Source organism: Colletes latitarsis, unplaced genomic scaffold, assembly GCF_051014445.1.
Source record: "Colletes latitarsis isolate SP2378_abdomen unplaced genomic scaffold, iyColLati1 scaffold0061, whole genome shotgun sequence".
Lineage (NCBI taxonomy): Eukaryota > Metazoa > Arthropoda > Insecta > Hymenoptera > Colletidae > Colletes > Colletes latitarsis.
The window spans coordinates 45,820-117,908 of record NW_027488411.1 but is presented as its reverse complement, the minus strand read 5'-3'; the positions used below and the strand labels follow the sequence as shown (position 1 = coordinate 117,908).

The 72,089-nt window shown below is 30.9% G+C and overlaps 3 long non-coding RNA genes across 5 annotated transcripts in view; all 3 read right to left on the bottom strand.

Annotated features, from left to right (window-relative positions):
* The window catches only part of LOC143351045 (uncharacterized), a 16,809-nt gene extending 2,472 nt beyond the window's left edge, over positions 1 to 14,337 (bottom strand). The window contains exons 1-2 of the long non-coding RNA XR_013081436.1: positions 13,263 to 14,337; positions 5,571 to 5,894 (exon numbers count right to left, since the gene is read on the bottom strand). This is a non-coding gene — a long non-coding RNA (uncharacterized LOC143351045). The remainder of the gene's footprint in view (positions 1 to 5,570; positions 5,895 to 13,262) is intronic.
* A 6,639-nt stretch (positions 14,338 to 20,976) lies between these two features.
* LOC143351044 (uncharacterized) lies at positions 20,977 to 45,084 on the bottom strand. 2 transcript variants are annotated; one of them, XR_013081435.1, is made up of 4 exons: positions 44,010 to 45,084; positions 36,317 to 36,640; positions 28,633 to 28,956; positions 20,977 to 21,272 (listed from the first exon to the last, which is right to left on the bottom strand). It is a non-coding gene; the product is annotated as an uncharacterized LOC143351044 (long non-coding RNA). The 2 variants fall into 2 exon arrangements; XR_013081434.1 differs by lacking the exon at positions 20,977 to 21,272 and having other exon boundaries at positions 28,060 to 28,956.
* Positions 45,085 to 51,721: 6,637 nt separating this feature from the next.
* LOC143351046 (uncharacterized) overlaps positions 51,722 to 72,089 on the bottom strand; it is a 24,141-nt gene continuing 3,773 nt past the window's right edge. Inside the window, exons 2-4 of one of the 2 annotated variants that reach the window (XR_013081438.1) lie at positions 67,074 to 67,397; positions 59,384 to 59,707; positions 51,722 to 52,017 (exon numbers count right to left, since the gene is read on the bottom strand). This is a non-coding gene — a long non-coding RNA (uncharacterized LOC143351046). Of the gene's footprint in view, positions 52,018 to 58,882; positions 59,708 to 67,073; positions 67,398 to 72,089 lie in introns of those variants that run through there. The other variant, XR_013081437.1, reaches the window with a different exon arrangement.

Below are 72,089 nucleotides of genomic sequence, written 5' to 3'. Positions count from 1 at the left end.
AATTCTGTCATTGAATTAAAAAAAAATATTCGTTTTTAATAAGTTTTCGGACCATAACTCCCCTCCCTTTTCGAGTGAACTGGCTCTGGGTTAGGTCTCATATAACACGGTTTCAGACAACACGGCATTTGTAATAGGAACCGATCTACCGTGTTATAGGAGGGTTTCAAACTGTATTTCGTTTATTTAATGAAGTTTAATCCTCCTCCGGGGGCGGCGGAGCGGAGACAGTGTGTCGCGTGAATGGGAATTCGGAAGAAAAATCATAGCTTCTAAAGAATTCCAGTCAATTTTCGACCTAAGACCTCTTACACTTTTTTTTTAAAGAGAATACAAAGATACAACAAACAAATCGATTATATATTTAAAATTATATATTTTTGTTAAAAAAAAATTGAAACGACCTTGATTTTTTGTTGAATAAAAACTGTTTTGCTAATTTCTACTATTGCAATTTCTTGTCAAGTGTTGTCATTTCTGTGTAACTTTTGTTCGAAAAGTTTTTTGATTGGTTTAGAGGAAGTGTCTGAAATCAGAGGTGCCAGAAGTGCACCGAAGGCATAGTGTGCTCTCTCACGCGTACGTGAGCTCGTAATGTTTCGGAAAGTCGACAAAGGCAAACTGACGCTGCCCGAAGTAATTTCGGACCGCCTCGTGAGAGTCGAGAGAGAAAGGCTCACATTTGCCTTCTCGCTCTTAACAACTGAAATCCGACCTCCCGTCAACGGCATACGATTTGGAATCTCGAGTCGAGATTCTCGACTGACTGCCCAGGCATTTTTACTTTCCGACGCACATGACGATGTAGGCGCACATAAGCAAAGTACGTAAGTAGTTTGAAAAAGAAATTTTGTAAAATTTATTTTACGAAAATAAATGGGTTTTAAAACCCCCTGATCATATTTTAATTATTGAAAAAAAAAAGAAATTTTTTTCTTATTATTATTCTTATATGTGAGCGTAACATATGTATATTATTAATACGATTTTTCAAAATCAATAGTTTAAGATTGAAAATTAATAAATTAAAATGAGAATCCACTCTTTGCCAGTATCGTGCACGCTGTGGGATTTTTCAATAAGAAGAGTTATTATCTTATTTTTATAACATAAACAAAACTTAGTAGTAGAATTAATAGTTGCAGAAATTAATTAATAATGATTTTCCTCGATATGTTTTTAGATAACCGTATAATTATCAATTTGTTATGACGAACTAAATATATATTAACTAGTTTGATTTGGCTTAACTTTGCATAAAAAAATAATTGTATCGATCCATCAAAATTAATAACGTGCACCACCAAACCGTTTAAACCACAAAAGAAAAGTGATCCCGTTTACCAGTTTAATACAAAGTATGGGTTGGATTAAAAATTTTAAAAGGACATAGTCGAATACAAAACATAGCGTTTCATTTTCATCAGAACAGTAACATGAGTTAGCAGGTAATGTCATAAAACTGTTTTACCCGGTTATACCCCTTTTTACCTCAAGTATAAGGTAAAAAGTACGAGGTACGACTATCCGAAAATCGTTCACATTTTATCAATGTAAATGAAGCGGTCATTCCATTCCACCATCATCATCATTAAATAGAAAATAATTTCTGTAATTTCTGTGAAAACAGAACTTTCGTTAGATGCACGTGGTGCTTGAAATTTTTATGTTTTGACTGTTTTTACGAAAAGTACCATCATTTTTCAGATTCATGTACTTCGTACATTGAAAATAACATATTATGTTATAAATGTAATTTTGGTTAAATTCAACTTAAAAAAAAAGAAATATTCGAAGGGCATACAAAAATATAATGTCACATGTTATGTGTACTTGATTGTACGAAAATATGATTGAAAAAATAAAAAAAAGATTTCTTCTACCAGGGTTCGAATCTGCAGAGCAAAAGAAGAAGCTCGAACTTGCAGGCAAACACCTTATCACTCACGGCCACGCTGATTAGTGGTGAATAGAATATAGTTCTATTTCGGAAAATAGTACCTGTAATAACTTTAATAATACATATCTTAAAGTAAAACCTAACCCAAAACCGGGTACCATTCCAACTTTTCCTTGTTAGAACCGAGTTTTCAATTTGTCTTAGCGAAAAAAACAGCTGGTTAATAACCTGCTTACCTGTTTTCAATTACCAAACATTTATTTCTCAATTAACCCTTTGCGAGTGAGACCATTTTGCAGATTATTCTGAAACATTTGTGGTATTCGTTTTCAATGCGATTTAAGTAAGCATGTAATGTATAAGATTTCATCTCATTTAATTTTTTCTTTTCTAGAGAAGGCAGAGAACAAATTTATTTAATTTTTTTTTACAGAAAATTTAATTCTTGCCAAGATTTATATGAAACATTTAAAAGATTTTTCATAAATCTTTTAAATCCTATGGATCGGAAGGAACAACTACAAAACAAGAGGTAAAAAATTTTTCAAATCGTTCTAAAAAAATTATTTTCGGTTGTGAGGGTAAATTGCAATAATTTTTGGTCATTACACATACCCCCGAGATCCTACGCATTTTCGAGAAAAAAATTCCTTACCGAAAATCTAATTAGGTGACAGAGAAACAAAAAATTCAATTCAAATCGTTTTGGAAAAATTATTTTCGGTTGCGGGGGTCAATTACAATCATTTTTGGTAATTGTGACCAAATGACACATACCCTCGAAATCCTACCCACTTTCTAGAAAAAAATTCGAGAAGGTGTGAAATTTTTCGACGAAATTAAAATATTTCAAATCGTTCTGAAAAAAATATTGTTAGCTGTGGGGGTCAATTACAATCATTTTTGGTGACTAGACATACCCCAGAAATCCTACCCACTTTCTAGAAAAAAATTCGAGAAGGTGTGAAAACGGTTGTTCGACGGGAAAACAAATTCAATTCAAATCGTTTTGGAAAAATTATTTGCGGTTGCGGGGGTCAATTACAATCATTTTACCCCCGAAATCTTGCGCATTTTACCGACGGAATAATTACTTTTTAACGAAGTCGCCATCAACAAATTAGAAAATTATTTTCTTCTATCTATTGTAATTAAGAGTAAAATTTAAGAAGAAATAAACGGCTTAATCGTATAAGGCGACTAAGCGAAAATAAATTCAACTTGCACCGATTATTTTCCATTTGCCCAGCGTTCCTTCCCTCGAGATCCGGACGAGGTTAGGTTAGGCGAGGTGTTTAAACCTCCTCCCCTTAAAACACATTGCTTTAACAGTATAATAAAAAATACTTAACTGTCCAATTACATCTACTCTTACATCCAATGAAATCTACTTTAATATCCAAAGAAAATAACTAAAAAATCATTTCAAGTTCCACGTTACCCTCTTTTTAATACTTCTTTATTTATTTATTTATTTACGGGTTTCTACACCCTTTGTTGATATAATACAGTTGCATAATATGTATAAAAGTCACATTAATTGCGTATAATATGAGATGCAGTGCGTACAACACTAATGACATGCTATTTGAAGGAATACGGAGAACTGTTAAAGAAGTCCATATGCTGGCTAAACTGGTTAGCTTGGATATATGGTTAATACAATTATTGAAAAATGTTAGAATATAGAATAATTCCATATTTATACGTAGTTATTGATGATTTTATAAACAAACAACATATCATATATAGTAGTTCTACGTTGTACTTTTCTAAGAAAATAAATTTTTCACGTGAAATTTTCTGCATAAACTTCTTAAATAACTTTATTCTTGGTAAAAAAAAGAAACAACAACAACACCAAGCTGTAGTAAGAATGTTGAATAAGCATCACATGAAAGACTACTTACTTTTTAATACAGAAAAGTATTAATAAGAAAGAATTTAGAAGTAATATATGAAAGATGAATTGTGGTCTGGTTAGGTCTGGGTTAAGTTAATAAAAGAAGGATAGACTTTTCAAATTTCAAATAGAGAAAGAAAGAAAGAAAATGAAGATAAGCCAAATGAAGAAGGGGATGACGAACCTATTTACCCTCTGAAAAAATAGATACAATAATAAAGAGAGACAAATTTTTTTAATCTGTGTAATCTCGAAATTCAGAGATAAAAAATAAGAAAGAATGTTTAACCAAATGTATTACCAAAAGTAGTTGACTTAATTGATATTGGCAACTTCGTCTTCATTGATTTTTCACTTATCTTACAACAGAATTAACTAATTCTGATATAGATTTATTAGATAATTTAGATTAACAGAACATTTTACAAAAGATTACTTTAGAAAAGTATTCAAATTACATGAAAAAGAAGATATCAAGGTAAAGAGGTTTGAAAATTTAGTATAGAAAAAATATAATAAGATATTTAAGATAATCGACAAATGATACTTATAAGTGATTGGGGGACATCCCAATCACTTTTTTTGTAAAAATGAAACGAATTTCGAATTTTTGGTCATAGAAAATGAAAATATAAAGGCACGAAGAGGACTGTTTTTATGCAAAATAAATTAAATTATTATTATGATTTTTATCTTCTAAAGTGTGATAAAACTGTAAGATAAAAGATTAATTAAGTTCCAAGTCCCTAAAATTTTCCAAATCATAGATTTAAAAATGATTTAGATATTTACATGATTTTAGTGTGGGTTTATATTTATACAAGTATATAAATATCTAAATGGGCAAGTTAAAGAACGATATACATGTTGATAGTATAATAATATCCCTTTATTCCTCATAAAAATTCACAACTGAATTCCTTTTATTCCATTCTTAAAAAATCCATCCCAAAATCTATTTTATCAAAGCTAGTAATAAATTATTTGAACAAGGTGATAACAGATTTAAAATATTTAATAAAATTTAAATATCAGAGACTGATAGTAAATATTAATACTATTTCGACTACTCTTATTTGATTTTAATATTAATTATAGATACTTTGATTATTGATTCATTAAAACATAAGTTAACTAAAAGTCCCAGTAGATTATAATTATATTTTAAAGAGCATGAATTAGCATAGAATTTCATAAAAAATTTGACGAGTGATAGAAGTAACTTGAATAATCTGAATTTTCTAGCTTATACTATATCTTTGGATATGGAATCGCAGATTCATTTTATTAGTGGTGTGACTAATAATATTAAGTTCTATGTTATCCAACTATTATTTTTATTAATAAATGATAGTACTGATAGTACTGATGATTTACTCAGACTCGTTAAAGTAAGTGGGCCAAGTGGGTGAAGAATATTAAGATAGATAGATAGATATTGGTAAAAATATCCTTCTTGTCTTTATATAGGAAATCTTTAATATTAAAAATAAACTCTTTCTGTAAAATCATCATACTTATCATCATAATTTATAAAATTAAAGTCAACGCATCTAATAATGAAAGGAGAAACTGACTTTATATCTTGTGTATCGGATTGTTATAGAGTTAGATTCTTTTACCGATGAATTATGAACAAACTGAACTCAAGTATTTTATAGGACTTGTCAAGAACGTTTTTTTCTTTTTTCATGCATTTATTTTTACTTTTGAAGTATGGAAAATAAAACTTACAGAGGCTTTGTTTACTTAAATGTTAAAACTTACCTTTTGTAAAAATCGGCGATATCGACTGTATAAATCGCCTTACGTTCGTGCCCGTAAGTGAGGTAGAGTACGTGCTCGATTTAGGTTATGTAAGTAAATTTCACGTGCTACTCTCACGACGAAAGTTTCGTGTATTTCGTGAGCAGCATCCCATGCTTGTCGCCAAATTGAAGTGTCCTTGAATTCGGAAGACTGGTTACGTGTGAATCTTGGTTGATCGTCTACCTTCAACTTCATTAATAACAACTCGTGGATACAGGTGTTACGTCGGGATTCCGTCGACATTTGTAAAAGAGAATTTCCCTATACAGGGATGCTTGTCCCCTACAACACGGCATCATATCCCCTATAACACGCTTTCGCTCTAACACGATAAGAAAATTGCGAAAACATAAAACTTTGTACAGCACTGGATAACATGATTTTTGCTTAACATATTTAAAACCTAAATTACCTTAAAGTAATGACGCGAAAGAACAATGAAAGAAATATAGTGGCTTTACATGAAAAAATATATTATTAGAAATTATAATTTATTAAATTAAGGTTGCGTTAAATTAAAATAATATTTTTTGTGTTTTTTTGTTTTTTTGTTTTTTTGTTTTCTGTTATACATACATACATACATACATATATATAAGGGTGTTCGGCCACCCTTGGGAAAAATATTAATGGGAGATTCTAGAGGCCAAAATAAGACGAAAATCAAGAATACCAATTTGTTGATGGTGGCTTCGTTAAAAAGTTATTAACGTTTAAAGTTCCGCCAATACTGAATTTTTTCTCGAAAGTGGGTAAGATTTCGGGAGTATGTCTATTCACCGAAAATGATTATAATTTACCTCCGCAACCGAAAATAATTTTTCCAGAACGATTTGAAACTTTTCAATTTCGCCGACAAAATTTAGGCACCTACCTACCTACCTACCTATCCCCTGTTGATTTTTCTTAAAAATTCGTTTTTGATTTTTAATAATTTCGCTTGACGTCCTACAGAAAAGTTGTTTAATACTTTTTTGTAGGTACCTATGGGCTCTACTTGAGAAAAAAGTTTCATTGAAATATATTCACTATTATAGGAGTTATGGCTATCTAAGTTGAAAATTGGACCATTTTTATGGGGGTTTTCTAACATTACGGGGCCAAGGAACAACCTTTCCAATATTTTTACAATTGTTACATATTCTACACTAAAATACGCGGCGTTTGGCTTTTTTAACATTAAAATCGTCCAATCCGTTCAGAAGTTATGGTGTTTTAAAGATTCAAACATAAAATTTACGGGAAGCATTTTTCGCCTGAAATTATATTTTCGGTAAGGAATTTTTTTCTCGAAAATGGTTACGATTTCGAGGGTATGTCTATCGACCAAAAATTATTATAATTGGTCCCTGCAATCAGAAATAATTTTTTTAGAACGATTTAAAATTTTTTAATTTTGTTGAAAAATTTCACACCTTCTCGAATTTTTTTCTCCAAACTGGGTAGGATTTCCGGGGTATATCTATTCATAAAAAATGATTATAATCGACCCTTGCAATCGGAAATAATTTTTTTAGAACGATTTGAAAAATTTTTTTTTTCGCCGAGAAATTTCACCACCTACCCGAACTTTTTTTCTCGAAGGAGGGTAGGATTGTCGGGGATATGTGTATTCATAAAAAATGATTGTACTTGACCCCCGAATTGGCAACCGAAAATAATTTTTCCAAAACGATTTGAAATTTTTTAATTTAATTGTTAATAACGTTTTAACGAAGCCTCCATCAACAAATTGGTATTCTTGATTTTCGTCTTATTTTGGCCTCTAGAATCTCCCATTAAAATTTTTCCCAGGGGTGGTCGAACACCCTGTATACATAGAAAAATTAAATTGCTTATGTAGAATGTGAGAAAGCGATCTATATGTGTTTGATATAAAATGGGTCGTTGAGATGCGCGTCATTCACATCGTTGACGGTTTTGTTTCTTTCGTCTTGGGGACGCCTTCTCGCGACGTTTCTCGTATGTTACGTTTTGATTTGCATTACGAGCTGCAACAGCCTGCTTGCGCTCATTCATATTTATTTAATTATTTCCTGTTATGTTAAATATATTACTTATTTAAACAAATACTGTGTGGTAAATTCTGTCATTGAATTAAAAAAAAATATTCGTTTTTAATAAGTTTTCGGACCATAACTCCCCTCCCTTTTCGAGTGAACTGGCTCTGGGTTAGGTCTCATATAACACGGTTTCAGACAACACGGCATTTTATAGGAACCGATCTACCGTGTTATAGGAGGGTTTCAAACTGTATTTCGTTTATTTAATGAAGTTTAATCCTCCTCCGGGGGCGGCGGAGCGGAGACAGTGTGTCGCGTGAATGGGAATTCGGAAGAAAAATCATAGCTTCTAAAGAATTCCAGTCAATTTTCGACCTAAGACCTCTTACACTTTTTTTTTAAAGAGAATACAAAGATACAACAAACAAATCGATTATATATTTAAAATTATATATTTTTGTTAAAAAAAAATTGAAACGACCTTGATTTTTTGTTGAATAAAAACTGTTTTGCTAATTTCTACTATTGCAATTTCTTGTCAAGTGTTGTCATTTCTGTGTAACTTTTGTTCGAAAAGTTTTTTGATTGGTTTAGAGGAAGTGTCTGAAATCAGAGGTGCCAGAAGTGCACCGAAGGCATAGTGTGCTCTCTCACGCGTACGTGAGCTCGTAATGTTTCGGAAAGTCGACAAAGGCAAACTGACGCTGCCCGAAGTAATTTCGGACCGCCTCGTGAGAGTCGAGAGAGAAAGGCTCACATTTGCCTTCTCGCTCTTAACAACTGAAATCCGACCTCCCGTCAACGGCATACGATTTGGAATCTCGAGTCGAGATTCTCGACTGACTGCCCAGGCATTTTTACTTTCCGACGCACATGACGATGTAGGCGCACATAAGCAAAGTACGTAAGTAGTTTGAAAAAGAAATTTTGTAAAATTTATTTTACGAAAATAAATGGGTTTTAAAACCCCCTGATCATATTTTAATTATTGAAAAAAAAAAGAAATTTTTTTCTTATTATTATTCTTATATGTGAGCGTAACATATGTATATTATTAATACGATTTTTCAAAATCAATAGTTTAAGATTGAAAATTAATAAATTAAAATGAGAATCCACTCTTTGCCAGTATCGTGCACGCTGTGGGATTTTTCAATAAGAAGAGTTATTATCTTATTTTTATAACATAAACAAAACTTAGTAGTAGAATTAATAGTTGCAGAAATTAATTAATAATGATTTTCCTCGATATGTTTTTAGATAACCGTATAATTATCAATTTGTTATGACGAACTAAATATATATTAACTAGTTTGATTTGGCTTAACTTTGCATAAAAAAATAATTGTATCGATCCATCAAAATTAATAACGTGCACCACCAAACCGTTTAAACCACAAAAGAAAAGTGATCCCGTTTACCAGTTTAATACAAAGTATGGGTTGGATTAAAAATTTTAAAAGGACATAGTCGAATACAAAACATAGCGTTTCATTTTCATCAGAACAGTAACATGAGTTAGCAGGTAATGTCATAAAACTGTTTTACCCGGTTATACCCCTTTTTACCTCAAGTATAAGGTAAAAAGTACGAGGTACGACTATCCGAAAATCGTTCACATTTTATCAATGTAAATGAAGCGGTCATTCCATTCCACCATCATCATCATTAAATAGAAAATAATTTCTGTAATTTCTGTGAAAACAGAACTTTCGTTAGATGCACGTGGTGCTTGAAATTTTTATGTTTTGACTGTTTTTACGAAAAGTACCATCATTTTTCAGATTCATGTACTTCGTACATTGAAAATAACATATTATGTTATAAATGTAATTTTGGTTAAATTCAACTTAAAAAAAAAGAAATATTCGAAGGGCATACAAAAATATAATGTCACATGTTATGTGTACTTGATTGTACGAAAATATGATTGAAAAAATAAAAAAAAGATTTCTTCTACCAGGGTTCGAATCTGCAGAGCAAAAGAAGAAGCTCGAACTTGCAGGCAAACACCTTATCACTCACGGCCACGCTGATTAGTGGTGAATAGAATATAGTTCTATTTCGGAAAATAGTACCTGTAATAACTTTAATAATACATATCTTAAAGTAAAACCTAACCCAAAACCGGGTACCATTCCAACTTTTCCTTGTTAGAACCGAGTTTTCAATTTGTCTTAGCGAAAAAAACAGCTGGTTAATAACCTGCTTACCTGTTTTCAATTACCAAACATTTATTTCTCAATTAACCCTTTGCGAGTGAGACCATTTTGCAGATTATTCTGAAACATTTGTGGTATTCGTTTTCAATGCGATTTAAGTAAGCATGTAATGTATAAGATTTCATCTCATTTAATTTTTTCTTTTCTAGAGAAGGCAGAGAACAAATTTATTTAATTTTTTTTTACAGAAAATTTAATTCTTGCCAAGATTTATATGAAACATTTAAAAGATTTTTCATAAATCTTTTAAATCCTATGGATCGGAAGGAACAACTACAAAACAAGAGGTAAAAAATTTTTCAAATCGTTCTAAAAAAATTATTTTCGGTTGTGAGGGTAAATTGCAATAATTTTTGGTCATTACACATACCCCCGAGATCCTACGCATTTTCGAGAAAAAAATTCCTTACCGAAAATCTAATTAGGTGACAGAGAAACAAAAAATTCAATTCAAATCGTTTTGGAAAAATTATTTTCGGTTGCGGGGGTCAATTACAATCATTTTTGGTAATTGTGACCAAATGACACATACCCTCGAAATCCTACCCACTTTCTAGAAAAAAATTCGAGAAGGTGTGAAATTTTTCGACGAAATTAAAATATTTCAAATCGTTCTGAAAAAAATATTGTTAGCTGTGGGGGTCAATTACAATCATTTTTGGTGACTAGACATACCCCAGAAATCCTACCCACTTTCTAGAAAAAAATTCGAGAAGGTGTGAAAACGGTTGTTCGACGGGAAAACAAATTCAATTCAAATCGTTTTGGAAAAATTATTTGCGGTTGCGGGGGTCAATTACAATCATTTTACCCCCGAAATCTTGCGCATTTTACCGACGGAATAATTACTTTTTAACGAAGTCGCCATCAACAAATTAGAAAATTATTTTCTTCTATCTATTGTAATTAAGAGTAAAATTTAAGAAGAAATAAACGGCTTAATCGTATAAGGCGACTAAGCGAAAATAAATTCAACTTGCACCGATTATTTTCCATTTGCCCAGCGTTCCTTCCCTCGAGATCCGGACGAGGTTAGGTTAGGCGAGGTGTTTAAACCTCCTCCCCTTAAAACACATTGCTTTAACAGTATAATAAAAAATACTTAACTGTCCAATTACATCTACTCTTACATCCAATGAAATCTACTTTAATATCCAAAGAAAATAACTAAAAAATCATTTCAAGTTCCACGTTACCCTCTTTTTAATACTTCTTTATTTATTTATTTATTTACGGGTTTCTACACCCTTTGTTGATATAATACAGTTGCATAATATGTATAAAAGTCACATTAATTGCGTATAATATGAGATGCAGTGCGTACAACACTAATGACATGCTATTTGAAGGAATACGGAGAACTGTTAAAGAAGTCCATATGCTGGCTAAACTGGTTAGCTTGGATATATGGTTAATACAATTATTGAAAAATGTTAGAATATAGAATAATTCCATATTTATACGTAGTTATTGATGATTTTATAAACAAACAACATATCATATATAGTAGTTCTACGTTGTACTTTTCTAAGAAAATAAATTTTTCACGTGAAATTTTCTGCATAAACTTCTTAAATAACTTTATTCTTGGTAAAAAAAAGAAACAACAACAACACCAAGCTGTAGTAAGAATGTTGAATAAGCATCACATGAAAGACTACTTACTTTTTAATACAGAAAAGTATTAATAAGAAAGAATTTAGAAGTAATATATGAAAGATGAATTGTGGTCTGGTTAGGTCTGGGTTAAGTTAATAAAAGAAGGATAGACTTTTCAAATTTCAAATAGAGAAAGAAAGAAAGAAAATGAAGATAAGCCAAATGAAGAAGGGGATGACGAACCTATTTACCCTCTGAAAAAATAGATACAATAATAAAGAGAGACAAATTTTTTTAATCTGTGTAATCTCGAAATTCAGAGATAAAAAATAAGAAAGAATGTTTAACCAAATGTATTACCAAAAGTAGTTGACTTAATTGATATTGGCAACTTCGTCTTCATTGATTTTTCACTTATCTTACAACAGAATTAACTAATTCTGATATAGATTTATTAGATAATTTAGATTAACAGAACATTTTACAAAAGATTACTTTAGAAAAGTATTCAAATTACATGAAAAAGAAGATATCAAGGTAAAGAGGTTTGAAAATTTAGTATAGAAAAAATATAATAAGATATTTAAGATAATCGACAAATGATACTTATAAGTGATTGGGGGACATCCCAATCACTTTTTTTGTAAAAATGAAACGAATTTCGAATTTTTGGTCATAGAAAATGAAAATATAAAGGCACGAAGAGGACTGTTTTTATGCAAAATAAATTAAATTATTATTATGATTTTTATCTTCTAAAGTGTGATAAAACTGTAAGATAAAAGATTAATTAAGTTCCAAGTCCCTAAAATTTTCCAAATCATAGATTTAAAAATGATTTAGATATTTACATGATTTTAGTGTGGGTTTATATTTATACAAGTATATAAATATCTAAATGGGCAAGTTAAAGAACGATATACATGTTGATAGTATAATAATATCCCTTTATTCCTCATAAAAATTCACAACTGAATTCCTTTTATTCCATTCTTAAAAAATCCATCCCAAAATCTATTTTATCAAAGCTAGTAATAAATTATTTGAACAAGGTGATAACAGATTTAAAATATTTAATAAAATTTAAATATCAGAGACTGATAGTAAATATTAATACTATTTCGACTACTCTTATTTGATTTTAATATTAATTATAGATACTTTGATTATTGATTCATTAAAACATAAGTTAACTAAAAGTCCCAGTAGATTATAATTATATTTTAAAGAGCATGAATTAGCATAGAATTTCATAAAAAATTTGACGAGTGATAGAAGTAACTTGAATAATCTGAATTTTCTAGCTTATACTATATCTTTGGATATGGAATCGCAGATTCATTTTATTAGTGGTGTGACTAATAATATTAAGTTCTATGTTATCCAACTATTATTTTTATTAATAAATGATAGTACTGATAGTACTGATGATTTACTCAGACTCGTTAAAGTAAGTGGGCCAAGTGGGTGAAGAATATTAAGATAGATAGATAGATATTGGTAAAAATATCCTTCTTGTCTTTATATAGGAAATCTTTAATATTAAAAATAAACTCTTTCTGTAAAATCATCATACTTATCATCATAATTTATAAAATTAAAGTCAACGCATCTAATAATGAAAGGAGAAACTGACTTTATATCTTGTGTATCGGATTGTTATAGAGTTAGATTCTTTTACCGATGAATTATGAACAAACTGAACTCAAGTATTTTATAGGACTTGTCAAGAACGTTTTTTTCTTTTTTCATGCATTTATTTTTACTTTTGAAGTATGGAAAATAAAACTTACAGAGGCTTTGTTTACTTAAATGTTAAAACTTACCTTTTGTAAAAATCGGCGATATCGACTGTATAAATCGCCTTACGTTCGTGCCCGTAAGTGAGGTAGAGTACGTGCTCGATTTAGGTTATGTAAGTAAATTTCACGTGCTACTCTCACGACGAAAGTTTCGTGTATTTCGTGAGCAGCATCCCATGCTTGTCGCCAAATTGAAGTGTCCTTGAATTCGGAAGACTGGTTACGTGTGAATCTTGGTTGATCGTCTACCTTCAACTTCATTAATAACAACTCGTGGATACAGGTGTTACGTCGGGATTCCGTCGACATTTGTAAAAGAGAATTTCCCTATACAGGGATGCTTGTCCCCTACAACACGGCATCATATCCCCTATAACACGCTTTCGCTCTAACACGATAAGAAAATTGCGAAAACATAAAACTTTGTACAGCACTGGATAACATGATTTTTGCTTAACATATTTAAAACCTAAATTACCTTAAAGTAATGACGCGAAAGAACAATGAAAGAAATATAGTGGCTTTACATGAAAAAATATATTATTAGAAATTATAATTTATTAAATTAAGGTTGCGTTAAATTAAAATAATATTTTTTGTGTTTTTTTGTTTTTTTGTTTTCTGTTATACATACATACATACATACATATATATAAGGGTGTTCGGCCACCCTTGGGAAAAATATTAATGGGAGATTCTAGAGGCCAAAATAAGACGAAAATCAAGAATACCAATTTGTTGATGGTGGCTTCGTTAAAAAGTTATTAACGTTTAAAGTTCCGCCAATACTGAATTTTTTCTCGAAAGTGGGTAAGATTTCGGGAGTATGTCTATTCACCGAAAATGATTATAATTTACCTCCGCAACCGAAAATAATTTTTCCAGAACGATTTGAAACTTTTCAATTTCGCCGACAAAATTTAGGCACCTACCTACCTACCTACCTATCCCCTGTTGATTTTTCTTAAAAATTCGTTTTTGATTTTTAATAATTTCGCTTGACGTCCTACAGAAAAGTTGTTTAATACTTTTTTGTAGGTACCTATGGGCTCTACTTGAGAAAAAAGTTTCATTGAAATATATTCACTATTATAGGAGTTATGGCTATCTAAGTTGAAAATTGGACCATTTTTATGGGGGTTTTCTAACATTACGGGGCCAAGGAACAACCTTTCCAATATTTTTACAATTGTTACATATTCTACACTAAAATACGCGGCGTTTGGCTTTTTTAACATTAAAATCGTCCAATCCGTTCAGAAGTTATGGTGTTTTAAAGATTCAAACATAAAATTTACGGGAAGCATTTTTCGCCTGAAATTATATTTTCGGTAAGGAATTTTTTTCTCGAAAATGGTTACGATTTCGAGGGTATGTCTATCGACCAAAAATTATTATAATTGGTCCCTGCAATCAGAAATAATTTTTTTAGAACGATTTAAAATTTTTTAATTTTGTTGAAAAATTTCACACCTTCTCGAATTTTTTTCTCCAAACTGGGTAGGATTTCCGGGGTATATCTATTCATAAAAAATGATTATAATCGACCCTTGCAATCGGAAATAATTTTTTTAGAACGATTTGAAAAATTTTTTTTTTCGCCGAGAAATTTCACCACCTACCCGAACTTTTTTTCTCGAAGGAGGGTAGGATTGTCGGGGATATGTGTATTCATAAAAAATGATTGTACTTGACCCCCGAATTGGCAACCGAAAATAATTTTTCCAAAACGATTTGAAATTTTTTAATTTAATTGTTAATAACGTTTTAACGAAGCCTCCATCAACAAATTGGTATTCTTGATTTTCGTCTTATTTTGGCCTCTAGAATCTCCCATTAAAATTTTTCCCAGGGGTGGTCGAACACCCTGTATACATAGAAAAATTAAATTGCTTATGTAGAATGTGAGAAAGCGATCTATATGTGTTTGATATAAAATGGGTCGTTGAGATGCGCGTCATTCACATCGTTGACGGTTTTGTTTCTTTCGTCTTGGGGACGCCTTCTCGCGACGTTTCTCGTATGTTACGTTTTGATTTGCATTACGAGCTGCAACAGCCTGCTTGCGCTCATTCATATTTATTTAATTATTTCCTGTTATGTTAAATATATTACTTATTTAAACAAATACTGTGTGGTAAATTCTGTCATTGAATTAAAAAAAAATATTCGTTTTTAATAAGTTTTCGGACCATAACTCCCCTCCCTTTTCGAGTGAACTGGCTCTGGGTTAGGTCTCATATAACACGGTTTCAGACAACACGGCATTTGTAATAGGAACCGATCTACCGTGTTATAGGAGGGTTTCAAACTGTATTTCGTTTATTTAATGAAGTTTAATCCTCCTCCGGGGGCGGCGGAGCGGAGACAGTGTGTCGCGTGAATGGGAATTCGGAAGAAAAATCATAGCTTCTAAAGAATTCCAGTCAATTTTCGACCTAAGACCTCTTACACTTTTTTTTTAAAGAGAATACAAAGATACAACAAACAAATCGATTATATATTTAAAATTATATATTTTTGTTAAAAAAAAATTGAAACGACCTTGATTTTTTGTTGAATAAAAACTGTTTTGCTAATTTCTACTATTGCAATTTCTTGTCAAGTGTTGTCATTTCTGTGTAACTTTTGTTCGAAAAGTTTTTTGATTGGTTTAGAGGAAGTGTCTGAAATCAGAGGTGCCAGAAGTGCACCGAAGGCATAGTGTGCTCTCTCACGCGTACGTGAGCTCGTAATGTTTCGGAAAGTCGACAAAGGCAAACTGACGCTGCCCGAAGTAATTTCGGACCGCCTCGTGAGAGTCGAGAGAGAAAGGCTCACATTTGCCTTCTCGCTCTTAACAACTGAAATCCGACCTCCCGTCAACGGCATACGATTTGGAATCTCGAGTCGAGATTCTCGACTGACTGCCCAGGCATTTTTACTTTCCGACGCACATGACGATGTAGGCGCACATAAGCAAAGTACGTAAGTAGTTTGAAAAAGAAATTTTGTAAAATTTATTTTACGAAAATAAATGGGTTTTAAAACCCCCTGATCATATTTTAATTATTGAAAAAAAAAAGAAATTTTTTTCTTATTATTATTCTTATATGTGAGCGTAACATATGTATATTATTAATACGATTTTTCAAAATCAATAGTTTAAGATTGAAAATTAATAAATTAAAATGAGAATCCACTCTTTGCCAGTATCGTGCACGCTGTGGGATTTTTCAATAAGAAGAGTTATTATCTTATTTTTATAACATAAACAAAACTTAGTAGTAGAATTAATAGTTGCAGAAATTAATTAATAATGATTTTCCTCGATATGTTTTTAGATAACCGTATAATTATCAATTTGTTATGACGAACTAAATATATATTAACTAGTTTGATTTGGCTTAACTTTGCATAAAAAAATAATTGTATCGATCCATCAAAATTAATAACGTGCACCACCAAACCGTTTAAACCACAAAAGAAAAGTGATCCCGTTTACCAGTTTAATACAAAGTATGGGTTGGATTAAAAATTTTAAAAGGACATAGTCGAATACAAAACATAGCGTTTCATTTTCATCAGAACAGTAACATGAGTTAGCAGGTAATGTCATAAAACTGTTTTACCCGGTTATACCCCTTTTTACCTCAAGTATAAGGTAAAAAGTACGAGGTACGACTATCCGAAAATCGTTCACATTTTATCAATGTAAATGAAGCGGTCATTCCATTCCACCATCATCATCATTAAATAGAAAATAATTTCTGTAATTTCTGTGAAAACAGAACTTTCGTTAGATGCACGTGGTGCTTGAAATTTTTATGTTTTGACTGTTTTTACGAAAAGTACCATCATTTTTCAGATTCATGTACTTCGTACATTGAAAATAACATATTATGTTATAAATGTAATTTTGGTTAAATTCAACTTAAAAAAAAAGAAATATTCGAAGGGCATACAAAAATATAATGTCACATGTTATGTGTACTTGATTGTACGAAAATATGATTGAAAAAATAAAAAAAAGATTTCTTCTACCAGGGTTCGAATCTGCAGAGCAAAAGAAGAAGCTCGAACTTGCAGGCAAACACCTTATCACTCACGGCCACGCTGATTAGTGGTGAATAGAATATAGTTCTATTTCGGAAAATAGTACCTGTAATAACTTTAATAATACATATCTTAAAGTAAAACCTAACCCAAAACCGGGTACCATTCCAACTTTTCCTTGTTAGAACCGAGTTTTCAATTTGTCTTAGCGAAAAAAACAGCTGGTTAATAACCTGCTTACCTGTTTTCAATTACCAAACATTTATTTCTCAATTAACCCTTTGCGAGTGAGACCATTTTGCAGATTATTCTGAAACATTTGTGGTATTCGTTTTCAATGCGATTTAAGTAAGCATGTAATGTATAAGATTTCATCTCATTTAATTTTTTCTTTTCTAGAGAAGGCAGAGAACAAATTTATTTAATTTTTTTTTACAGAAAATTTAATTCTTGCCAAGATTTATATGAAACATTTAAAAGATTTTTCATAAATCTTTTAAATCCTATGGATCGGAAGGAACAACTACAAAACAAGAGGTAAAAAATTTTTCAAATCGTTCTAAAAAAATTATTTTCGGTTGTGAGGGTAAATTGCAATAATTTTTGGTCATTACACATACCCCCGAGATCCTACGCATTTTCGAGAAAAAAATTCCTTACCGAAAATCTAATTAGGTGACAGAGAAACAAAAAATTCAATTCAAATCGTTTTGGAAAAATTATTTTCGGTTGCGGGGGTCAATTACAATCATTTTTGGTAATTGTGACCAAATGACACATACCCTCGAAATCCTACCCACTTTCTAGAAAAAAATTCGAGAAGGTGTGAAATTTTTCGACGAAATTAAAATATTTCAAATCGTTCTGAAAAAAATATTGTTAGCTGTGGGGGTCAATTACAATCATTTTTGGTGACTAGACATACCCCAGAAATCCTACCCACTTTCTAGAAAAAAATTCGAGAAGGTGTGAAAACGGTTGTTCGACGGGAAAACAAATTCAATTCAAATCGTTTTGGAAAAATTATTTGCGGTTGCGGGGGTCAATTACAATCATTTTACCCCCGAAATCTTGCGCATTTTACCGACGGAATAATTACTTTTTAACGAAGTCGCCATCAACAAATTAGAAAATTATTTTCTTCTATCTATTGTAATTAAGAGTAAAATTTAAGAAGAAATAAACGGCTTAATCGTATAAGGCGACTAAGCGAAAATAAATTCAACTTGCACCGATTATTTTCCATTTGCCCAGCGTTCCTTCCCTCGAGATCCGGACGAGGTTAGGTTAGGCGAGGTGTTTAAACCTCCTCCCCTTAAAACACATTGCTTTAACAGTATAATAAAAAATACTTAACTGTCCAATTACATCTACTCTTACATCCAATGAAATCTACTTTAATATCCAAAGAAAATAACTAAAAAATCATTTCAAGTTCCACGTTACCCTCTTTTTAATACTTCTTTATTTATTTATTTATTTACGGGTTTCTACACCCTTTGTTGATATAATACAGTTGCATAATATGTATAAAAGTCACATTAATTGCGTATAATATGAGATGCAGTGCGTACAACACTAATGACATGCTATTTGAAGGAATACGGAGAACTGTTAAAGAAGTCCATATGCTGGCTAAACTGGTTAGCTTGGATATATGGTTAATACAATTATTGAAAAATGTTAGAATATAGAATAATTCCATATTTATACGTAGTTATTGATGATTTTATAAACAAACAACATATCATATATAGTAGTTCTACGTTGTACTTTTCTAAGAAAATAAATTTTTCACGTGAAATTTTCTGCATAAACTTCTTAAATAACTTTATTCTTGGTAAAAAAAAGAAACAACAACAACACCAAGCTGTAGTAAGAATGTTGAATAAGCATCACATGAAAGACTACTTACTTTTTAATACAGAAAAGTATTAATAAGAAAGAATTTAGAAGTAATATATGAAAGATGAATTGTGGTCTGGTTAGGTCTGGGTTAAGTTAATAAAAGAAGGATAGACTTTTCAAATTTCAAATAGAGAAAGAAAGAAAGAAAATGAAGATAAGCCAAATGAAGAAGGGGATGACGAACCTATTTACCCTCTGAAAAAATAGATACAATAATAAAGAGAGACAAATTTTTTTAATCTGTGTAATCTCGAAATTCAGAGATAAAAAATAAGAAAGAATGTTTAACCAAATGTATTACCAAAAGTAGTTGACTTAATTGATATTGGCAACTTCGTCTTCATTGATTTTTCACTTATCTTACAACAGAATTAACTAATTCTGATATAGATTTATTAGATAATTTAGATTAACAGAACATTTTACAAAAGATTACTTTAGAAAAGTATTCAAATTACATGAAAAAGAAGATATCAAGGTAAAGAGGTTTGAAAATTTAGTATAGAAAAAATATAATAAGATATTTAAGATAATCGACAAATGATACTTATAAGTGATTGGGGGACATCCCAATCACTTTTTTTGTAAAAATGAAACGAATTTCGAATTTTTGGTCATAGAAAATGAAAATATAAAGGCACAAAGAGGACTGTTTTTATGCAAAATAAATTAAATTATTATTATGATTTTTATCTTCTAAAGTGTGATAAAACTGTAAGATAAAAGATTAATTAAGTTCCAAGTCCCTAAAATTTTCCAAATCATAGATTTAAAAATGATTTAGATATTTACATGATTTTAGTGTGGGTTTATATTTATACAAGTATATAAATATCTAAATGGGCAAGTTAAAGAACGATATACATGTTGATAGTATAATAATATCCCTTTATTCCTCATAAAAATTCACAACTGAATTCCTTTTATTCCATTCTTAAAAAATCCATCCCAAAATCTATTTTATCAAAGCTAGTAATAAATTATTTGAACAAGGTGATAACAGATTTAAAATATTTAATAAAATTTAAATATCAGAGACTGATAGTAAATATTAATACTATTTCGACTACTCTTATTTGATTTTAATATTAATTATAGATACTTTGATTATTGATTCATTAAAACATAAGTTAACTAAAAGTCCCAGTAGATTATAATTATATTTTAAAGAGCATGAATTAGCATAGAATTTCATAAAAAATTTGACGAGTGATAGAAGTAACTTGAATAATCTGAATTTTCTAGCTTATACTATATCTTTGGATATGGAATCGCAGATTCATTTTATTAGTGGTGTGACTAATAATATTAAGTTCTATGTTATCCAACTATTATTTTTATTAATAAATGATAGTACTGATAGTACTGATGATTTACTCAGACTCGTTAAAGTAAGTGGGCCAAGTGGGTGAAGAATATTAAGATAGATAGATAGATATTGGTAAAAATATCCTTCTTGTCTTTATATAGGAAATCTTTAATATTAAAAATAAACTCTTTCTGTAAAATCATCATACTTATCATCATAATTTATAAAATTAAAGTCAACGCATCTAATAATGAAAGGAGAAACTGACTTTATATCTTGTGTATCGGATTGTTATAGAGTTAGATTCTTTTACCGATGAATTATGAACAAACTGAACTCAAGTATTTTATAGGACTTGTCAAGAACGTTTTTTTCTTTTTTCATGCATTTATTTTTACTTTTGAAGTATGGAAAATAAAACTTACAGAGGCTTTGTTTACTTAAATGTTAAAACTTACCTTTTGTAAAAATCGGCGATATCGACTGTATAAATCGCCTTACATTCGTGCCCGTAAGTGAGGTAGAGTACGTGCTCGATTTAGGTTATGTAAGTAAATTTCACGTGCTACTCTCACGACGAAAGTTTCGTGTATTTCGTGAGCAGCATCCCATGCTTGTCGCCAAATTGAAGTGTCCTTGAATTCGGAAGACTGGTTACGTGTGAATCTTGGTTGATCGTCTACCTTCAACTTCATTAATAACAACTCGTGGATACAGGTGTTACGTCGGGATTCCGTCGACATTTGTAAAAGAGAATTTCCCTATACAGGGATGCTTGTCCCCTACAACACGGCATCATATCCCCTATAACACGCTTTCGCTCTAACACGATAAGAAAATTGCGAAAACATAAAACTTTGTACAGCACTGGATAACATGATTTTTGCTTAACATATTTAAAACCTAAATTACCTTAAAGTAATGACGCGAAAGAACAATGAAAGAAATATAGTGGCTTTACATGAAAAAATATATTATTAGAAATTATAATTTATTAAATTAAGGTTGCGTTAAATTAAAATAATATTTTTTGTGTTTTTTTGTTTTTTTGTTTTCTGTTATACATACATACATACATACATATATATAAGGGTGTTCGGCCACCCTTGGGAAAAATATTAATGGGAGATTCTAGAGGCCAAAATAAGACGAAAATCAAGAATACCAATTTGTTGATGGTGGCTTCGTTAAAAAGTTATTAACGTTTAAAGTTCCGCCAATACTGAATTTTTTCTCGAAAGTGGGTAAGATTTCGGGAGTATGTCTATTCACCGAAAATGATTATAATTTACCTCCGCAACCGAAAATAATTTTTCCAGAACGATTTGAAACTTTTCAATTTCGCCGACAAAATTTAGGCACCTACCTACCTACCTACCTATCCCCTGTTGATTTTTCTTAAAAATTCGTTTTTGATTTTTAATAATTTCGCTTGACGTCCTACAGAAAAGTTGTTTAATACTTTTTTGTAGGTACCTATGGGCTCTACTTGAGAAAAAAGTTTCATTGAAATATATTCACTATTATAGGAGTTATGGCTATCTAAGTTGAAAATTGGACCATTTTTATGGGGGTTTTCTAACATTACGGGGCCAAGGAACAACCTTTCCAATATTTTTACAATTGTTACATATTCTACACTAAAATACGCGGCGTTTGGCTTTTTTAACATTAAAATCGTCCAATCCGTTCAGAAGTTATGGTGTTTTAAAGATTCAAACATAAAATTTACGGGAAGCATTTTTCGCCTGAAATTATATTTTCGGTAAGGAATTTTTTTCTCGAAAATGGTTACGATTTCGAGGGTATGTCTATCGACCAAAAATTATTATAATTGGTCCCTGCAATCAGAAATAATTTTTTTAGAACGATTTAAAATTTTTTAATTTTGTTGAAAAATTTCACACCTTCTCGAATTTTTTTCTCCAAACTGGGTAGGATTTCCGGGGTATATCTATTCATAAAAAATGATTATAATCGACCCTTGCAATCGGAAATAATTTTTTTAGAACGATTTGAAAAATTTTTTTTTTCGCCGAGAAATTTCACCACCTACCCGAACTTTTTTTCTCGAAGGAGGGTAGGATTGTCGGGGATATGTGTATTCATAAAAAATGATTGTACTTGACCCCCGAATTGGCAACCGAAAATAATTTTTCCAAAACGATTTGAAATTTTTTAATTTAATTGTTAATAACGTTTTAACGAAGCCTCCATCAACAAATTGGTATTCTTGATTTTCGTCTTATTTTGGCCTCTAGAATCTCCCATTAAAATTTTTCCCAGGGGTGGTCGAACACCCTGTATACATAGAAAAATTAAATTGCTTATGTAGAATGTGAGAAAGCGATCTATATGTGTTTGATATAAAATGGGTCGTTGAGATGCGCGTCATTCACATCGTTGACGGTTTTGTTTCTTTCGTCTTGGGGACGCCTTCTCGCGACGTTTCTCGTATGTTACGTTTTGATTTGCATTACGAGCTGCAACAGCCTGCTTGCGCTCATTCATATTTATTTAATTATTTCCTGTTATGTTAAATATATTACTTATTTAAACAAATACTGTGTGGTAAATTCTGTCATTGAATTAAAAAAAAATATTCGTTTTTAATAAGTTTTCGGACCATAACTCCCCTCCCTTTTCGAGTGAACTGGCTCTGGGTTAGGTCTCATATAACACGGTTTCAGACAACACGGCATTTTATAGGAACCGATCTACCGTGTTATAGGAGGGTTTCAAACTGTATTTCGTTTATTTAATGAAGTTTAATCCTCCTCCGGGGGCGGCGGAGCGGAGACAGTGTGTCGCGTGAATGGGAATTCGGAAGAAAAATCATAGCTTCTAAAGAATTCCAGTCAATTTTCGACCTAAGACCTCTTACACTTTTTTTTTAAAGAGAATACAAAGATACAACAAACAAATCGATTATATATTTAAAATTATATATTTTTGTTAAAAAAAAATTGAAACGACCTTGATTTTTTGTTGAATAAAAACTGTTTTGCTAATTTCTACTATTGCAATTTCTTGTCAAGTGTTGTCATTTCTGTGTAACTTTTGTTCGAAAAGTTTTTTGATTGGTTTAGAGGAAGTGTCTGAAATCAGAGGTGCCAGAAGTGCACCGAAGGCATAGTGTGCTCTCTCACGCGTACGTGAGCTCGTAATGTTTCGGAAAGTCGACAAAGGCAAACTGACGCTGCCCGAAGTAATTTCGGACCGCCTCGTGAGAGTCGAGAGAGAAAGGCTCACATTTGCCTTCTCGCTCTTAACAACTGAAATCCGACCTCCCGTCAACGGCATACGATTTGGAATCTCGAGTCGAGATTCTCGACTGACTGCCCAGGCATTTTTACTTTCCGACGCACATGACGATGTAGGCGCACATAAGCAAAGTACGTAAGTAGTTTGAAAAAGAAATTTTGTAAAATTTATTTTACGAAAATAAATGGGTTTTAAAACCCCCTGATCATATTTTAATTATTGAAAAAAAAAAGAAATTTTTTTCTTATTATTATTCTTATATGTGAGCGTAACATATGTATATTATTAATACGATTTTTCAAAATCAATAGTTTAAGATTGAAAATTAATAAATTAAAATGAGAATCCACTCTTTGCCAGTATCGTGCACGCTGTGGGATTTTTCAATAAGAAGAGTTATTATCTTATTTTTATAACATAAACAAAACTTAGTAGTAGAATTAATAGTTGCAGAAATTAATTAATAATGATTTTCCTCGATATGTTTTTAGATAACCGTATAATTATCAATTTGTTATGACGAACTAAATATATATTAACTAGTTTGATTTGGCTTAACTTTGCATAAAAAAATAATTGTATCGATCCATCAAAATTAATAACGTGCACCACCAAACCGTTTAAACCACAAAAGAAAAGTGATCCCGTTTACCAGTTTAATACAAAGTATGGGTTGGATTAAAAATTTTAAAAGGACATAGTCGAATACAAAACATAGCGTTTCATTTTCATCAGAACAGTAACATGAGTTAGCAGGTAATGTCATAAAACTGTTTTACCCGGTTATACCCCTTTTTACCTCAAGTATAAGGTAAAAAGTACGAGGTACGACTATCCGAAAATCGTTCACATTTTATCAATGTAAATGAAGCGGTCATTCCATTCCACCATCATCATCATTAAATAGAAAATAATTTCTGTAATTTCTGTGAAAACAGAACTTTCGTTAGATGCACGTGGTGCTTGAAATTTTTATGTTTTGACTGTTTTTACGAAAAGTACCATCATTTTTCAGATTCATGTACTTCGTACATTGAAAATAACATATTATGTTATAAATGTAATTTTGGTTAAATTCAACTTAAAAAAAAAGAAATATTCGAAGGGCATACAAAAATATAATGTCACATGTTATGTGTACTTGATTGTACGAAAATATGATTGAAAAAATAAAAAAAAGATTTCTTCTACCAGGGTTCGAATCTGCAGAGCAAAAGAAGAAGCTCGAACTTGCAGGCAAACACCTTATCACTCACGGCCACGCTGATTAGTGGTGAATAGAATATAGTTCTATTTCGGAAAATAGTACCTGTAATAACTTTAATAATACATATCTTAAAGTAAAACCTAACCCAAAACCGGGTACCATTCCAACTTTTCCTTGTTAGAACCGAGTTTTCAATTTGTCTTAGCGAAAAAAACAGCTGGTTAATAACCTGCTTACCTGTTTTCAATTACCAAACATTTATTTCTCAATTAACCCTTTGCGAGTGAGACCATTTTGCAGATTATTCTGAAACATTTGTGGTATTCGTTTTCAATGCGATTTAAGTAAGCATGTAATGTATAAGATTTCATCTCATTTAATTTTTTCTTTTCTAGAGAAGGCAGAGAACAAATTTATTTAATTTTTTTTTACAGAAAATTTAATTCTTGCCAAGATTTATATGAAACATTTAAAAGATTTTTCATAAATCTTTTAAATCCTATGGATCGGAAGGAACAACTACAAAACAAGAGGTAAAAAATTTTTCAAATCGTTCTAAAAAAATTATTTTCGGTTGTGAGGGTAAATTGCAATAATTTTTGGTCATTACACATACCCCCGAGATCCTACGCATTTTCGAGAAAAAAATTCCTTACCGAAAATCTAATTAGGTGACAGAGAAACAAAAAATTCAATTCAAATCGTTTTGGAAAAATTATTTTCGGTTGCGGGGGTCAATTACAATCATTTTTGGTAATTGTGACCAAATGACACATACCCTCGAAATCCTACCCACTTTCTAGAAAAAAATTCGAGAAGGTGTGAAATTTTTCGACGAAATTAAAATATTTCAAATCGTTCTGAAAAAAATATTGTTAGCTGTGGGGGTCAATTACAATCATTTTTGGTGACTAGACATACCCCAGAAATCCTACCCACTTTCTAGAAAAAAATTCGAGAAGGTGTGAAAACGGTTGTTCGACGGGAAAACAAATTCAATTCAAATCGTTTTGGAAAAATTATTTGCGGTTGCGGGGGTCAATTACAATCATTTTACCCCCGAAATCTTGCGCATTTTACCGACGGAATAATTACTTTTTAACGAAGTCGCCATCAACAAATTAGAAAATTATTTTCTTCTATCTATTGTAATTAAGAGTAAAATTTAAGAAGAAATAAACGGCTTAATCGTATAAGGCGACTAAGCGAAAATAAATTCAACTTGCACCGATTATTTTCCATTTGCCCAGCGTTCCTTCCCTCGAGATCCGGACGAGGTTAGGTTAGGCGAGGTGTTTAAACCTCCTCCCCTTAAAACACATTGCTTTAACAGTATAATAAAAAATACTTAACTGTCCAATTACATCTACTCTTACATCCAATGAAATCTACTTTAATATCCAAAGAAAATAACTAAAAAATCATTTCAAGTTCCACGTTACCCTCTTTTTAATACTTCTTTATTTATTTATTTATTTACGGGTTTCTACACCCTTTGTTGATATAATACAGTTGCATAATATGTATAAAAGTCACATTAATTGCGTATAATATGAGATGCAGTGCGTACAACACTAATGACATGCTATTTGAAGGAATACGGAGAACTGTTAAAGAAGTCCATATGCTGGCTAAACTGGTTAGCTTGGATATATGGTTAATACAATTATTGAAAAATGTTAGAATATAGAATAATTCCATATTTATACGTAGTTATTGATGATTTTATAAACAAACAACATATCATATATAGTAGTTCTACGTTGTACTTTTCTAAGAAAATAAATTTTTCACGTGAAATTTTCTGCATAAACTTCTTAAATAACTTTATTCTTGGTAAAAAAAAGAAACAACAACAACACCAAGCTGTAGTAAGAATGTTGAATAAGCATCACATGAAAGACTACTTATTTTTTAATACAGAAAAGTATTAATAAGAAAGAATTTAGAAGTAATATATGAAAGATGAATTGTGGTCTGGTTAGGTCTGGGTTAAGTTAATAAAAGAAGGATAGACTTTTCAAATTTCAAATAGAGAAAGAAAGAAAGAAAATGAAGATAAGCCAAATGAAGAAGGGGATGACGAACCTATTTACCCTCTGAAAAAATAGATACAATAATAAAGAGAGACAAATTTTTTTAATCTGTGTAATCTCGAAATTCAGAGATAAAAAATAAGAAAGAATGTTTAACCAAATGTATTACCAAAAGTAGTTGACTTAATTGATATTGGCAACTTCGTCTTCATTGATTTTTCACTTATCTTACAACAGAATTAACTAATTCTGATATAGATTTATTAGATAATTTAGATTAACAGAACATTTTACAAAAGATTACTTTAGAAAAGTATTCAAATTACATGAAAAAGAAGATATCAAGGTAAAGAGGTTTGAAAATTTAGTATAGAAAAAATATAATAAGATATTTAAGATAATCGACAAATGATACTTATAAGTGATTGGGGGACATCCCAATCACTTTTTTTGTAAAAATGAAACGAATTTCGAATTTTTGGTCATAGAAAATGAAAATATAAAGGCACGAAGAGGACTGTTTTTATGCAAAATAAATTAAATTATTATTATGATTTTTATCTTCTAAAGTGTGATAAAACTGTAAGATAAAAGATTAATTAAGTTCCAAGTCCCTAAAATTTTCCAAATCATAGATTTAAAAATGATTTAGATATTTACATGATTTTAGTGTGGGTTTATATTTATACAAGTATATAAATATCTAAATGGGCAAGTTAAAGAACGATATACATGTTGATAGTATAATAATATCCCTTTATTCCTCATAAAAATTCACAACTGAATTCCTTTTATTCCATTCTTAAAAAATCCATCCCAAAATCTATTTTATCAAAGCTAGTAATAAATTATTTGAACAAGGTGATAACAGATTTAAAATATTTAATAAAATTTAAATATCAGAGACTGATAGTAAATATTAATACTATTTCGACTACTCTTATTTGATTTTAATATTAATTATAGATACTTTGATTATTGATTCATTAAAACATAAGTTAACTAAAAGTCCCAGTAGATTATAATTATATTTTAAAGAGCATGAATTAGCATAGAATTTCATAAAAAATTTGACGAGTGATAGAAGTAACTTGAATAATCTGAATTTTCTAGCTTATACTATATCTTTGGATATGGAATCGCAGATTCATTTTATTAGTGGTGTGACTAATAATATTAAGTTCTATGTTATCCAACTATTATTTTTATTAATAAATGATAGTACTGATAGTACTGATGATTTACTCAGACTCGTTAAAGTAAGTGGGCCAAGTGGGTGAAGAATATTAAGATAGATAGATAGATATTGGTAAAAATATCCTTCTTGTCTTTATATAGGAAATCTTTAATATTAAAAATAAACTCTTTCTGTAAAATCATCATACTTATCATCATAATTTATAAAATTAAAGTCAACGCATCTAATAATGAAAGGAGAAACTGACTTTATATCTTGTGTATCGGATTGTTATAGAGTTAGATTCTTTTACCGATGAATTATGAACAAACTGAACTCAAGTATTTTATAGGACTTGTCAAGAACGTTTTTTTCTTTTTTCATGCATTTATTTTTACTTTTGAAGTATGGAAAATAAAACTTACAGAGGCTTTGTTTACTTAAATGTTAAAACTTACCTTTTGTAAAAATCGGCGATATCGACTGTATAAATCGCCTTACGTTCGTGCCCGTAAGTGAGGTAGAGTACGTGCTCGATTTAGGTTATGTAAGTAAATTTCACGTGCTACTCTCACGACGAAAGTTTCGTGTATTTCGTGAGCAGCATCCCATGCTTGTCGCCAAATTGAAGTGTCCTTGAATTCGGAAGACTGGTTACGTGTGAATCTTGGTTGATCGTCTACCTTCAACTTCATTAATAACAACTCGTGGATACAGGTGTTACGTCGGGATTCCGTCGACATTTGTAAAAGAGAATTTCCCTATACAGGGATGCTTGTCCCCTACAACACGGCATCATATCCCCTATAACACGCTTTCGCTCTAACACGATAAGAAAATTGCGAAAACATAAAACTTTGTACAGCACTGGATAACATGATTTTTGCTTAACATATTTAAAACCTAAATTACCTTAAAGTAATGACGCGAAAGAACAATGAAAGAAATATAGTGGCTTTACATGAAAAAATATATTATTAGAAATTATAATTTATTAAATTAAGGTTGCGTTAAATTAAAATAATATTTTTTGTGTTTTTTTGTTTTTTTGTTTTCTGTTATACATACATACATACATACATATATATAAGGGTGTTCGGCCACCCTTGGGAAAAATATTAATGGGAGATTCTAGAGGCCAAAATAAGACGAAAATCAAGAATACCAATTTGTTGATGGTGGCTTCGTTAAAAAGTTATTAACGTTTAAAGTTCCGCCAATACTGAATTTTTTCTCGAAAGTGGGTAAGATTTCGGGAGTATGTCTATTCACCGAAAATGATTATAATTTACCTCCGCAACCGAAAATAATTTTTCCAGAACGATTTGAAACTTTTCAATTTCGCCGACAAAATTTAGGCACCTACCTACCTACCTACCTATCCCCTGTTGATTTTTCTTAAAAATTCGTTTTTGATTTTTAATAATTTCGCTTGACGTCCTACAGAAAAGTTGTTTAATACTTTTTTGTAGGTACCTATGGGCTCTACTTGAGAAAAAAGTTTCATTGAAATATATTCACTATTATAGGAGTTATGGCTATCTAAGTTGAAAATTGGACCATTTTTATGGGGGTTTTCTAACATTACGGGGCCAAGGAACAACCTTTCCAATATTTTTACAATTGTTACATATTCTACACTAAAATACGCGGCGTTTGGCTTTTTTAACATTAAAATCGTCCAATCCGTTCAGAAGTTATGGTGTTTTAAAGATTCAAACATAAAATTTACGGGAAGCATTTTTCGCCTGAAATTATATTTTCGGTAAGGAATTTTTTTCTCGAAAATGGTTACGATTTCGAGGGTATGTCTATCGACCAAAAATTATTATAATTGGTCCCTGCAATCAGAAATAATTTTTTTAGAACGATTTAAAATTTTTTAATTTTGTTGAAAAATTTCACACCTTCTCGAATTTTTTTCTCCAAACTGGGTAGGATTTCCGGGGTATATCTATTCATAAAAAATGATTATAATCGACCCTTGCAATCGGAAATAATTTTTTTAGAACGATTTGAAAAATTTTTTTTTTCGCCGAGAAATTTCACCACCTACCCGAACTTTTTTTCTCGAAGGAGGGTAGGATTGTCGGGGATATGTGTATTCATAAAAAATGATTGTACTTGACCCCCGAATTGGCAACCGAAAATAATTTTTCCAAAACGATTTGAAATTTTTTAATTTAATTGTTAATAACGTTTTAACGAAGCCTCCATCAACAAATTGGTATTCTTGATTTTCGTCTTATTTTGGCCTCTAGAATCTCCCATTAAAATTTTTCCCAGGGGTGGTCGAACACCCTGTATACATAGAAAAATTAAATTGCTTATGTAGAATGTGAGAAAGCGATCTATATGTGTTTGATATAAAATGGGTCGTTGAGATGCGCGTCATTCACATCGTTGACGGTTTTGTTTCTTTCGTCTTGGGGACGCCTTCTCGCGACGTTTCTCGTATGTTACGTTTTGATTTGCATTACGAGCTGCAACAGCCTGCTTGCGCTCATTCATATTTATTTAATTATTTCCTGTTATGTTAAATATATTACTTATTTAAACAAATACTGTGTGGTAAATTCTGTCATTGAATTAAAAAAAAATATTCGTTTTTAATAAGTTTTCGGACCATAACTCCCCTCCCTTTTCGAGTGAACTGGCTCTGGGTTAGGTCTCATATAACACGGTTTCAGACAACACGGCATTTTATAGGAACCGATCTACCGTGTTATAGGAGGGTTTCAAACTGTATTTCGTTTATTTAATGAAGTTTAATCCTCCTCCGGGGGCGGCGGAGCGGAGACAGTGTGTCGCGTGAATGGGAATTCGGAAGAAAAATCATAGCTTCTAAAGAATTCCAGTCAATTTTCGACCTAAGACCTCTTACACTTTTTTTTTAAAGAGAATACAAAGATACAACAAACAAATCGATTATATATTTAAAATTATATATTTTTGTTAAAAAAAAATTGAAACGACCTTGATTTTTTGTTGAATAAAAACTGTTTTGCTAATTTCTACTATTGCAATTTCTTGTCAAGTGTTGTCATTTCTGTGTAACTTTTGTTCGAAAAGTTTTTTGATTGGTTTAGAGGAAGTGTCTGAAATCAGAGGTGCCAGAAGTGCACCGAAGGCATAGTGTGCTCTCTCACGCGTACGTGAGCTCGTAATGTTTCGGAAAGTCGACAAAGGCAAACTGACGCTGCCCGAAGTAATTTCGGACCGCCTCGTGAGAGTCGAGAGAGAAAGGCTCACATTTGCCTTCTCGCTCTTAACAACTGAAATCCGACCTCCCGTCAACGGCATACGATTTGGAATCTCGAGTCGAGATTCTCGACTGACTGCCCAGGCATTTTTACTTTCCGACGCACATGACGATGTAGGCGCACATAAGCAAAGTACGTAAGTAGTTTGAAAAAGAAATTTTGTAAAATTTATTTTACGAAAATAAATGGGTTTTAAAACCCCCTGATCATATTTTAATTATTGAAAAAAAAAAGAAATTTTTTTCTTATTATTATTCTTATATGTGAGCGTAACATATGTATATTATTAATACGATTTTTCAAAATCAATAGTTTAAGATTGAAAATTAATAAATTAAAATGAGAATCCACTCTTTGCCAGTATCGTGCACGCTGTGGGATTTTTCAATAAGAAGAGTTATTATCTTATTTTTATAACATAAACAAAACTTAGTAGTAGAATTAATAGTTGCAGAAATTAATTAATAATGATTTTCCTCGATATGTTTTTAGATAACCGTATAATTATCAATTTGTTATGACGAACTAAATATATATTAACTAGTTTGATTTGGCTTAACTTTGCATAAAAAAATAATTGTATCGATCCATCAAAATTAATAACGTGCACCACCAAACCGTTTAAACCACAAAAGAAAAGTGATCCCGTTTACCAGTTTAATACAAAGTATGGGTTGGATTAAAAATTTTAAAAGGACATAGTCGAATACAAAACATAGCGTTTCATTTTCATCAGAACAGTAACATGAGTTAGCAGGTAATGTCATAAAACTGTTTTACCCGGTTATACCCCTTTTTACCTCAAGTATAAGGTAAAAAGTACGAGGTACGACTATCCGAAAATCGTTCACATTTTATCAATGTAAATGAAGCGGTCATTCCATTCCACCATCATCATCATTAAATAGAAAATAATTTCTGTAATTTCTGTGAAAACAGAACTTTCGTTAGATGCACGTGGTGCTTGAAATTTTTATGTTTTGACTGTTTTTACGAAAAGTACCATCATTTTTCAGATTCATGTACTTCGTACATTGAAAATAACATATTATGTTATAAATGTAATTTTGGTTAAATTCAACTTAAAAAAAAAGAAATATTCGAAGGGCATACAAAAATATAATGTCACATGTTATGTGTACTTGATTGTACGAAAATATGATTGAAAAAATAAAAAAAAGATTTCTTCTACCAGGGTTCGAATCTGCAGAGCAAAAGAAGAAGCTCGAACTTGCAGGCAAACACCTTATCACTCACGGCCACGCTGATTAGTGGTGAATAGAATATAGTTCTATTTCGGAAAATAGTACCTGTAATAACTTTAATAATACATATCTTAAAGTAAAACCTAACCCAAAACCGGGTACCATTCCAACTTTTCCTTGTTAGAACCGAGTTTTCAATTTGTCTTAGCGAAAAAAACAGCTGGTTAATAACCTGCTTACCTGTTTTCAATTACCAAACATTTATTTCTCAATTAACCCTTTGCGAGTGAGACCATTTTGCAGATTATTCTGAAACATTTGTGGTATTCGTTTTCAATGCGATTTAAGTAAGCATGTAATGTATAAGATTTCATCTCATTTAATTTTTTCTTTTCTAGAGAAGGCAGAGAACAAATTTATTTAATTTTTTTTTACAGAAAATTTAATTCTTGCCAAGATTTATATGAAACATTTAAAAGATTTTTCATAAATCTTTTAAATCCTATGGATCGGAAGGAACAACTACAAAACAAGAGGTAAAAAATTTTTCAAATCGTTCTAAAAAAATTATTTTCGGTTGTGAGGGTAAATTGCAATAATTTTTGGTCATTACACATACCCCCGAGATCCTACGCATTTTCGAGAAAAAAATTCCTTACCGAAAATCTAATTAGGTGACAGAGAAACAAAAAATTCAATTCAAATCGTTTTGGAAAAATTATTTTCGGTTGCGGGGGTCAATTACAATCATTTTTGGTAATTGTGACCAAATGACACATACCCTCGAAATCCTACCCACTTTCTAGAAAAAAATTCGAGAAGGTGTGAAATTTTTCGACGAAATTAAAATATTTCAAATCGTTCTGAAAAAAATATTGTTAGCTGTGGGGGTCAATTACAATCATTTTTGGTGACTAGACATACCCCAGAAATCCTACCCACTTTCTAGAAAAAAATTCGAGAAGGTGTGAAAACGGTTGTTCGACGGGAAAACAAATTCAATTCAAATCGTTTTGGAAAAATTATTTGCGGTTGCGGGGGTCAATTACAATCATTTTACCCCCGAAATCTTGCGCATTTTACCGACGGAATAATTACTTTTTAACGAAGTCGCCATCAACAAATTAGAAAATTATTTTCTTCTATCTATTGTAATTAAGAGTAAAATTTAAGAAGAAATAAACGGCTTAATCGTATAAGGCGACTAAGCGAAAATAAATTCAACTTGCACCGATTATTTTCCATTTGCCCAGCGTTCCTTCCCTCGAGATCCGGACGAGGTTAGGTTAGGCGAGGTGTTTAAACCTCCTCCCCTTAAAACACATTGCTTTAACAGTATAATAAAAAATACTTAACTGTCCAATTACATCTACTCTTACATCCAATGAAATCTACTTTAATATCCAAAGAAAATAACTAAAAAATCATTTCAAGTTCCACGTTACCCTCTTTTTAATACTTCTTTATTTATTTATTTATTTACGGGTTTCTACACCCTTTGTTGATATAATACAGTTGCATAATATGTATAAAAGTCACATTAATTGCGTATAATATGAGATGCAGTGCGTACAACACTAATGACATGCTATTTGAAGGAATACGGAGAACTGTTAAAGAAGTCCATATGCTGGCTAAACTGGTTAGCTTGGATATATGGTTAATACAATTATTGAAAAATGTTAGAATATAGAATAATTCCATATTTATACGTAGTTATTGATGATTTTATAAACAAACAACATATCATATATAGTAGTTCTACGTTGTACTTTTCTAAGAAAATAAATTTTTCACGTGAAATTTTCTGCATAAACTTCTTAAATAACTTTATTCTTGGTAAAAAAAAGAAACAACAACAACACCAAGCTGTAGTAAGAATGTTGAATAAGCATCACATGAAAGACTACTTATTTTTTAATACAGAAAAGTATTAATAAGAAAGAATTTAGAAGTAATATATGAAAGATGAATTGTGGTCTGGTTAGGTCTGGGTTAAGTTAATAAAAGAAGGATAGACTTTTCAAATTTCAAATAGAGAAAGAAAGAAAGAAAATGAAGATAAGCCAAATGAAGAAGGGGATGACGAACCTATTTACCCTCTGAAAAAATAGATACAATAATAAAGAGAGACAAATTTTTTTAATCTGTGTAATCTCGAAATTCAGAGATAAAAAATAAGAAAGAATGTTTAACCAAATGTATTACCAAAAGTAGTTGACTTAATTGATATTGGCAACTTCGTCTTCATTGATTTTTCACTTATCTTACAACAGAATTAACTAATTCTGATATAGATTTATTAGATAATTTAGATTAACAGAACATTTTACAAAAGATTACTTTAGAAAAGTATTCAAATTACATGAAAAAGAAGATATCAAGGTAAAGAGGTTTGAAAATTTAGTATAGAAAAAATATAATAAGATATTTAAGATAATCGACAAATGATACTTATAAGTGATTGGGGGACATCCCAATCACTTTTTTTGTAAAAATGAAACGAATTTCGAATTTTTGGTCATAGAAAATGAAAATATAAAGGCACGAAGAGGACTGTTTTTATGCAAAATAAATTAAATTATTATTATGATTTTTATCTTCTAAAGTGTGATAAAACTGTAAGATAAAAGATTAATTAAGTTCCAAGTCCCTAAAATTTTCCAAATCATAGATTTAAAAATGATTTAGATATTTACATGATTTTAGTGTGGGTTTATATTTATACAAGTATATAAATATCTAAATGGGCAAGTTAAAGAACGATATACATGTTGATAGTATAATAATATCCCTTTATTCCTCATAAAAATTCACAACTGAATTCCTTTTATTCCATTCTTAAAAAATCCATCCCAAAATCTATTTTATCAAAGCTAGTAATAAATTATTTGAACAAGGTGATAACAGATTTAAAATATTTAATAAAATTTAAATATCAGAGACTGATAGTAAATATTAATACTATTTCGACTACTCTTATTTGATTTTAATATTAATTATAGATACTTTGATTATTGATTCATTAAAACATAAGTTAACTAAAAGTCCCAGTAGATTATAATTATATTTTAAAGAGCATGAATTAGCATAGAATTTCATAAAAAATTTGACGAGTGATAGAAGTAACTTGAATAATCTGAATTTTCTAGCTTATACTATATCTTTGGATATGGAATCGCAGATTCATTTTATTAGTGGTGTGACTAATAATATTAAGTTCTATGTTATCCAACTATTATTTTTATTAATAAATGATAGTACTGATAGTACTGATGATTTACTCAGACTCGTTAAAGTAAGTGGGCCAAGTGGGTGAAGAATATTAAGATAGATAGATAGATATTGGTAAAAATATCCTTCTTGTCTTTATATAGGAAATCTTTAATATTAAAAATAAACTCTTTCTGTAAAATCATCATACTTATCATCATAATTTATAAAATTAAAGTCAACGCATCTAATAATGAAAGGAGAAACTGACTTTATATCTTGTGTATCGGATTGTTATAGAGTTAGATTCTTTTACCGATGAATTATGAACAAACTGAACTCAAGTATTTTATAGGACTTGTCAAGAACGTTTTTTTCTTTTTTCATGCATTTATTTTTACTTTTGAAGTATGGAAAATAAAACTTACAGAGGCTTTGTTTACTTAAATGTTAAAACTTACCTTTTGTAAAAATCGGCGATATCGACTGTATAAATCGCCTTACGTTCGTGCCCGTAAGTGAGGTAGAGTACGTGCTCGATTTAGGTTATGTAAGTAAATTTCACGTGCTACTCTCACGACGAAAGTTTCGTGTATTTCGTGAGCAGCATCCCATGCTTGTCGCCAAATTGAAGTGTCCTTGAATTCGGAAGACTGGTTACGTGTGAATCTTGGTTGATCGTCTACCTTCAACTTCATTAATAACAACTCGTGGATACAGGTGTTACGTCGGGATTCCGTCGACATTTGTAAAAGAGAATTTCCCTATACAGGGATGCTTGTCCCCTACAACACGGCATCATATCCCCTATAACACGCTTTCGCTCTAACACGATAAGAAAATTGCGAAAACATAAAACTTTGTACAGCACTGGATAACATGATTTTTGCTTAACATATTTAAAACCTAAATTACCTTAAAGTAATGACGCGAAAGAACAATGAAAGAAATATAGTGGCTTTACATGAAAAAATATATTATTAGAAATTATAATTTATTAAATTAAGGTTGCGTTAAATTAAAATAATATTTTTTGTGTTTTTTTGTTTTTTTGTTTTTTTGTTTTCTGTTATACATACATACATACATACATATATATAAGGGTGTTCGGCCACCCTTGGGAAAAATATTAATGGGAGATTCTAGAGGCCAAAATAAGACGAAAATCAAGAATACCAATTTGTTGATGGTGGCTTCGTTAAAAAGTTATTAACGTTTAAAGTTCCGCCAATACTGAATTTTTTCTCGAAAGTGGGTAAGATTTCGGGAGTATGTCTATTCACCGAAAATGATTATAATTTACCTCCGCAACCGAAAATAATTTTTCCAGAACGATTTGAAACTTTTCAATTTCGCCGACAAAATTTAGGCACCTACCTACCTACCTACCTATCCCCTGTTGATTTTTCTTAAAAATTCGTTTTTGATTTTTAATAATTTCGCTTGACGTCCTACAGAAAAGTTGTTTAATACTTTTTTGTAGGTACCTATGGGCTCTACTTGAGAAAAAAGTTTCATTGAAATATATTCACTATTATAGGAGTTATGGCTATCTAAGTTGAAAATTGGACCATTTTTATGGGGGTTTTCTAACATTACGGGGCCAAGGAACAACCTTTCCAATATTTTTACAATTGTTACATATTCTACACTAAAATACGCGGCGTTTGGCTTTTTTAACATTAAAATCGTCCAATCCGTTCAGAAGTTATGGTGTTTTAAAGATTCAAACATAAAATTTACGGGAAGCATTTTTCGCCTGAAATTATATTTTCGGTAAGGAATTTTTTTCTCGAAAATGGTTACGATTTCGAGGGTATGTCTATCGACCAAAAATTATTATAATTGGTCCCTGCAATCAGAAATAATTTTTTTAGAACGATTTAAAATTTTTTAATTTTGTTGAAAAATTTCACACCTTCTCGAATTTTTTTCTCCAAACTGGGTAGGATTTCCGGGGTATATCTATTCATAAAAAATGATTATAATCGACCCTTGCAATCGGAAATAATTTTTTTAGAACGATTTGAAAAATTTTTTTTTTCGCCGAGAAATTTCACCACCTACCCGAACTTTTTTTCTCGAAGGAGGGTAGGATTGTCGGGGATATGTGTATTCATAAAAAATGATTGTACTTGACCCCCGAATTGGCAACCGAAAATAATTTTTCCAAAACGATTTGAAATTTTTTAATTTAATTGTTAATAACGTTTTAACGAAGCCTCCATCAACAAATTGGTATTCTTGATTTTCGTCTTATTTTGGCCTCTAGAATCTCCCATTAAAATTTTTCCCAGGGGTGGTCGAACACCCTGTATACATAGAAAAATTAAATTGCTTATGTAGAATGTGAGAAAGCGATCTATATGTGTTTGATATAAAATGGGTCGTTGAGATGCGCGTCATTCACATCGTTGACGGTTTTGTTTCTTTCGTCTTGGGGACGCCTTCTCGCGACGTTTCTCGTATGTTACGTTTTGATTTGCATTACGAGCTGCAACAGCCTGCTTGCGCTCATTCATATTTATTTAATTATTTCCTGTTATGTTAAATATATTACTTATTTAAACAAATACTGTGTGGTAAATTCTGTCATTGAATTAAAAAAAAATATTCGTTTTTAATAAGTTTTCGGACCATAACTCCCCTCCCTTTTCGAGTGAACTGGCTCTGGGTTAGGTCTCATATAACACGGTTTCAGACAACACGGCATTTGTATAGGAACCGATCTACCGTGTTATAGGAGGGTTTCAAACTGTATTTCGTTTATTTAATGAAGTTTAATCCTCCTCCGGGGGCGGCGGAGCGGAGACAGTGTGTCGCGTGAATGGGAATTCGGAAGAAAAATCATAGCTTCTAAAGAATTCCAGTCAATTTTCGACCTAAGACCTCTTACACTTTTTTTTTAAAGAGAATACAAAGATACAACAAACAAATCGATTATATATTTAAAATTATATATTTTTGTTAAAAAAAAATTGAAACGACCTTGATTTTTTGTTGAATAAAAACTGTTTTGCTAATTTCTACTATTGCAATTTCTTGTCAAGTGTTGTCATTTCTGTGTAACTTTTGTTCGAAAAGTTTTTTGATTGGTTTAGAGGAAGTGTCTGAAATCAGAGGTGCCAGAAGTGCACCGAAGGCATAGTGTGCTCTCTCACGCGTACGTGAGCTCGTAATGTTTCGGAAAGTCGACAAAGGCAAACTGACGCTGCCCGAAGTAATTTCGGACCGCCTCGTGAGAGTCGAGAGAGAAAGGCTCACATTTGCCTTCTCGCTCTTAACAACTGAAATCCGACCTCCCGTCAACGGCATACGATTTGGAATCTCGAGTCGAGATTCTCGACTGACTGCCCAGGCATTTTTACTTTCCGACGCACATGACGATGTAGGCGCACATAAGCAAAGTACGTAAGTAGTTTGAAAAAGAAATTTTGTAAAATTTATTTTACGAAAATAAATGGGTTTTAAAACCCCCTGATCATATTTTAATTATTGAAAAAAAAAAGAAATTTTTTTCTTATTATTATTCTTATATGTGAGCGTAACATATGTATATTATTAATACGATTTTTCAAAATCAATAGTTTAAGATTGAAAATTAATAAATTAAAATGAGAATCCACTCTTTGCCAGTATCGTGCACGCTGTGGGATTTTTCAATAAGAAGAGTTATTATCTTATTTTTATAACATAAACAAAACTTAGTAGTAGAATTAATAGTTGCAGAAATTAATTAATAATGATTTTCCTCGATATGTTTTTAGATAACCGTATAATTATCAATTTGTTATGACGAACTAAATATATATTAACTAGTTTGATTTGGCTTAACTTTGCATAAAAAAATAATTGTATCGATCCATCAAAATTAATAACGTGCACCACCAAACCGTTTAAACCACAAAAGAAAAGTGATCCCGTTTACCAGTTTAATACAAAGTATGGGTTGGATTAAAAATTTTAAAAGGACATAGTCGAATACAAAACATAGCGTTTCATTTTCATCAGAACAGTAACATGAGTTAGCAGGTAATGTCATAAAACTGTTTTACCCGGTTATACCCCTTTTTACCTCAAGTATAAGGTAAAAAGTACGAGGTACGACTATCCGAAAATCGTTCACATTTTATCAATGTAAATGAAGCGGTCATTCCATTCCACCATCATCATCATTAAATAGAAAATAATTTCTGTAATTTCTGTGAAAACAGAACTTTCGTTAGATGCACGTGGTGCTTGAAATTTTTATGTTTTGACTGTTTTTACGAAAAGTACCATCATTTTTCAGATTCATGTACTTCGTACATTGAAAATAACATATTATGTTATAAATGTAATTTTGGTTAAATTCAACTTAAAAAAAAAGAAATATTCGAAGGGCATACAAAAATATAATGTCACATGTTATGTGTACTTGATTGTACGAAAATATGATTGAAAAAATAAAAAAAAGATTTCTTCTACCAGGGTTCGAATCTGCAGAGCAAAAGAAGAAGCTCGAACTTGCAGGCAAACACCTTATCACTCACGGCCACGCTGATTAGTGGTGAATAGAATATAGTTCTATTTCGGAAAATAGTACCTGTAATAACTTTAATAATACATATCTTAAAGTAAAACCTAACCCAAAACCGGGTACCATTCCAACTTTTCCTTGTTAGAACCGAGTTTTCAATTTGTCTTAGCGAAAAAAACAGCTGGTTAATAACCTGCTTACCTGTTTTCAATTACCAAACATTTATTTCTCAATTAACCCTTTGCGAGTGAGACCATTTTGCAGATTATTCTGAAACATTTGTGGTATTCGTTTTCAATGCGATTTAAGTAAGCATGTAATGTATAAGATTTCATCTCATTTAATTTTTTCTTTTCTAGAGAAGGCAGAGAACAAATTTATTTAATTTTTTTTTACAGAAAATTTAATTCTTGCCAAGATTTATATGAAACATTTAAAAGATTTTTCATAAATCTTTTAAATCCTATGGATCGGAAGGAACAACTACAAAACAAGAGGTAAAAAATTTTTCAAATCGTTCTAAAAAAATTATTTTCGGTTGTGAGGGTAAATTGCAATAATTTTTGGTCATTACACATACCCCCGAGATCCTACGCATTTTCGAGAAAAAAATTCCTTACCGAAAATCTAATTAGGTGACAGAGAAACAAAAAATTCAATTCAAATCGTTTTGGAAAAATTATTTTCGGTTGCGGGGGTCAATTACAATCATTTTTGGTAATTGTGACCAAATGACACATACCCTCGAAATCCTACCCACTTTCTAGAAAAAAATTCGAGAAGGTGTGAAATTTTTCGACGAAATTAAAATATTTCAAATCGTTCTGAAAAAAATATTGTTAGCTGTGGGGGTCAATTACAATCATTTTTGGTGACTAGACATACCCCAGAAATCCTACCCACTTTCTAGAAAAAAATTCGAGAAGGTGTGAAAACGGTTGTTCGACGGGAAAACAAATTCAATTCAAATCGTTTTGGAAAAATTATTTGCGGTTGCGGGGGTCAATTACAATCATTTTACCCCCGAAATCTTGCGCATTTTACCGACGGAATAATTACTTTTTAACGAAGTCGCCATCAACAAATTAGAAAATTATTTTCTTCTATCTATTGTAATTAAGAGTAAAATTTAAGAAGAAATAAACGGCTTAATCGTATAAGGCGACTAAGCGAAAATAAATTCAACTTGCACCGATTATTTTCCATTTGCCCAGCGTTCCTTCCCTCGAGATCCGGACGAGGTTAGGTTAGGCGAGGTGTTTAAACCTCCTCCCCTTAAAACACATTGCTTTAACAGTATAATAAAAAATACTTAACTGTCCAATTACATCTACTCTTACATCCAATGAAATCTACTTTAATATCCAAAGAAAATAACTAAAAAATCATTTCAAGTTCCACGTTACCCTCTTTTTAATACTTCTTTATTTATTTATTTATTTACGGGTTTCTACACCCTTTGTTGATATAATACAGTTGCATAATATGTATAAAAGTCACATTAATTGCGTATAATATGAGATGCAGTGCGTACAACACTAATGACATGCTATTTGAAGGAATACGGAGAACTGTTAAAGAAGTCCATATGCTGGCTAAACTGGTTAGCTTGGATATATGGTTAATACAATTATTGAAAAATGTTAGAATATAGAATAATTCCATATTTATACGTAGTTATTGATGATTTTATAAACAAACAACATATCATATATAGTAGTTCTACGTTGTACTTTTCTAAGAAAATAAATTTTTCACGTGAAATTTTCTGCATAAACTTCTTAAATAACTTTATTCTTGGTAAAAAAAAGAAACAACAACAACACCAAGCTGTAGTAAGAATGTTGAATAAGCATCACATGAAAGACTACTTACTTTTTAATACAGAAAAGTATTAATAAGAAAGAATTTAGAAGTAATATATGAAAGATGAATTGTGGTCTGGTTAGGTCTGGGTTAAGTTAATAAAAGAAGGATAGACTTTTCAAATTTCAAATAGAGAAAGAAAGAAAGAAAATGAAGATAAGCCAAATGAAGAAGGGGATGACGAACCTATTTACCCTCTGAAAAAATAGATACAATAATAAAGAGAGACAAATTTTTTTAATCTGTGTAATCTCGAAATTCAGAGATAAAAAATAAGAAAGAATGTTTAACCAAATGTATTACCAAAAGTAGTTGACTTAATTGATATTGGCAACTTCGTCTTCATTGATTTTTCACTTATCTTACAACAGAATTAACTAATTCTGATATAGATTTATTAGATAATTTAGATTAACAGAACATTTTACAAAAGATTACTTTAGAAAAGTATTCAAATTACATGAAAAAGAAGATATCAAGGTAAAGAGGTTTGAAAATTTAGTATAGAAAAAATATAATAAGATATTTAAGATAATCGACAAATGATACTTATAAGTGATTGGGGGACATCCCAATCACTTTTTTTGTAAAAATGAAACGAATTTCGAATTTTTGGTCATAGAAAATGAAAATATAAAGGCACGAAGAGGACTGTTTTTATGCAAAATAAATTAAATTATTATTATGATTTTTATCTTCTAAAGTGTGATAAAACTGTAAGATAAAAGATTAATTAAGTTCCAAGTCCCTAAAATTTTCCAAATCATAGATTTAAAAATGATTTAGATATTTACATGATTTTAGTGTGGGTTTATATTTATACAAGTATATAAATATCTAAATGGGCAAGTTAAAGAACGATATACATGTTGATAGTATAATAATATCCCTTTATTCCTCATAAAAATTCACAACTGAATTCCTTTTATTCCATTCTTAAAAAATCCATCCCAAAATCTATTTTATCAAAGCTAGTAATAAATTATTTGAACAAGGTGATAACAGATTTAAAATATTTAATAAAATTTAAATATCAGAGACTGATAGTAAATATTAATACTATTTCGACTACTCTTATTTGATTTTAATATTAATTATAGATACTTTGATTATTGATTCATTAAAACATAAGTTAACTAAAAGTCCCAGTAGATTATAATTATATTTTAAAGAGCATGAATTAGCATAGAATTTCATAAAAAATTTGACGAGTGATAGAAGTAACTTGAATAATCTGAATTTTCTAGCTTATACTATATCTTTGGATATGGAATCGCAGATTCATTTTATTAGTGGTGTGACTAATAATATTAAGTTCTATGTTATCCAACTATTATTTTTATTAATAAATGATAGTACTGATAGTACTGATGATTTACTCAGACTCGTTAAAGTAAGTGGGCCAAGTGGGTGAAGAATATTAAGATAGATAGATAGATATTGGTAAAAATATCCTTCTTGTCTTTATATAGGAAATCTTTAATATTAAAAATAAACTCTTTCTGTAAAATCATCATACTTATCATCATAATTTATAAAATTAAAGTCAACGCATCTAATAATGAAAGGAGAAACTGACTTTATATCTTGTGTATCGGATTGTTATAGAGTTAGATTCTTTTACCGATGAATTATGAACAAACTGAACTCAAGTATTTTATAGGACTTGTCAAGAACGTTTTTTTCTTTTTTCATGCATTTATTTTTACTTTTGAAGTATGGAAAATAAAACTTACAGAGGCTTTGTTTACTTAAATGTTAAAACTTACCTTTTGTAAAAATCGGCGATATCGACTGTATAAATCGCCTTACGTTCGTGCCCGTAAGTGAGGTAGAGTACGTGCTCGATTTAGGTTATGTAAGTAAATTTCACGTGCTACTCTCACGACGAAAGTTTCGTGTATTTCGTGAGCAGCATCCCATGCTTGTCGCCAAATTGAAGTGTCCTTGAATTCGGAAGACTGGTTACGTGTGAATCTTGGTTGATCGTCTACCTTCAACTTCATTAATAACAACTCGTGGATACAGGTGTTACGTCGGGATTCCGTCGACATTTGTAAAAGAGAATTTCCCTATACAGGGATGCTTGTCCCCTACAACACGGCATCATATCCCCTATAACACGCTTTCGCTCTAACACGATAAGAAAATTGCGAAAACATAAAACTTTGTACAGCACTGGATAACATGATTTTTGCTTAACATATTTAAAACCTAAATTACCTTAAAGTAATGACGCGAAAGAACAATGAAAGAAATATAGTGGCTTTACATGAAAAAATATATTATTAGAAATTATAATTTATTAAATTAAGGTTGCGTTAAATTAAAATAATATTTTTTGTGTTTTTTTGTTTTTTTGTTTTCTGTTATACATACATACATACATACATATATATAAGGGTGTTCGGCCACCCTTGGGAAAAATATTAATGGGAGATTCTAGAGGCCAAAATAAGACGAAAATCAAGAATACCAATTTGTTGATGGTGGCTTCGTTAAAAAGTTATTAACGTTTAAAGTTCCGCCAATACTGAATTTTTTCTCGAAAGTGGGTAAGATTTCGGGAGTATGTCTATTCACCGAAAATGATTATAATTTACCTCCGCAACCGAAAATAATTTTTCCAGAACGATTTGAAACTTTTCAATTTCGCCGACAAAATTTAGGCACCTACCTACCTACCTACCTATCCCCTGTTGATTTTTCTTAAAAATTCGTTTTTGATTTTTAATAATTTCGCTTGACGTCCTACAGAAAAGTTGTTTAATACTTTTTTGTAGGTACCTATGGGCTCTACTTGAGAAAAAAGTTTCATTGAAATATATTCACTATTATAGGAGTTATGGCTATCTAAGTTGAAAATTGGACCATTTTTATGGGGGTTTTCTAACATTACGGGGCCAAGGAACAACCTTTCCAATATTTTTACAATTGTTACATATTCTACACTAAAATACGCGGCGTTTGGCTTTTTTAACATTAAAATCGTCCAATCCGTTCAGAAGTTATGGTGTTTTAAAGATTCAAACATAAAATTTACGGGAAGCATTTTTCGCCTGAAATTATATTTTCGGTAAGGAATTTTTTTCTCGAAAATGGTTACGATTTCGAGGGTATGTCTATCGACCAAAAATTATTATAATTGGTCCCTGCAATCAGAAATAATTTTTTTAGAACGATTTAAAATTTTTTAATTTTGTTGAAAAATTTCACACCTTCTCGAATTTTTTTCTCCAAACTGGGTAGGATTTCCGGGGTATATCTATTCATAAAAAATGATTATAATCGACCCTTGCAATCGGAAATAATTTTTTTAGAACGATTTGAAAAATTTTTTTTTTCGCCGAGAAATTTCACCACCTACCCGAACTTTTTTTCTCGAAGGAGGGTAGGATTGTCGGGGATATGTGTATTCATAAAAAATGATTGTACTTGACCCCCGAATTGGCAACCGAAAATAATTTTTCCAAAACGATTTGAAATTTTTTAATTTAATTGTTAATAACGTTTTAACGAAGCCTCCATCAACAAATTGGTATTCTTGATTTTCGTCTTATTTTGGCCTCTAGAATCTCCCATTAAAATTTTTCCCAGGGGTGGTCGAACACCCTGTATACATAGAAAAATTAAATTGCTTATGTAGAATGTGAGAAAGCGATCTATATGTGTTTGATATAAAATGGGTCGTTGAGATGCGCGTCATTCACATCGTTGACGGTTTTGTTTCTTTCGTCTTGGGGACGCCTTCTCGCGACGTTTCTCGTATGTTACGTTTTGATTTGCATTACGAGCTGCAACAGCCTGCTTGCGCTCATTCATATTTATTTAATTATTTCCTGTTATGTTAAATATATTACTTATTTAAACAAATACTGTGTGGTAAATTCTGTCATTGAATTAAAAAAAAATATTCGTTTTTAATAAGTTTTCGGACCATAACTCCCCTCCCTTTTCGAGTGAACTGGCTCTGGGTTAGGTCTCATATAACACGGTTTCAGACAACACGGCATTTTATAGGAACCGATCTACCGTGTTATAGGAGGGTTTCAAACTGTATTTCGTTTATTTAATGAAGTTTAATCCTCCTCCGGGGGCGGCGGAGCGGAGACAGTGTGTCGCGTGAATGGGAATTCGGAAGAAAAATCATAGCTTCTAAAGAATTCCAGTCAATTTTCGACCTAAGACCTCTTACACTTTTTTTTTAAAGAGAATACAAAGATACAACAAACAAATCGATTATATATTTAAAATTATATATTTTTGTTAAAAAAAAATTGAAACGACCTTGATTTTTTGTTGAATAAAAACTGTTTTGCTAATTTCTACTATTGCAATTTCTTGTCAAGTGTTGTCATTTCTGTGTAACTTTTGTTCGAAAAGTTTTTTGATTGGTTTAGAGGAAGTGTCTGAAATCAGAGGTGCCAGAAGTGCACCGAAGGCATAGTGTGCTCTCTCACGCGTACGTGAGCTCGTAATGTTTCGGAAAGTCGACAAAGGCAAACTGACGCTGCCCGAAGTAATTTCGGACCGCCTCGTGAGAGTCGAGAGAGAAAGGCTCACATTTGCCTTCTCGCTCTTAACAACTGAAATCCGACCTCCCGTCAACGGCATACGATTTGGAATCTCGAGTCGAGATTCTCGACTGACTGCCCAGGCATTTTTACTTTCCGACGCACATGACGATGTAGGCGCACATAAGCAAAGTACGTAAGTAGTTTGAAAAAGAAATTTTGTAAAATTTATTTTACGAAAATAAATGGGTTTTAAAACCCCCTGATCATATTTTAATTATTGAAAAAAAAAAGAAATTTTTTTCTTATTATTATTCTTATATGTGAGCGTAACATATGTATATTATTAATACGATTTTTCAAAATCAATAGTTTAAGATTGAAAATTAATAAATTAAAATGAGAATCCACTCTTTGCCAGTATCGTGCACGCTGTGGGATTTTTCAATAAGAAGAGTTATTATCTTATTTTTATAACATAAACAAAACTTAGTAGTAGAATTAATAGTTGCAGAAATTAATTAATAATGATTTTCCTCGATATGTTTTTAGATAACCGTATAATTATCAATTTGTTATGACGAACTAAATATATATTAACTAGTTTGATTTGGCTTAACTTTGCATAAAAAAATAATTGTATCGATCCATCAAAATTAATAACGTGCACCACCAAACCGTTTAAACCACAAAAGAAAAGTGATCCCGTTTACCAGTTTAATACAAAGTATGGGTTGGATTAAAAATTTTAAAAGGACATAGTCGAATACAAAACATAGCGTTTCATTTTCATCAGAACAGTAACATGAGTTAGCAGGTAATGTCATAAAACTGTTTTACCCGGTTATACCCCTTTTTACCTCAAGTATAAGGTAAAAAGTACGAGGTACGACTATCCGAAAATCGTTCACATTTTATCAATGTAAATGAAGCGGTCATTCCATTCCACCATCATCATCATTAAATAGAAAATAATTTCTGTAATTTCTGTGAAAACAGAACTTTCGTTAGATGCACGTGGTGCTTGAAATTTTTATGTTTTGACTGTTTTTACGAAAAGTACCATCATTTTTCAGATTCATGTACTTCGTACATTGAAAATAACATATTATGTTATAAATGTAATTTTGGTTAAATTCAACTTAAAAAAAAAGAAATATTCGAAGGGCATACAAAAATATAATGTCACATGTTATGTGTACTTGATTGTACGAAAATATGATTGAAAAAATAAAAAAAAGATTTCTTCTACCAGGGTTCGAATCTGCAGAGCAAAAGAAGAAGCTCGAACTTGCAGGCAAACACCTTATCACTCACGGCCACGCTGATTAGTGGTGAATAGAATATAGTTCTATTTCGGAAAATAGTACCTGTAATAACTTTAATAATACATATCTTAAAGTAAAACCTAACCCAAAACCGGGTACCATTCCAACTTTTCCTTGTTAGAACCGAGTTTTCAATTTGTCTTAGCGAAAAAAACAGCTGGTTAATAACCTGCTTACCTGTTTTCAATTACCAAACATTTATTTCTCAATTAACCCTTTGCGAGTGAGACCATTTTGCAGATTATTCTGAAACATTTGTGGTATTCGTTTTCAATGCGATTTAAGTAAGCATGTAATGTATAAGATTTCATCTCATTTAATTTTTTCTTTTCTAGAGAAGGCAGAGAACAAATTTATTTAATTTTTTTTTACAGAAAATTTAATTCTTGCCAAGATTTATATGAAACATTTAAAAGATTTTTCATAAATCTTTTAAATCCTATGGATCGGAAGGAACAACTACAAAACAAGAGGTAAAAAATTTTTCAAATCGTTCTAAAAAAATTATTTTCGGTTGTGAGGGTAAATTGCAATAATTTTTGGTCATTACACATACCCCCGAGATCCTACGCATTTTCGAGAAAAAAATTCCTTACCGAAAATCTAATTAGGTGACAGAGAAACAAAAAATTCAATTCAAATCGTTTTGGAAAAATTATTTTCGGTTGCGGGGGTCAATTACAATCATTTTTGGTAATTGTGACCAAATGACACATACCCTCGAAATCCTACCCACTTTCTAGAAAAAAATTCGAGAAGGTGTGAAATTTTTCGACGAAATTAAAATATTTCAAATCGTTCTGAAAAAAATATTGTTAGCTGTGGGGGTCAATTACAATCATTTTTGGTGACTAGACATACCCCAGAAATCCTACCCACTTTCTAGAAAAAAATTCGAGAAGGTGTGAAAACGGTTGTTCGACGGGAAAACAAATTCAATTCAAATCGTTTTGGAAAAATTATTTGCGGTTGCGGGGGTCAATTACAATCATTTTACCCCCGAAATCTTGCGCATTTTACCGACGGAATAATTACTTTTTAACGAAGTCGCCATCAACAAATTAGAAAATTATTTTCTTCTATCTATTGTAATTAAGAGTAAAATTTAAGAAGAAATAAACGGCTTAATCGTATAAGGCGACTAAGCGAAAATAAATTCAACTTGCACCGATTATTTTCCATTTGCCCAGCGTTCCTTCCCTCGAGATCCGGACGAGGTTAGGTTAGGCGAGGTGTTTAAACCTCCTCCCCTTAAAACACATTGCTTTAACAGTATAATAAAAAATACTTAACTGTCCAATTACATCTACTCTTACATCCAATGAAATCTACTTTAATATCCAAAGAAAATAACTAAAAAATCATTTCAAGTTCCACGTTACCCTCTTTTTAATACTTCTTTATTTATTTATTTATTTACGGGTTTCTACACCCTTTGTTGATATAATACAGTTGCATAATATGTATAAAAGTCACATTAATTGCGTATAATATGAGATGCAGTGCGTACAACACTAATGACATGCTATTTGAAGGAATACGGAGAACTGTTAAAGAAGTCCATATGCTGGCTAAACTGGTTAGCTTGGATATATGGTTAATACAATTATTGAAAAATGTTAGAATATAGAATAATTCCATATTTATACGTAGTTATTGATGATTTTATAAACAAACAACATATCATATATAGTAGTTCTACGTTGTACTTTTCTAAGAAAATAAATTTTTCACGTGAAATTTTCTGCATAAACTTCTTAAATAACTTTATTCTTGGTAAAAAAAAGAAACAACAACAACACCAAGCTGTAGTAAGAATGTTGAATAAGCATCACATGAAAGACTACTTACTTTTTAATACAGAAAAGTATTAATAAGAAAGAATTTAGAAGTAATATATGAAAGATGAATTGTGGTCTGGTTAGGTCTGGGTTAAGTTAATAAAAGAAGGATAGACTTTTCAAATTTCAAATAGAGAAAGAAAGAAAGAAAATGAAGATAAGCCAAATGAAGAAGGGGATGACGAACCTATTTACCCTCTGAAAAAATAGATACAATAATAAAGAGAGACAAATTTTTTTAATCTGTGTAATCTCGAAATTCAGAGATAAAAAATAAGAAAGAATGTTTAACCAAATGTATTACCAAAAGTAGTTGACTTAATTGATATTGGCAACTTCGTCTTCATTGATTTTTCACTTATCTTACAACAGAATTAACTAATTCTGATATAGATTTATTAGATAATTTAGATTAACAGAACATTTTACAAAAGATTACTTTAGAAAAGTATTCAAATTACATGAAAAAGAAGATATCAAGGTAAAGAGGTTTGAAAATTTAGTATAGAAAAAATATAATAAGATATTTAAGATAATCGACAAATGATACTTATAAGTGATTGGGGGACATCCCAATCACTTTTTTTGTAAAAATGAAACGAATTTCGAATTTTTGGTCATAGAAAATGAAAATATAAAGGCACGAAGAGGACTGTTTTTATGCAAAATAAATTAAATTATTATTATGATTTTTATCTTCTAAAGTGTGATAAAACTGTAAGATAAAAGATTAATTAAGTTCCAAGTCCCTAAAATTTTCCAAATCATAGATTTAAAAATGATTTAGATATTTACATGATTTTAGTGTGGGTTTATATTTATACAAGTATATAAATATCTAAATGGGCAAGTTAAAGAACGATATACATGTTGATAGTATAATAATATCCCTTTATTCCTCATAAAAATTCACAACTGAATTCCTTTTATTCCATTCTTAAAAAATCCATCCCAAAATCTATTTTATCAAAGCTAGTAATAAATTATTTGAACAAGGTGATAACAGATTTAAAATATTTAATAAAATTTAAATATCAGAGACTGATAGTAAATATTAATACTATTTCGACTACTCTTATTTGATTTTAATATTAATTATAGATACTTTGATTATTGATTCATTAAAACATAAGTTAACTAAAAGTCCCAGTAGATTATAATTATATTTTAAAGAGCATGAATTAGCATAGAATTTCATAAAAAATTTGACGAGTGATAGAAGTAACTTGAATAATCTGAATTTTCTAGCTTATACTATATCTTTGGATATGGAATCGCAGATTCATTTTATTAGTGGTGTGACTAATAATATTAAGTTCTATGTTATCCAACTATTATTTTTATTAATAAATGATAGTACTGATAGTACTGATGATTTACTCAGACTCGTTAAAGTAAGTGGGCCAAGTGGGTGAAGAATATTAAGATAGATAGATAGATATTGGTAAAAATATCCTTCTTGTCTTTATATAGGAAATCTTTAATATTAAAAATAAACTCTTTCTGTAAAATCATCATACTTATCATCATAATTTATAAAATTAAAGTCAACGCATCTAATAATGAAAGGAGAAACTGACTTTATATCTTGTGTATCGGATTGTTATAGAGTTAGATTCTTTTACCGATGAATTATGAACAAACTGAACTCAAGTATTTTATAGGACTTGTCAAGAACGTTTTTTTCTTTTTTCATGCATTTATTTTTACTTTTGAAGTATGGAAAATAAAACTTACAGAGGCTTTGTTTACTTAAATGTTAAAACTTACCTTTTGTAAAAATCGGCGATATCGACTGTATAAATCGCCTTACATTCGTGCCCGTAAGTGAGGTAGAGTACGTGCTCGATTTAGGTTATGTAAGTAAATTTCACGTGCTACTCTCACGACGAAAGTTTCGTGTATTTCGTGAGCAGCATCCCATGCTTGTCGCCAAATTGAAGTGTCCTTGAATTCGGAAGACTGGTTACGTGTGAATCTTGGTTGATCGTCTACCTTCAACTTCATTAATAACAACTCGTGGATACAGGTGTTACGTCGGGATTCCGTCGACATTTGTAAAAGAGAATTTCCCTATACAGGGATGCTTGTCCCCTACAACACGGCATCATATCCCCTATAACACGCTTTCGCTCTAACACGATAAGAAAATTGCGAAAACATAAAACTTTGTACAGCACTGGATAACATGATTTTTGCTTAACATATTTAAAACCTAAATTACCTTAAAGTAATGACGCGAAAGAACAATGAAAGAAATATAGTGGCTTTACATGAAAAAATATATTATTAGAAATTATAATTTATTAAATTAAGGTTGCGTTAAATTAAAATAATATTTTTTGTGTTTTTTTGTTTTTTTGTTTTCTGTTATACATACATACATACATACATATATATAAGGGTGTTCGGCCACCCTTGGGAAAAATATTAATGGGAGATTCTAGAGGCCAAAATAAGACGAAAATCAAGAATACCAATTTGTTGATGGTGGCTTCGTTAAAAAGTTATTAACGTTTAAAGTTCCGCCAATACTGAATTTTTTCTCGAAAGTGGGTAAGATTTCGGGAGTATGTCTATTCACCGAAAATGATTATAATTTACCTCCGCAACCGAAAATAATTTTTCCAGAACGATTTGAAACTTTTCAATTTCGCCGACAAAATTTAGGCACCTACCTACCTACCTACCTATCCCCTGTTGATTTTTCTTAAAAATTCGTTTTTGATTTTTAATAATTTCGCTTGACGTCCTACAGAAAAGTTGTTTAATACTTTTTTGTAGGTACCTATGGGCTCTACTTGAGAAAAAAGTTTCATTGAAATATATTCACTATTATAGGAGTTATGGCTATCTAAGTTGAAAATTGGACCATTTTTATGGGGGTTTTCTAACATTACGGGGCCAAGGAACAACCTTTCCAATATTTTTACAATTGTTACATATTCTACACTAAAATACGCGGCGTTTGGCTTTTTTAACATTAAAATCGTCCAATCCGTTCAGAAGTTATGGTGTTTTAAAGATTCAAACATAAAATTTACGGGAAGCATTTTTCGCCTGAAATTATATTTTCGGTAAGGAATTTTTTTCTCGAAAATGGTTACGATTTCGAGGGTATGTCTATCGACCAAAAATTATTATAATTGGTCCCTGCAATCAGAAATAATTTTTTTAGAACGATTTAAAATTTTTTAATTTTGTTGAAAAATTTCACACCTTCTCGAATTTTTTTCTCCAAACTGGGTAGGATTTCCGGGGTATATCTATTCATAAAAAATGATTATAATCGACCCTTGCAATCGGAAATAATTTTTTTAGAACGATTTGAAAAATTTTTTTTTTCGCCGAGAAATTTCACCACCTACCCGAACTTTTTTTCTCGAAGGAGGGTAGGATTGTCGGGGATATGTGTATTCATAAAAAATGATTGTACTTGACCCCCGAATTGGCAACCGAAAATAATTTTTCCAAAACGATTTGAAATTTTTTAATTTAATTGTTAATAACGTTTTAACGAAGCCTCCATCAACAAATTGGTATTCTTGATTTTCGTCTTATTTTGGCCTCTAGAATCTCCCATTAAAATTTTTCCCAGGGGTGGTCGAACACCCTGTATACATAGAAAAATTAAATTGCTTATGTAGAATGTGAGAAAGCGATCTATATGTGTTTGATATAAAATGGGTCGTTGAGATGCGCGTCATTCACATCGTTGACGGTTTTGTTTCTTTCGTCTTGGGGACGCCTTCTCGCGACGTTTCTCGTATGTTACGTTTTGATTTGCATTACGAGCTGCAACAGCCTGCTTGCGCTCATTCATATTTATTTAATTATTTCCTGTTATGTTAAATATATTACTTATTTAAACAAATACTGTGTGGTAAATTCTGTCATTGAATTAAAAAAAAATATTCGTTTTTAATAAGTTTTCGGACCATAACTCCCCTCCCTTTTCGAGTGAACTGGCTCTGGGTTAGGTCTCATATAACACGGTTTCAGACAACACGGCATTTTATAGGAACCGATCTACCGTGTTATAGGAGGGTTTCAAACTGTATTTCGTTTATTTAATGAAGTTTAATCCTCCTCCGGGGGCGGCGGAGCGGAGACAGTGTGTCGCGTGAATGGGAATTCGGAAGAAAAATCATAGCTTCTAAAGAATTCCAGTCAATTTTCGACCTAAGACCTCTTACACTTTTTTTTTAAAGAGAATACAAAGATACAACAAACAAATCGATTATATATTTAAAATTATATATTTTTGTTAAAAAAAAATTGAAACGACCTTGATTTTTTGTTGAATAAAAACTGTTTTGCTAATTTCTACTATTGCAATTTCTTGTCAAGTGTTGTCATTTCTGTGTAACTTTTGTTCGAAAAGTTTTTTGATTGGTTTAGAGGAAGTGTCTGAAATCAGAGGTGCCAGAAGTGCACCGAAGGCATAGTGTGCTCTCTCACGCGTACGTGAGCTCGTAATGTTTCGGAAAGTCGACAAAGGCAAACTGACGCTGCCCGAAGTAATTTCGGACCGCCTCGTGAGAGTCGAGAGAGAAAGGCTCACATTTGCCTTCTCGCTCTTAACAACTGAAATCCGACCTCCCGTCAACGGCATACGATTTGGAATCTCGAGTCGAGATTCTCGACTGACTGCCCAGGCATTTTTACTTTCCGACGCACATGACGATGTAGGCGCACATAAGCAAAGTACGTAAGTAGTTTGAAAAAGAAATTTTGTAAAATTTATTTTACGAAAATAAATGGGTTTTAAAACCCCCTGATCATATTTTAATTATTGAAAAAAAAAAGAAATTTTTTTCTTATTATTATTCTTATATGTGAGCGTAACATATGTATATTATTAATACGATTTTTCAAAATCAATAGTTTAAGATTGAAAATTAATAAATTAAAATGAGAATCCACTCTTTGCCAGTATCGTGCACGCTGTGGGATTTTTCAATAAGAAGAGTTATTATCTTATTTTTATAACATAAACAAAACTTAGTAGTAGAATTAATAGTTGCAGAAATTAATTAATAATGATTTTCCTCGATATGTTTTTAGATAACCGTATAATTATCAATTTGTTATGACGAACTAAATATATATTAACTAGTTTGATTTGGCTTAACTTTGCATAAAAAAATAATTGTATCGATCCATCAAAATTAATAACGTGCACCACCAAACCGTTTAAACCACAAAAGAAAAGTGATCCCGTTTACCAGTTTAATACAAAGTATGGGTTGGATTAAAAATTTTAAAAGGACATAGTCGAATACAAAACATAGCGTTTCATTTTCATCAGAACAGTAACATGAGTTAGCAGGTAATGTCATAAAACTGTTTTACCCGGTTATACCCCTTTTTACCTCAAGTATAAGGTAAAAAGTACGAGGTACGACTATCCGAAAATCGTTCACATTTTATCAATGTAAATGAAGCGGTCATTCCATTCCACCATCATCATCATTAAATAGAAAATAATTTCTGTAATTTCTGTGAAAACAGAACTTTCGTTAGATGCACGTGGTGCTTGAAATTTTTATGTTTTGACTGTTTTTACGAAAAGTACCATCATTTTTCAGATTCATGTACTTCGTACATTGAAAATAACATATTATGTTATAAATGTAATTTTGGTTAAATTCAACTTAAAAAAAAAGAAATATTCGAAGGGCATACAAAAATATAATGTCACATGTTATGTGTACTTGATTGTACGAAAATATGATTGAAAAAATAAAAAAAAGATTTCTTCTACCAGGGTTCGAATCTGCAGAGCAAAAGAAGAAGCTCGAACTTGCAGGCAAACACCTTATCACTCACGGCCACGCTGATTAGTGGTGAATAGAATATAGTTCTATTTCGGAAAATAGTACCTGTAATAACTTTAATAATACATATCTTAAAGTAAAACCTAACCCAAAACCGGGTACCATTCCAACTTTTCCTTGTTAGAACCGAGTTTTCAATTTGTCTTAGCGAAAAAAACAGCTGGTTAATAACCTGCTTACCTGTTTTCAATTACCAAACATTTATTTCTCAATTAACCCTTTGCGAGTGAGACCATTTTGCAGATTATTCTGAAACATTTGTGGTATTCGTTTTCAATGCGATTTAAGTAAGCATGTAATGTATAAGATTTCATCTCATTTAATTTTTTCTTTTCTAGAGAAGGCAGAGAACAAATTTATTTAATTTTTTTTTACAGAAAATTTAATTCTTGCCAAGATTTATATGAAACATTTAAAAGATTTTTCATAAATCTTTTAAATCCTATGGATCGGAAGGAACAACTACAAAACAAGAGGTAAAAAATTTTTCAAATCGTTCTAAAAAAATTATTTTCGGTTGTGAGGGTAAATTGCAATAATTTTTGGTCATTACACATACCCCCGAGATCCTACGCATTTTCGAGAAAAAAATTCCTTACCGAAAATCTAATTAGGTGACAGAGAAACAAAAAATTCAATTCAAATCGTTTTGGAAAAATTATTTTCGGTTGCGGGGGTCAATTACAATCATTTTTGGTAATTGTGACCAAATGACACATACCCTCGAAATCCTACCCACTTTCTAGAAAAAAATTCGAGAAGGTGTGAAATTTTTCGACGAAATTAAAATATTTCAAATCGTTCTGAAAAAAATATTGTTAGCTGTGGGGGTCAATTACAATCATTTTTGGTGACTAGACATACCCCAGAAATCCTACCCACTTTCTAGAAAAAAATTCGAGAAGGTGTGAAAACGGTTGTTCGACGGGAAAACAAATTCAATTCAAATCGTTTTGGAAAAATTATTTGCGGTTGCGGGGGTCAATTACAATCATTTTACCCCCGAAATCTTGCGCATTTTACCGACGGAATAATTACTTTTTAACGAAGTCGCCATCAACAAATTAGAAAATTATTTTCTTCTATCTATTGTAATTAAGAGTAAAATTTAAGAAGAAATAAACGGCTTAATCGTATAAGGCGACTAAGCGAAAATAAATTCAACTTGCACCGATTATTTTCCATTTGCCCAGCGTTCCTTCCCTCGAGATCCGGACGAGGTTAGGTTAGGCGAGGTGTTTAAACCTCCTCCCCTTAAAACACATTGCTTTAACAGTATAATAAAAAATACTTAACTGTCCAATTACATCTACTCTTACATCCAATGAAATCTACTTTAATATCCAAAGAAAATAACTAAAAAATCATTTCAAGTTCCACGTTACCCTCTTTTTAATACTTCTTTATTTATTTATTTATTTACGGGTTTCTACACCCTTTGTTGATATAATACAGTTGCATAATATGTATAAAAGTCACATTAATTGCGTATAATATGAGATGCAGTGCGTACAACACTAATGACATGCTATTTGAAGGAATACGGAGAACTGTTAAAGAAGTCCATATGCTGGCTAAACTGGTTAGCTTGGATATATGGTTAATACAATTATTGAAAAATGTTAGAATATAGAATAATTCCATATTTATACGTAGTTATTGATGATTTTATAAACAAACAACATATCATATATAGTAGTTCTACGTTGTACTTTTCTAAGAAAATAAATTTTTCACGTGAAATTTTCTGCATAAACTTCTTAAATAACTTTATTCTTGGTAAAAAAAAGAAACAACAACAACACCAAGCTGTAGTAAGAATGTTGAATAAGCATCACATGAAAGACTACTTACTTTTTAATACAGAAAAGTATTAATAAGAAAGAATTTAGAAGTAATATATGAAAGATGAATTGTGGTCTGGTTAGGTCTGGGTTAAGTTAATAAAAGAAGGATAGACTTTTCAAATTTCAAATAGAGAAAGAAAGAAAGAAAATGAAGATAAGCCAAATGAAGAAGGGGATGACGAACCTATTTACCCTCTGAAAAAATAGATACAATAATAAAGAGAGACAAATTTTTTTAATCTGTGTAATCTCGAAATTCAGAGATAAAAAATAAGAAAGAATGTTTAACCAAATGTATTACCAAAAGTAGTTGACTTAATTGATATTGGCAACTTCGTCTTCATTGATTTTTCACTTATCTTACAACAGAATTAACTAATTCTGATATAGATTTATTAGATAATTTAGATTAACAGAACATTTTACAAAAGATTACTTTAGAAAAGTATTCAAATTACATGAAAAAGAAGATATCAAGGTAAAGAGGTTTGAAAATTTAGTATAGAAAAAATATAATAAGATATTTAAGATAATCGACAAATGATACTTATAAGTGATTGGGGGACATCCCAATCACTTTTTTTGTAAAAATGAAACGAATTTCGAATTTTTGGTCATAGAAAATGAAAATATAAAGGCACGAAGAGGACTGTTTTTATGCAAAATAAATTAAATTATTATTATTATGATTTTTATCTTCTAAAGTGTGATAAAACTGTAAGATAAAAGATGAATAAGTTCCAAGTCCCTAAAATTTTCCAAATCATAGATTTAAAAATGATTTAGATATTTACATGATTTTAGTGTGGGTTTATATTTATACAAGTATATAAATATCTAAATGGACAAGTTAAAGAACGATATACATGTTGATAGTATAATAATATCCCTTTATTCCTCATAAAAATTCACAACTGAATTCCTTTTATTCCATTCTTAAAAAATCCATCCCAAAATCTATTTTATCAAAGCTAGTAATAAATTATTTGAACAAGGTGATAACAGATTTAAAATATTTAATAAAATTTAAATATCAGAGACTGATAGTAAATATTAATACTATTTCGACTACTCTTATTTGATTTTAATATTAATTATAGATACTTTGATTATTGATTTATTAAAACATAAGTTAACTAAAAGTCCCAGTAGATTATAATTATATTTTAAAGAGCATGAATTAGCATAGAATTTCATAAAAAATTTGACGAGTGACAGAAGTAACTTGAATAATCTGAATTTTCTAGCTTATACTATATCTTTGGATATGGAATCGCAGATTCATTTTATTAGTGGTGTGACTAATAATATTAAGTTCTATGTTATCCAACTATTATTTTTATTAATAAATGATAGTACTGATAGTACTGATGATTTACTCAGACTCGTTAAAGTAAGTGGGCCAAGTGGGTGAAGAATATTAAGATAGATAGATAGATATTGGTAAAAATATCCTTCTTGTCTTTATATAGGAAATCTTTAATATTAAAAATAAACTCTTTCTGTAAAATCATCATACTTATCATCATAATTTATAAAATTAAATAATGTCAACGCATCTAATAATGAAAGGAGAAACTGACTTTATATCTTGTGTATCGGATTGTTATAGAGTTAGATTCTTTTACCGATGAATTATGAACAAACTGAACTCAAGTATTTTATAGGACTTGTCAAGAACGTTTTTTTCTTTTTTCATGCATTTATTTTTACTTTTGAAGTATGGAAAATAAAACTTACAGAGGCTTTGTTTACTTAAATGTTAAAACTTACCTTTTGTAAAAATCGGCGATATCGACTGTATAAATCGCCTTACGTTCGTGCCCGTAAGTGAGGTAGAGTACGTGCTCGATTTAGGTTATGTAAGTAAATTTCACGTGCTACTCTCACGACGAAAGTTTCGTGTATTTCGTGAGCAGCATCCCATGCTTGTCGCCAAATTGAAGTGTCCTTGAATTCGGAAGACTGGTTACGTGTGAATCTTGGTTGATCGTCTACCTTCAACTTCATTAATAACAACTCGTGGATACAGGTGTTACGTCGGGATTCCGTCGACATTTGTAAAAGAGAATTTCCCTATACAGGGATGCTTGTCCCCTACAACACGGCATCATATCCCCTATAACACGCTTTCGCTCTAACACGATAAGAAAATTGCGAAAACATAAAACTTTGTACAGCACTGGATAACATGATTTTTGCTTAACATATTTAAAACCTAAATTACCTTAAAGTAATGACGCGAAAGAACAATGAAAGAAATATAGTGGCTTTACATGAAAAAATATATTATTAGAAATTATAATTTATTAAATTAAGGTTGCGTTAAATTAAAATAATATTTTTTGTGTTTTTTTGTTTTTTTGTTTTCTGTTATACATACATACATACATACATATATATAAGGGTGTTCGGCCACCCTTGGGAAAAATATTAATGGGAGATTCTAGAGGCCAAAATAAGACGAAAATCAAGAATACCAATTTGTTGATGGTGGCTTCGTTAAAAAGTTATTAACGTTTAAAGTTCCGCCAATACTGAATTTTTTCTCGAAAGTGGGTAAGATTTCGGGAGTATGTCTATTCACCGAAAATGATTATAATTTACCTCCGCAACCGAAAATAATTTTTCCAGAACGATTTGAAACTTTTCAATTTCGCCGACAAAATTTAGGCACCTACCTACCTACCTACCTATCCCCTGTTGATTTTTCTTAAAAATTCGTTTTTGATTTTTAATAATTTCGCTTGACGTCCTACAGAAAAGTTGTTTAATACTTTTTTGTAGGTACCTATGGGCTCTACTTGAGAAAAAAGTTTCATTGAAATATATTCACTATTATAGGAGTTATGGCTATCTAAGTTGAAAATTGGACCATTTTTATGGGGGTTTTCTAACATTACGGGGCCAAGGAACAACCTTTCCAATATTTTTACAATTGTTACATATTCTACACTAAAATACGCGGCGTTTGGCTTTTTTAACATTAAAATCGTCCAATCCGTTCAGAAGTTATGGTGTTTTAAAGATTCAAACATAAAATTTACGGGAAGCATTTTTCGCCTGAAATTATATTTTCGGTAAGGAATTTTTTTCTCGAAAATGGTTACGATTTCGAGGGTATGTCTATCGACCAAAAATTATTATAATTGGTCCCTGCAATCAGAAATAATTTTTTTAGAACGATTTAAAATTTTTTAATTTTGTTGAAAAATTTCACACCTTCTCGAATTTTTTTCTCCAAACTGGGTAGGATTTCCGGGGTATATCTATTCATAAAAAATGATTATAATCGACCCTTGCAATCGGAAATAATTTTTTTAGAACGATTTGAAAAATTTTTTTTTTCGCCGAGAAATTTCACCACCTACCCGAACTTTTTTTCTCGAAGGAGGGTAGGATTGTCGGGGATATGTGTATTCATAAAAAATGATTGTACTTGACCCCCGAATTGGCAACCGAAAATAATTTTTCCAAAACGATTTGAAATTTTTTAATTTAATTGTTAATAACGTTTTAACGAAGCCTCCATCAACAAATTGGTATTCTTGATTTTCGTCTTATTTTGGCCTCTAGAATCTCCCATTAAAATTTTTCCCAGGGGTGGTCGAACACCCTGTATACATAGAAAAATTAAATTGCTTATGTAGAATGTGAGAAAGCGATCTATATGTGTTTGATATAAAATGGGTCGTTGAGATGCGCGTCATTCACATCGTTGACGGTTTTGTTTCTTTCGTCTTGGGGACGCCTTCTCGCGACGTTTCTCGTATGTTACGTTTTGATTTGCATTACGAGCTGCAACAGCCTGCTTGCGCTCATTCATATTTATTTAATTATTTCCTGTTATGTTAAATATATTACTTATTTAAACAAATACTGTGTGGTAAATTCTGTCATTGAATTAAAAAAAAATATTCGTTTTTAATAAGTTTTCGGACCATAACTCCCCTCCCTTTTCGAGTGAACTGGCTCTGGGTTAGGTCTCATATAACACGGTTTCAGACAACACGGCATTTTATAGGAACCGATCTACCGTGTTATAGGAGGGTTTCAAACTGTATTTCGTTTATTTAATGAAGTTTAATCCTCCTCCGGGGGCGGCGGAGCGGAGACAGTGTGTCGCGTGAATGGGAATTCGGAAGAAAAATCATAGCTTCTAAAGAATTCCAGTCAATTTTCGACCTAAGACCTCTTACACTTTTTTTTTAAAGAGAATACAAAGATACAACAAACAAATCGATTATATATTTAAAATTATATATTTTTGTTAAAAAAAAATTGAAACGACCTTGATTTTTTGTTGAATAAAAACTGTTTTGCTAATTTCTACTATTGCAATTTCTTGTCAAGTGTTGTCATTTCTGTGTAACTTTTGTTCGAAAAGTTTTTTGATTGGTTTAGAGGAAGTGTCTGAAATCAGAGGTGCCAGAAGTGCACCGAAGGCATAGTGTGCTCTCTCACGCGTACGTGAGCTCGTAATGTTTCGGAAAGTCGACAAAGGCAAACTGACGCTGCCCGAAGTAATTTCGGACCGCCTCGTGAGAGTCGAGAGAGAAAGGCTCACATTTGCCTTCTCGCTCTTAACAACTGAAATCCGACCTCCCGTCAACGGCATACGATTTAGAATCTCGAGTCGAGATTCTCGACTGACTGCCCAGGCATTTTTACTTTCCGACGCACATGACGATGTAGGCGCACATAAGCAAAGTACGTAAGTAGTTTGAAAAAGAAATTTTGTAAAATTTATTTTACGAAAATAAATGGGTTTTAAAACCCCCTGATCATATTTTAATTATTGAAAAAAAAAAGAAATTTTTTTCTTATTATTATTCTTATATGTGAGCGTAACATATGTATATTATTAATACGATTTTTCAAAATCAATAGTTTAAGATTGAAAATTAATAAATTAAAATGAGAATCCACTCTTTGCCAGTATCGTGCACGCTGTGGGATTTTTCAATAAGAAGAGTTATTATCTTATTTTTATAACATAAACAAAACTTAGTAGTAGAATTAATAGTTGCAGAAATTAATTAATAATGATTTTCCTCGATATGTTTTTAGATAACCGTATAATTATCAATTTGTTATGACGAACTAAATATATATTAACTAGTTTGATTTGGCTTAACTTTGCATAAAAAAATAATTGTATCGATCCATCAAAATTAATAACGTGCACCACCAAACCGTTTAAACCACAAAAGAAAAGTGATCCCGTTTACCAGTTTAATACAAAGTATGGGTTGGATTAAAAATTTTAAAAGGACATAGTCGAATACAAAACATAGCGTTTCATTTTCATCAGAACAGTAACATGAGTTAGCAGGTAATGTCATAAAACTGTTTTACCCGGTTATACCCCTTTTTACCTCAAGTATAAGGTAAAAAGTACGAGGTACGACTATCCGAAAATCGTTCACATTTTATCAATGTAAATGAAGCGGTCATTCCATTCCACCATCATCATCATTAAATAGAAAATAATTTCTGTAATTTCTGTGAAAACAGAACTTTCGTTAGATGCACGTGGTGCTTGAAATTTTTATGTTTTGACTGTTTTTACGAAAAGTACCATCATTTTTCAGATTCATGTACTTCGTACATTGAAAATAACATATTATGTTATAAATGTAATTTTGGTTAAATTCAACTTAAAAAAAAAGAAATATTCGAAGGGCATACAAAAATATAATGTCACATGTTATGTGTACTTGATTGTACGAAAATATGATTGAAAAAATAAAAAAAAGATTTCTTCTACCAGGGTTCGAATCTGCAGAGCAAAAGAAGAAGCTCGAACTTGCAGGCAAACACCTTATCACTCACGGCCACGCTGATTAGTGGTGAATAGAATATAGTTCTATTTCGGAAAATAGTACCTGTAATAACTTTAATAATACATATCTTAAAGTAAAACCTAACCCAAAACCGGGTACCATTCCAACTTTTCCTTGTTAGAACCGAGTTTTCAATTTGTCTTAGCGAAAAAAACAGCTGGTTAATAACCTGCTTACCTGTTTTCAATTACCAAACATTTATTTCTCAATTAACCCTTTGCGAGTGAGACCATTTTGCAGATTATTCTGAAACATTTGTGGTATTCGTTTTCAATGCGATTTAAGTAAGCATGTAATGTATAAGATTTCATCTCATTTAATTTTTTCTTTTCTAGAGAAGGCAGAGAACAAATTTATTTAATTTTTTTTTACAGAAAATTTAATTCTTGCCAAGATTTATATGAAACATTTAAAAGATTTTTCATAAATCTTTTAAATCCTATGGATCGGAAGGAACAACTACAAAACAAGAGGTAAAAAATTTTTCAAATCGTTCTAAAAAAATTATTTTCGGTTGTGAGGGTAAATTGCAATAATTTTTGGTCATTACACATACCCCCGAGATCCTACGCATTTTCGAGAAAAAAATTCCTTACCGAAAATCTAATTAGGTGACAGAGAAACAAAAAATTCAATTCAAATCGTTTTGGAAAAATTATTTTCGGTTGCGGGGGTCAATTACAATCATTTTTGGTAATTGTGACCAAATGACACATACCCTCGAAATCCTACCCACTTTCTAGAAAAAAATTCGAGAAGGTGTGAAATTTTTCGACGAAATTAAAATATTTCAAATCGTTCTGAAAAAAATATTGTTAGCTGTGGGGGTCAATTACAATCATTTTTGGTGACTAGACATACCCCAGAAATCCTACCCACTTTCTAGAAAAAAATTCGAGAAGGTGTGAAAACGGTTGTTCGACGGGAAAACAAATTCAATTCAAATCGTTTTGGAAAAATTATTTGCGGTTGCGGGGGTCAATTACAATCATTTTACCCCCGAAATCTTGCGCATTTTACCGACGGAATAATTACTTTTTAACGAAGTCGCCATCAACAAATTAGAAAATTATTTTCTTCTATCTATTGTAATTAAGAGTAAAATTTAAGAAGAAATAAACGGCTTAATCGTATAAGGCGACTAAGCGAAAATAAATTCAACTTGCACCGATTATTTTCCATTTGCCCAGCGTTCCTTCCCTCGAGATCCGGACGAGGTTAGGTTAGGCGAGGTGTTTAAACCTCCTCCCCTTAAAACACATTGCTTTAACAGTATAATAAAAAATACTTAACTGTCCAATTACATCTACTCTTACATCCAATGAAATCTACTTTAATATCCAAAGAAAATAACTAAAAAATCATTTCAAGTTCCACGTTACCCTCTTTTTAATACTTCTTTATTTATTTATTTATTTACGGGTTTCTACACCCTTTGTTGATATAATACAGTTGCATAATATGTATAAAAGTCACATTAATTGCGTATAATATGAGATGCAGTGCGTACAACACTAATGACATGCTATTTGAAGGAATACGGAGAACTGTTAAAGAAGTCCATATGCTGGCTAAACTGGTTAGCTTGGATATATGGTTAATACAATTATTGAAAAATGTTAGAATATAGAATAATTCCATATTTATACGTAGTTATTGATGATTTTATAAACAAACAACATATCATATATAGTAGTTCTACGTTGTACTTTTCTAAGAAAATAAATTTTTCACGTGAAATTTTCTGCATAAACTTCTTAAATAACTTTATTCTTGGTAAAAAAAAGAAACAACAACAACACCAAGCTGTAGTAAGAATGTTGAATAAGCATCACATGAAAGACTACTTACTTTTTAATACAGAAAAGTATTAATAAGAAAGAATTTAGAAGTAATATATGAAAGATGAATTGTGGTCTGGTTAGGTCTGGGTTAAGTTAATAAAAGAAGGATAGACTTTTCAAATTTCAAATAGAGAAAGAAAGAAAGAAAATGAAGATAAGCCAAATGAAGAAGGGGATGACGAACCTATTTACCCTCTGAAAAAATAGATACAATAATAAAGAGAGACAAATTTTTTTAATCTGTGTAATCTCGAAATTCAGAGATAAAAAATAAGAAAGAATGTTTAACCAAATGTATTACCAAAAGTAGTTGACTTAATTGATATTGGCAACTTCGTCTTCATTGATTTTTCACTTATCTTACAACAGAATTAACTAATTCTGATATAGATTTATTAGATAATTTAGATTAACAGAACATTTTACAAAAGATTACTTTAGAAAAGTATTCAAATTACATGAAAAAGAAGATATCAAGGTAAAGAGGTTTGAAAATTTAGTATAGAAAAAATATAATAAGATATTTAAGATAATCGACAAATGATACTTATAAGTGATTGGGGGACATCCCAATCACTTTTTTTGTAAAAATGAAACGAATTTCGAATTTTTGGTCATAGAAAATGAAAATATAAAGGCACGAAGAGGACTGTTTTTATGCAAAATAAATTAAATTATTATTATTATGATTTTTATCTTCTAAAGTGTGATAAAACTGTAAGATAAAAGATGAATAAGTTCCAAGTCCCTAAAATTTTCCAAATCATAGATTTAAAAATGATTTAGATATTTACATGATTTTAGTGTGGGTTTATATTTATACAAGTATATAAATATCTAAATGGACAAGTTAAAGAACGATATACATGTTGATAGTATAATAATATCCCTTTATTCCTCATAAAAATTCACAACTGAATTCCTTTTATTCCATTCTTAAAAAATCCATCCCAAAATCTATTTTATCAAAGCTAGTAATAAATTATTTGAACAAGGTGATAACAGATTTAAAATATTTAATAAAATTTAAATATCAGAGACTGATAGTAAATATTAATACTATTTCGACTACTCTTATTTGATTTTAATATTAATTATAGATACTTTGATTATTGATTTATTAAAACATAAGTTAACTAAAAGTCCCAGTAGATTATAATTATATTTTAAAGAGCATGAATTAGCATAGAATTTCATAAAAAATTTGACGAGTGACAGAAGTAACTTGAATAATCTGAATTTTCTAGCTTATACTATATCTTTGGATATGGAATCGCAGATTCATTTTATTAGTGGTGTGACTAATAATATTAAGTTCTATGTTATCCAACTATTATTTTTATTAATAAATGATAGTACTGATAGTACTGATGATTTACTCAGACTCGTTAAAGTAAGTGGGCCAAGTGGGTGAAGAATATTAAGATAGATAGATAGATATTGGTAAAAATATCCTTCTTGTCTTTATATAGGAAATCTTTAATATTAAAAATAAACTCTTTCTGTAAAATCATCATACTTATCATCATAATTTATAAAATTAAATAATGTCAACGCATCTAATAATGAAAGGAGAAACTGACTTTATATCTTGTGTATCGGATTGTTATAGAGTTAGATTCTTTTACCGATGAATTATGAACAAACTGAACTCAAGTATTTTATAGGACTTGTCAAGAACGTTTTTTTCTTTTTTCATGCATTTATTTTTACTTTTGAAGTATGGAAAATAAAACTTACAGAGGCTTTGTTTACTTAAATGTTAAAACTTACCTTTTGTAAAAATCGGCGATATCGACTGTATAAATCGCCTTACGTTCGTGCCCGTAAGTGAGGTAGAGTACGTGCTCGATTTAGGTTATGTAAGTAAATTTCACGTGCTACTCTCACGACGAAAGTTTCGTGTATTTCGTGAGCAGCATCCCATGCTTGTCGCCAAATTGAAGTGTCCTTGAATTCGGAAGACTGGTTACGTGTGAATCTTGGTTGATCGTCTACCTTCAACTTCATTAATAACAACTCGTGGATACAGGTGTTACGTCGGGATTCCGTCGACATTTGTAAAAGAGAATTTCCCTATACAGGGATGCTTGTCCCCTACAACACGGCATCATATCCCCTATAACACGCTTTCGCTCTAACACGATAAGAAAATTGCGAAAACATAAAACTTTGTACAGCACTGGATAACATGATTTTTGCTTAACATATTTAAAACCTAAATTACCTTAAAGTAATGACGCGAAAGAACAATGAAAGAAATATAGTGGCTTTACATGAAAAAATATATTATTAGAAATTATAATTTATTAAATTAAGGTTGCGTTAAATTAAAATAATATTTTTTGTGTTTTTTTGTTTTTTTGTTTTTTTGTTTTTTTGTTTTTTTGTTTTCTGTTATACATACATACATACATACATATATATAAGGGTGTTCGGCCACCCTTGGGAAAAATATTAATGGGAGATTCTAGAGGCCAAAATAAGACGAAAATCAAGAATACCAATTTGTTGATGGTGGCTTCGTTAAAAAGTTATTAACGTTTAAAGTTCCGCCAATACTGAATTTTTTCTCGAAAGTGGGTAAGATTTCGGGAGTATGTCTATTCACCGAAAATGATTATAATTTACCTCCGCAACCGAAAATAATTTTTCCAGAACGATTTGAAACTTTTCAATTTCGCCGACAAAATTTAGGCACCTACCTACCTACCTACCTATCCCCTGTTGATTTTTCTTAAAAATTCGTTTTTGATTTTTAATAATTTCGCTTGACGTCCTACAGAAAAGTTGTTTAATACTTTTTTGTAGGTACCTATGGGCTCTACTTGAGAAAAAAGTTTCATTGAAATATATTCACTATTATAGGAGTTATGGCTATCTAAGTTGAAAATTGGACCATTTTTATGGGGGTTTTCTAACATTACGGGGCCAAGGAACAACCTTTCCAATATTTTTACAATTGTTACATATTCTACACTAAAATACGCGGCGTTTGGCTTTTTTAACATTAAAATCGTCCAATCCGTTCAGAAGTTATGGTGTTTTAAAGATTCAAACATAAAATTTACGGGAAGCATTTTTCGCCTGAAATTATATTTTCGGTAAGGAATTTTTTTCTCGAAAATGGTTACGATTTCGAGGGTATGTCTATCGACCAAAAATTATTATAATTGGTCCCTGCAATCAGAAATAATTTTTTTAGAACGATTTAAAATTTTTTAATTTTGTTGAAAAATTTCACACCTTCTCGAATTTTTTTCTCCAAACTGGGTAGGATTTCCGGGGTATATCTATTCATAAAAAATGATTATAATCGACCCTTGCAATCGGAAATAATTTTTTTAGAACGATTTGAAAAATTTTTTTTTTCGCCGAGAAATTTCACCACCTACCCGAACTTTTTTTCTCGAAGGAGGGTAGGATTGTCGGGGATATGTGTATTCATAAAAAATGATTGTACTTGACCCCCGAATTGGCAACCGAAAATAATTTTTCCAAAACGATTTGAAATTTTTTAATTTAATTGTTAATAACGTTTTAACGAAGCCTCCATCAACAAATTGGTATTCTTGATTTTCGTCTTATTTTGGCCTCTAGAATCTCCCATTAAAATTTTTCCCAGGGGTGGTCGAACACCCTGTATACATAGAAAAATTAAATTGCTTATGTAGAATGTGAGAAAGCGATCTATATGTGTTTGATATAAAATGGGTCGTTGAGATGCGCGTCATTCACATCGTTGACGGTTTTGTTTCTTTCGTCTTGGGGACGCCTTCTCGCGACGTTTCTCGTATGTTACGTTTTGATTTGCATTACGAGCTGCAACAGCCTGCTTGCGCTCATTCATATTTATTTAATTATTTCCTGTTATGTTAAATATATTACTTATTTAAACAAATACTGTGTGGTAAATTCTGTCATTGAATTAAAAAAAAATATTCGTTTTTAATAAGTTTTCGGACCATAACTCCCCTCCCTTTTCGAGTGAACTGGCTCTGGGTTAGGTCTCATATAACACGGTTTCAGACAACACGGCATTTTATAGGAACCGATCTACCGTGTTATAGGAGGGTTTCAAACTGTATTTCGTTTATTTAATGAAGTTTAATCCTCCTCCGGGGGCGGCGGAGCGGAGACAGTGTGTCGCGTGAATGGGAATTCGGAAGAAAAATCATAGCTTCTAAAGAATTCCAGTCAATTTTCGACCTAAGACCTCTTACACTTTTTTTTTAAAGAGAATACAAAGATACAACAAACAAATCGATTATATATTTAAAATTATATATTTTTGTTAAAAAAAAATTGAAACGACCTTGATTTTTTGTTGAATAAAAACTGTTTTGCTAATTTCTACTATTGCAATTTCTTGTCAAGTGTTGTCATTTCTGTGTAACTTTTGTTCGAAAAGTTTTTTGATTGGTTTAGAGGAAGTGTCTGAAATCAGAGGTGCCAGAAGTGCACCGAAGGCATAGTGTGCTCTCTCACGCGTACGTGAGCTCGTAATGTTTCGGAAAGTCGACAAAGGCAAACTGACGCTGCCCGAAGTAATTTCGGACCGCCTCGTGAGAGTCGAGAGAGAAAGGCTCACATTTGCCTTCTCGCTCTTAACAACTGAAATCCGACCTCCCGTCAACGGCATACGATTTAGAATCTCGAGTCGAGATTCTCGACTGACTGCCCAGGCATTTTTACTTTCCGACGCACATGACGATGTAGGCGCACATAAGCAAAGTACGTAAGTAGTTTGAAAAAGAAATTTTGTAAAATTTATTTTACGAAAATAAATGGGTTTTAAAACCCCCTGATCATATTTTAATTATTGAAAAAAAAAAGAAATTTTTTTCTTATTATTATTCTTATATGTGAGCGTAACATATGTATATTATTAATACGATTTTTCAAAATCAATAGTTTAAGATTGAAAATTAATAAATTAAAATGAGAATCCACTCTTTGCCAGTATCGTGCACGCTGTGGGATTTTTCAATAAGAAGAGTTATTATCTTATTTTTATAACATAAACAAAACTTAGTAGTAGAATTAATAGTTGCAGAAATTAATTAATAATGATTTTCCTCGATATGTTTTTAGATAACCGTATAATTATCAATTTGTTATGACGAACTAAATATATATTAACTAGTTTGATTTGGCTTAACTTTGCATAAAAAAATAATTGTATCGATCCATCAAAATTAATAACGTGCACCACCAAACCGTTTAAACCACAAAAGAAAAGTGATCCCGTTTACCAGTTTAATACAAAGTATGGGTTGGATTAAAAATTTTAAAAGGACATAGTCGAATACAAAACATAGCGTTTCATTTTCATCAGAACAGTAACATGAGTTAGCAGGTAATGTCATAAAACTGTTTTACCCGGTTATACCCCTTTTTACCTCAAGTATAAGGTAAAAAGTACGAGGTACGACTATCCGAAAATCGTTCACATTTTATCAATGTAAATGAAGCGGTCATTCCATTCCACCATCATCATCATTAAATAGAAAATAATTTCTGTAATTTCTGTGAAAACAGAACTTTCGTTAGATGCACGTGGTGCTTGAAATTTTTATGTTTTGACTGTTTTTACGAAAAGTACCATCATTTTTCAGATTCATGTACTTCGTACATTGAAAATAACATATTATGTTATAAATGTAATTTTGGTTAAATTCAACTTAAAAAAAAAGAAATATTCGAAGGGCATACAAAAATATAATGTCACATGTTATGTGTACTTGATTGTACGAAAATATGATTGAAAAAATAAAAAAAAGATTTCTTCTACCAGGGTTCGAATCTGCAGAGCAAAAGAAGAAGCTCGAACTTGCAGGCAAACACCTTATCACTCACGGCCACGCTGATTAGTGGTGAATAGAATATAGTTCTATTTCGGAAAATAGTACCTGTAATAACTTTAATAATACATATCTTAAAGTAAAACCTAACCCAAAACCGGGTACCATTCCAACTTTTCCTTGTTAGAACCGAGTTTTCAATTTGTCTTAGCGAAAAAAACAGCTGGTTAATAACCTGCTTACCTGTTTTCAATTACCAAACATTTATTTCTCAATTAACCCTTTGCGAGTGAGACCATTTTGCAGATTATTCTGAAACATTTGTGGTATTCGTTTTCAATGCGATTTAAGTAAGCATGTAATGTATAAGATTTCATCTCATTTAATTTTTTCTTTTCTAGAGAAGGCAGAGAACAAATTTATTTAATTTTTTTTTACAGAAAATTTAATTCTTGCCAAGATTTATATGAAACATTTAAAAGATTTTTCATAAATCTTTTAAATCCTATGGATCGGAAGGAACAACTACAAAACAAGAGGTAAAAAATTTTTCAAATCGTTCTAAAAAAATTATTTTCGGTTGTGAGGGTAAATTGCAATAATTTTTGGTCATTACACATACCCCCGAGATCCTACGCATTTTCGAGAAAAAAATTCCTTACCGAAAATCTAATTAGGTGACAGAGAAACAAAAAATTCAATTCAAATCGTTTTGGAAAAATTATTTTCGGTTGCGGGGGTCAATTACAATCATTTTTGGTAATTGTGACCAAATGACACATACCCTCGAAATCCTACCCACTTTCTAGAAAAAAATTCGAGAAGGTGTGAAATTTTTCGACGAAATTAAAATATTTCAAATCGTTCTGAAAAAAATATTGTTAGCTGTGGGGGTCAATTACAATCATTTTTGGTGACTAGACATACCCCAGAAATCCTACCCACTTTCTAGAAAAAAATTCGAGAAGGTGTGAAAACGGTTGTT